General features: G+C 40.4%; 2 protein-coding genes across 3 annotated transcripts; one reads left to right on the plus strand and one right to left on the minus strand.

Annotated features, from left to right (window-relative positions):
- Positions 1-736: 736 nt before the first annotated feature.
- LOC119723081 (protein fantom-like) lies at positions 737-54,898 on the minus strand. Of its 2 annotated transcripts, XM_038193582.1 has the most exons (36): positions 54,778-54,898; positions 53,716-53,846; positions 52,792-52,933; positions 51,297-51,471; positions 50,709-50,789; positions 48,813-48,883; positions 47,165-47,254; positions 45,638-45,710; positions 44,801-44,871; positions 42,583-42,594; positions 37,452-37,557; positions 35,880-36,026; positions 32,409-32,482; positions 31,210-31,349; positions 30,060-30,217; positions 29,269-29,335; positions 28,065-28,177; positions 27,081-27,188; positions 26,442-26,510; positions 26,089-26,166; positions 24,946-25,061; positions 23,855-24,054; positions 22,248-22,336; positions 20,757-20,931; positions 18,786-18,940; positions 17,016-17,141; positions 16,230-16,319; positions 14,116-14,364; positions 13,140-13,214; positions 11,649-11,885; positions 9,656-9,719; positions 7,426-7,700; positions 6,194-6,386; positions 4,548-4,632; positions 2,731-2,864; positions 737-1,684 (listed from the first exon to the last, which is right to left on the minus strand). In XM_038193582.1, the coding sequence occupies exons 2-36, from the start codon at positions 53,792-53,794 to the stop codon at positions 1,566-1,568; spliced, it is 4,236 nt and encodes a 1,411-aa protein (XP_038049510.1). In that variant the 5' UTR covers positions 53,795-53,846; positions 54,778-54,898; the 3' UTR covers positions 737-1,565. The 2 variants fall into 2 exon arrangements, with proteins under 2 accessions (XP_038049510.1, XP_038049511.1); XM_038193583.1 differs by lacking the exon at positions 42,583-42,594.
- Positions 54,899-55,152: 254 nt separating this feature from the next.
- Positions 55,153-58,453, plus strand: LOC119723082 (alpha-ketoglutarate-dependent dioxygenase FTO-like). Its single transcript, XM_038193584.1, is given in 5 exon segments — positions 55,153-55,311; positions 55,714-55,791; positions 56,622-57,057; positions 57,060-57,266; positions 58,219-58,453. Coding segments are annotated over 5 exon segments (987 nt in total). The 5' UTR covers positions 55,153-55,257; the 3' UTR covers positions 58,431-58,453.
- The last annotated feature ends 668 nt before the right edge of the window (positions 58,454-59,121 follow it).

Genomic DNA, 59,121 nt, shown 5'->3' on the forward strand with positions numbered 1-59,121 from the left:
TTCAAACTGGTAATTCAATTTACCTCTTTTTAGAATACCCACTTTGTTGTGCTGACTTTTTTGCCAAAATGCAACAACCCCACCCAACCCCCATAAAGCGTTACCAATAGAACATAAGGCAAATTCTATGAGGTCTATTAAGTTTTTGTAAAGCACTTTTGGCAGTAACATCAATCGCTATGTTGGAATATGAAGATTTTTTTTAATTATAAATAATTGGACAAATTATTTCATTCTTTGCTAACCTATAGACCAATTTGGCGAAAAACAACCAGAGGCCATTTTTGAGGTGGAACCACATTCGCATGCATGCAGCATGCGAAATTAAAGACGAGGGGCACGCATTTTGGCAACCCTATTCGTCGAAGGAGCCCACAGTGCGTGAATAATATACCTGAGCGTGGCTCGCGCGGGCCTGGTGCCACCGCGGAAAATGGCTGCCGCCAAATTAGTGACAGGCAGTTAAGCATACATACACTTTAACACTTGCTTGGTTTTATCCCAAGAAACCAAAAGGCTGCAATTCCTTATGATTTACACAAAGTTATCGATACGGGCAATTCCACAGTTACTCATGTTACATTTTCGTAACGTGAGTAACCAATTTTGTGCATCTTCTTTATCATACATAACACATTTTTCTGGATGTCATCTTTGTTGTTTAGGTAGGTCTAGGTCTACTCTATCTTCCATGGGGTTAACAGTTATTAAACCTTTCCAGTAATGTAATTACAGCCCAAGGAATCTCAAAAGTACATCAAAAATGTAACGTGAGTAACCGTGGAATTGCCCATATCCATCATATACATAGCAGTAGTATACGAACTACTAATACAACATTCGAACTTCCTCACAATGAAATGTTTGCACCAAATCTATAAACATCTCGAAAAATACACACAACACACAAAGTCTTGTTCTGGAATTGTGGGGGCCACACTCCTGTTGAACGATACTTATTGTGGGGACCGAGGACGCAATAGGGAGAGCAGCAATTCCCCATAACTCGGTCCTGATTTCCCAAACAATAGAAAACTTCCCCATAATGCGGTGTCAGCTGAGGCACATGTGCATATGGGGCACATCCACGTACCTTGGTCAACATGTGGAATGGGTTTTCAGTCCCTTCCTGATTCCGTGGGTTTTTTCCCGACAATATTCTTCTGGGTTTTTCCTGCCACCTCTAAAATGCTAATTTCTTTGCTCGTCTCTCTACAGGTTTCTTCAGACTTGCAAGTTACGGTGACTAGGACACTTTTGAAGAATCCTTGGTTTCATTACCAGAAATAAACAAATATATAAAGTCTTTATTGATCTCGGCCTGTGACAATGATTGCAGTGCTTTGGTTTTGGGCATACCACGGCTGTGCACCGGTGGTTAGATAAGTTAATTGGCTGCATTATATTGACCACGCACAAAATTCAAACTGCCCCCTTTCTGTGTGACAATAGGAACTTCTACTGATATGCCAATTCTAACGAATTCTTTTATGCAATTACAGGCACTTTCACAAATTTCCGAGCAACAAGTCCAAATACAGTCCATCCATCGTTCCCTCATGCGCTTATTCAGCATTGGCGTTGCTGTAATCAACTTCGGCTGATGCTGCCCTCAATGCTGCCACGCATTCCACCGACACGTTCATCGTCCCGATCAAAATGGACTCCTCCTTAGCATAGTGAACTGCGATGGAAAAACAATTGTTACAAACTGTGATGCACCAAGGCATGACTCCAACTGAATCAGAACATGAATCAGAACAGCCATTTGTACTGTTCTGGTTTCCAATCACACTTTTGACAACGCAAAACTGGTTTAGGGAATGTATTCACAAATCACAAGTTGTTGGGTGATATTGACTACCTTCGGTTGTGAAGGGACAACACTATCCAAAGTAAATTTGCATTACTTCAACAGAATAAAGCATGATGCAGTATTATTTTATTGCAGGTGCTTTTCCACCTCATGCTGTATGTAAGTGGGGCCTGTCTCAAGTCATGTCGGGAAGGAGTTCCGCACATTGTATCGGGTATAAATTGCAGAATTCTGAACAACTTCCCCACAATCTTTCCACATTGAAGTAATCAGTATTAGTGAGTCTAGCAGTTGCTCATGCAAATTTTCCCGGAAAATGTCCAGGACAATTGCAGAGCTTCTTCCAGACAAAGTGAATGATTCTACCCGCAACTTGTTAAGAACTCGTCCCAGATATGACTTCATTAGCAAGTGATTAAAATAGCACACACAATTTTTGAAATCCCTCCCACAGAATACCTATAATAATTGCATGCATGTATCACACATTGCACACAGAGTTAAGTTGGGGTCAAAAAGATCCTAACTTGCAATGCTAGTGTTAAACAGTTGTGAGTTCAGGAGCTAAACTTGGGTACTAAGTCCCCTGTGCTACCTACAAGCTGGGAGTTAGTATGTGTGTCATGCATCCACCAATGAAAGAAGTGTGTTTGCTCATAAATATGTATAAAGCCCGGTTCATACTCGGCGCGAAAGCGAAAGCAAACGCGAATTTGTGACGTCATGGAGAGTATTCGCGATGCGAATTTGTAAAAGTTGAACATATTTCAACTCGGGCAAATTTCGCAGCGAATGTTTCATGACGTAAAATTTGCTTGAAGTATGAACGGGGCTTAAGATGGCAAATCTACATTTCCCTGATGCCATTACCAATGAAAGGGGTGCGTATGACCCCTGAAATGAGTTGGACTTACTGTCGATATCTTGTTCAATCATGTCCTCATCTTCTCTCAACATGTCCCTGACGTCCACATAGGCATATCCAACGTCCTCACACTCTAAATCCTGGCTCTCCTCCAGAGGCTCACTCACAACGGTGAAACGGATTCTGGGAAAGGCATTATGAGTCCATGTTAAAGCCAGAGTCCATCATTTGCAGCTATCCAAAACGTAACTGGCGTAATTATTGTTGAAAAACATACTTAGTTGAAAGATAGTAAGGGAAGTAAACTCCCTGTGAAATTATTCTTTCTGGCAAGCTGTCATTTTGAAGAAATCAACAAAAGGAGGCCTTTCCAACTTTGCGTCTTAAGAAGCACCATAGGAAATTCAAATTAGTAGTTTGTTTCGTTATTCGGCGAAGAGTGCGCAAACATTGGCATGGCACACACGCGCACGCGGTTGCTATAATTCGTCGGATCAGTGCGCGACATCGCGTAGCTGCAATCGGCTCAGTGAGAACGTGTCTCGGACGCTGAATTCAGGCCCAATTCAAAACATGATTCAGCAACTTTTGATTTGAAATTGAGATCCTAGAATGTTGTTTTTCTCGAAATGTACAGCTGAAGCTGAGCTGAAACTTCATCAGGTTAGTTGTTCAGCACCCTTCTTTAGATCTTGAGCACTTTTGTTGCTTCAAACGAACAAAATGCACAAATTACAAATGATGGACTATATCTTTAAATAGTTACATTAGCCCATCAACACCTGTACTGCATTGTGTTATATTGTATTTGTTTCCTGATGAACACATAAAACCGCACAGTGCAAGGGCAGTTGGGCTGTGACTTCTGTTGTATCAAAGTCGGGTGCCTGGCTTAACGAGTGGGCCGTAACGTTGTTCGTAACTAGGAACTTGACGAGCTTATCGTGGTGTGTTCACGGTGTGTGTGGTCAACCATTAATCAACCAACGCGCTGTCGACTCAGCGCTGTATGTGTGTATTGTGTACGTATTGTTGATGTACCCTAACGTGGCGCGGCCCCCAACGTGGCGCACTTTGATTTTTCGCCTGTAGCGCCTAGCTAGAGCAAAAGTTTTAACTGAAATTTCACAGAAAGTGAAATTTCATCAAGTTCTAAACACTCCTGTTCATAAATCGCGAGTTTATTTACCCGTAACAAAGTTAGAAGAAAAATTAATTTTGGCGTGATTTTCCGATTTTATTTTCAAGTGCGAAGTGAACCCTTTGAAAATGCCCCGAAAAATAAGAAAATAATTTTCTGACAAACATCTGGCTGGGTATGTAAGTAGAGATAATAATTATTTATCAGAATTTATCCAGTTTACAGAAATTCTTAAATGTTAATTTGGAATTTTCCAAGATTTATTCAAGTGCGCCACGTTAGGGAACACCCCGCCAATTTGTGCCCAATTTCCGGACACCACTGTTGTTGAATTTCGGATTAAATTTCATGAAACCGAAATTGTTCACAGAGGTTAAACAGCAAGCATTAATAAGGTAAAAGTACTAGTAAATACTGCATGAATTTGAGGTTTGTCAACAAAGAGGTTTGGCAACACTACACAAGGAAAGTCGGGTAAGCTTCGAAGTGCGCCACGTTAGGGAACACGACTATACATACATGTACAATCGTTTACAATGCACAGCGGTTTGTACAGTACAAATTGGGTTTGTTCGCACACGATATGTGCACGCTGCTGTACTGTCTACGAAGGGAATGAGATATGTCGCAACGTTGGCAGCATGTTTCTGTGGCCACCCCGGCCTCCCCCCCCCCCAACCAACCCGGGTGGATTATGAGAGGCATTTCATACTGTTCATACTTACTTTCCTTGCGTGGCATCATCTGGATGAAGCATGCTGACCAGATAGTCCCTCTGCAACTTGTTATTCTCAGCGTCGACATGAAACACTACAAATAAACAAACGACATCAGCAGCTACAGTCACAAAGTTACTGACGTCACAAAGTTACTGACTCACCAAGAGTTTGCCATGGAGAGTCTATTTTTCAAGTTTACGGTCGACAAAACATGGCCCATTTGAATGAGTGTCAGTAGACAACTTGAGCTAATTTGTTTTAGATTGGGCCATAGTGTAAACAACACCATATTGATAAAAAGAAAAAGAAAAGGGCAAACAGATACTCGAATCATACGCTTACGAAACTACTGACCGGAAAAACTAACAATTTCAAATGTCCCGCGCGGCAAATTAATTTGTCGACCATCTCCCACAATGCACTGGGAAAAATGAACTCTCCGTGTCAAACTCTTGGTGGCGCACTGCATTGTGACTGGCCCAAATTACCAATTTGCGATTGTTCATGACCACTGTTCAAATATGTAGCCATTTAACATAATAACATATGACCTGTAAATTAAAGATAAACGATTGTTATACAAAATACTCTTTTGGGAGAAAAACACACTGCGGTTTACCTTATAAACTACCAAAAACATTACTCCACCATCCTTAATTAAATGAAACACAAAAACTGACTATGTATACTTTTAGTCAAATTTTAGAGTATCGTCCCGAAGTGATCCCCAGTTGCCATTTCCCAGTTTTGCAGCATTTCTTATGTTGCTGGCATCAACACTCTGCGTCTGATCCTTGGCCCAAGGGAATGAAACTGGTTTATGGCTTGTAATTAATGACAAACAAAGACATTAAAAATTTGGAAGACCATCAACAATAGACTGGATAAATCAGTTGGTGGTTGGTAGAGCGCTTGTACGTGGTTCTGGAGGTCACTGGTTCAAATCCTTCTGAAGTCAATTTCTTTGTTTAAAGATGTACGCCCTTTCTAAATTGCTACTTTTTTGCACTAGCAATATGAAAAAATTCTTCTCTTTTGAATCGGACATCGACTAAAAAAAATCAGCCCATGTTTAGTTATTGAATTTTTTACTTTTGAATCATTAGCTGCCAGACAATAATTCCGTTCTCGTTGGGTAGGCTGGTTCCTGCCCCACAATCAGTATTGATAATGTACAGACCGGGAGCCAGTCTGCTCACAAAGCAGATCTGTTCGAGTCCAAGACAATTTTTTTTTTCCAGAGGGTCCAAGACATCAACAAAAAGGGGGAAAAAGGAGGTTTTTGGTAGAGCACTTGTACGTGGCTCTGAAGGTCATTGGTTCAAATCCTTCTCAAGTCAATGTCTTTGTTTAAAGATGCACACCTTTTCTAAATTGCTACTTTTTTGCACTAAAAATACAAAAGTTGTTCACTTTTGAATGAGACATTGACAGACCGAAACCAGTCTGCTCGCAAAGCAGATTTTTTTGGAGACGTCCAAAAAAAAGAGAAAAAGAGATTTTTAGTTGGAATGAAATGTACAAATTGAAAAAAAATGAAAAAAAGGCAATCAAATTTGTTACAGGGAGCACAGGGAATGCAACTTTAACTTAATATTGACAATGACTCATTTGAATCTAAAGCAAATAAAAGTAATGGTAGAGAATCTTACTTTTCTTAAAGTTGTAGACAAGGTTATGATAAGCCTTGGGTTTGGGCAGTGAGAATGGCGTCTCGGTCTCTTCCCCTGATAGGCCCAGGAAGTGATACTCGACGTATAGACGCTGCACGTTATCATCAGTGATGACTGGTGTGTCTGGTTCCAGACTCAGATGGAATATGGTCACCGATACCGTGTTGTCACCCTAGAAGGCAAATATATTGATAATAAATGTTAACAATAATTATTGGAATAAAAAAAGGTTGAAATCTCTGTGGCAGGCAACACTGGGAGATATGTACTTAAAGGTAATTATACAACATTTGCAAATATCAAAAAACAAAACTACAAAATTATTATGAAGTACCTTATTTGACTGTTAGTGAATAATATTCTCAAGCATCCTGTGAAATCATGGCACCTGGTGTGCTGTCATTTGCAAGAAAAGTGGAATTTTTGTATCAATTTTCAACGATGGTCGGCCTTGGAAGAAACCCGACTTTTTTCAAATACTGCCCCCAATTTACCAAATTTAGTTAGTCCACATTTTGTTTGCAATCGGTTACACATCCATCAACAGGTACAAACCAACTAGACTGGTTCCCTGACCTGACAATCCCCCGATGTCTATAAATAGGTCAATCCCTGGATGTCTATAAATTGCTCTGCTTTGTCTTAAGTAGGGTCAGGGAACCAGACTAAATGAACAATATTTTTGTGTTGGTTTTTCCAGCATCTAAAACTTTAAGCAGGTCATTGTAACAATATTTGCTACAAATACCAACCCCAAAATCCATTCATTTCTGAAACTCACAGCAAAAGCAAACGTTGTATATTTCCTTTAAGTATTTTTGTTTTTGATAGCATGGGCATGTCTGGTTCCATACTCAGATTAGATACAGTCACTGGTTACTGTGTTGTCATTCTCATGTTGACATTCGGTGTTGTCATTCTGGGTTGAAACCTCTCAATTATTTTAGAGTTTCACTGCTTCACAGTCTTCGTGGGACTCAGTATTTGAATGAGACGTGATGACTGGTTGACAACTGTGAGTTTCTACTCTCTTGATGGATTGGGAACCAGGGAAATGCACGTCAATACCATAAAATGCCTGGACGTCCATGCAATAATATAAAACGATATAGCATAGTAATCCGGTACTTCTCCGAAAGTATGCAATATGCTGATTTAATTGTATTACTTTGAAGCCTGATATAAATAATATTGTAATATCTTGAACTCACCGCAGCTACCGACATGGGTCTGTTCATGGCTGGAGACATGACCACTAACGCCTCGCTATCGCTGGACATCCCTTCATCATCATCGACCTCTCCTTCCATCATCTCCTGCCCAGCGTCCCCAGCCCCAACCTCCTCCTCTTCCTCATCTAGCTCCGCCTCCTCATCCTCCTCCCCCTCCCCCTCCCCCTCCCCCTCCCCATCCTCTTCATCCTCTTCCTCTATGGGTTCTGGGATGTCAACTTCTTCTGCAATGGAGTCCTCGTCATAGTCATCATCTATAGGAAAAGTTAATGAGACACTTTGGGCGATTCACAATGCAAGTGCGCCACCAAGAGTTTGCCACGGAGAGTTCATTTTCCCCAGTGCATTGTGGGAGATGGTCGACAAATTCGCAGTGCGGTACATTTGAAATTGTTAGTTTTTCCAGTCAGTAGTTTCGTAAGCGTTTGATTCGAGTATATGTTTCTTTTCTTTTTATCAATATGGTGGTTTTTTTTGGTAGGGTGGCAGTACGCCATGCCCCAATCTATAACAAATTAGCTCAAGTTGTCTACTGACACTCATTCAAATGGGCGACGTTTTGTCGACTATAAACTTTAAAAATGGACTCTCCATGGCAAACTCTTGGTGGCACACTGAATTGTGAATCGCCCAAATTTCATGGTTAATCATGTTACATCTGGAAGGGGTCTTCTGTCAACTCTGTGCTGTTATTCTATAAAGTCACAGCATTCAGGGTGGATTTTTCTCACAGAAGATCCCTTGAAATTAAGTGACAAAACTACAAAAAAAATTAACAGAATAAAGTTCGGTTGGTTTGGCAATAAGTGTTTTAATGGTAACTCATGTTACAAGAAACGGACATGGCAAAATGTTAATACCCTGCATTTGAAAGTTTCCTCATACTGTGCACTGATGGAAAAATCTGTTCAGTACCCTTACATCATTAGGGTGTAAGACAAATGCTACCATTTCAGTTATTAAAAAAATAATCAATCACAAAATCTCTAAAGGGATATATTTTGGTAACTCGCGTTACGATAACTTACGTTACAGTTTGTTTGCCCACCTTTGGTACGAGTCAAACAATAAAACTCTTGTCGCATAAAATATGACGCTATCTCTCTGTCTTAAAATTGGAGACTCACAATAACACTTGCATTTTGGCATATAAAAACAAGGTGCCATTACAATAACTACCTAAAATCCAAAATCTTATCTAAAAAAACAAACATTTTTTTGGACCAAAAAAATACACTTAAACGCATTCCATCTCAATGCCACATCATACAAATGAAAGATCTTGTTGTCTTCTTTAATATGATACCAAACCTTTCAACTGTTTTCATTGGTTGCTGAATTCCACATTTGTGACCTGTTCTGTCAAAAGCAGACGCTTCTGGGCAGAGGTTGAAATTGAGATAGGGCCAAAAAACGCTGAGGGGGTGATTTTTATCGATTTTCAAATTTTTGCATATTTGTAATCCTGAACATGTCTAAAATATATTATAAAAGTTTGAAACCCTAATTTGAACTCTACATACTATTTTTGATGATTTTGGTAAGGTATATCTGTTTTGTGACGTTCGTGGCCATTTTCTCTGTTTTCTACTTTTCGACACAATGAACTTCAAAATAGCATAACTCTGCCCAGGAATGACCGGTTGCAAAAATTAAACCACCTATTTACCCTTACTCTCTGAGGGTAGTTTACTGCATGTCAGTTGGTTATGCCAATGCCCTCCAGCTGCAGTTATTTGGCAGATAACAAGTCTTAACAGTGAAGGCTCCAATTGGCAGGAGTTGGAGGCCCTGGAGGGTGCCTGATACTGACCAGCTGGGGGCACTCACTTTGTTATCAGAGGACTCTCATTGTTCTCTGTGGCATGTATTGGAGTGCCTGTCCAGTTACCCTTGAAATGACATGGCAGATATTGGAGGGCCATGCAAAAAACATAGGAGATTTTCTTGAGGCACAATTGGCATGCATTGGAGGGTCAAGTAGGGTAAGGGTTAAAAGGAAAAAGAACATATGTTAACAATATGTAAAAATATCATTTTCGACCTTATGCCCAGAAAAATCTGATTTTGACAGAACAGGTCACATTTATTTTAGTCCTATAACACTTGGTTTGAAATTATTTCAACACATACATGTATTTAAGAAGTTGAACTTGATGCTAAGGCTTTACTCTTGGAGAAAATTGTGTTCTTAACAAAGACATCTTACCTCCAGTACCTGGAGCAGAGGTGTCTCCAAACATAGTGTCTTCAAACTGCTCCGTCTTGCCAATCTGTCAAGCAGAACAAAATGCATGTAATCGTGTACATTGTGTACTACAAACGTGATGCTTTCTGAAGCTCCCATCCTCACATGCAGAACAATAACTGTTTAGTCTCTTCATAACAGAAATCAAAAAGGTATTCTGTATGCTACTAAGTGAACTGTGGGTCTGCACCATAGAGCTATATTAAATTACTAGAGCGCTAACTCGATGTACAAAGTAATGCCTGATGGGTGCATCCATGTTTATGCACAAACCTATGGAAAACTCGAAATTTTGTACGGCTTTTGTAAGGCTATTTGCATGTCTGCGTTTGTATTCCATACCGGTGCGTCATCGAAGCCGATACGTCCAAAACCGAAACGCACGATCAGCAAATGATCGTTCCATTCTGCTCTACGTAAAAACAGCGCAACGTGTGCGCGTCCCTCCGCTGCAGATGCTTTTCGCCGTGACGTTTTTTGAACCGTCATGACGCGCTTAAGTTGTTTGCGTATCTTCTACTTGCGCGTTGCATTTAGAGTACACTTTTAAAATTCAATCCATCTATTTCGATTGTGTTCTACAAACACGCACATAAATTCGAAATGTCTGCGCTCAGTACGGCTTCAAAGCATCTCCGCACCCAAGAATGAGGAGTTAGCGCTCTAGTAATTTAATATAGCTCTATGGTCTGCACCCACGGCATATGCCAAGTTGCACTGCAAATAAAGGTAAAAGCACAGTGCACTCATAAGTACGGTTCCACTCAGAGTGTTGAAATTTGTTTTTTAAAAACTCAAACGCATTGCTCAACTCAAATGCATTGCTGCCGTACGCCTTGTGTTCATGTTGATCATCAACCGAATATTTAAATAGCTTTTTGCCAGTTTGAATATTCAAAAACAAAAAACCTTCGCACATAACACACACGACCGTGGTGTTATTTTTAGGTAATGTTGTGGCGCTTTATTGTCACGTGACCCTTGGTCGACGATATTTTTTGGGGTTGATGGCAGTTCATTGTTCACATCCTTAGCAGGTTAAAGCCCTTGCACAGTTATAAACACTTAAAAACACTCCAGCACCCCATACAATCACCGCAAGCAAATGTAAACTGGCACACTCTTCATGCAACTTCAGGGGTGTAAGTGACCACTTATAAAAATAGCTGAAAATAGCTGACAAAAGGTGTAAAGAAGCTGGACTTTGGAAATCTCCTATACTTTTGTACACAGCAAGTGAGGGAAAAAGCTGGAAAAAAAGCTAAAATCCAAAAAAAAAAAAAACCTTAAATCAGCTTTAAAGCTGAGATTTCACACCCCTGAACTTTTTATCGGCGCTGCAGGCAGTTGCAGCTGGCAGTTTTGAATAACCGCATATTCGGTCAAACGCAGTTTCGAGTATTCGAATACTAAATTATCTGGAAATGGACAGCTCTACTGCAATATGGTCTCCAGTCTAAGACTACGATCTAATTACTAAGCAATGGCTGGCAGTAAGGCCAAAAAAAAAAAAAAGTTGGTCTCTGGTCAGCGCGCGTGTCGATTTTAATCATGCGCGTCAATCTTTTTTTTTCTTCAAAATGTTCCGCGGTAGCTCCAACAGCGGCCTCTATTGCCGCACCTCCTCAAATTTTTTTACCAAAGAGCACCAAGGAATGGGAAATTGCACCAAGGCAAATGATCGAGGGCAAATTGCACCAAGGCAAATGATCGAGGGCACCAAGGCAAATTATGGAGGACACCAATGTACATGAGGACACCAAAAAAAGCACAATAGTACCCCACCTTGTCTGTACAATCCAAGCTTGAAAAAAAAAAAAAAAAGCCGCGTCGCCGCATCAATTCCGGAATTGGTCTGACCAGAGACCGAGTATTTTTTTTTTTGGCCTAATACACCTGTCTATAGAAAGAGGCTTGAGCAAACCACAGCCGCGCACTTTAGACCTAGCCTAACCTTTTCCTCATCTTGTCCAAACTCGTCTCTCATCTCCTGTGCCACCAGGTCGTTGACATCCTCAGCTGAATCCTCCACTTGCTCCTGGCCCCTGGACAGTCCTTCCAGCTCACGCTCTACGTCATCCAACACGGCATCTTCCTCACTGTCAAAGGGACTCTCCTGGACTGATGCCGGGGCCGGGGCTGGTCTGTCGCCCTCTAGAGTCTGCGTTACGCTCAAGGGGTTAGTCTGATCCTGTTCGGAGCAAACATGGAAAATCAGTGCTTAACATTACTGGGGTTTTCATAAGGTGTCAAGACATTGCCCAATCTGGTCCTGCAATTAAGAATGCATTTGAATACAACGAGGACTTAACCAACAAGGTCTATAAACTCAACCATTTTAGCCTCCACGAGTTTCAAACCTTACTACATGTTATAATAATAATAATATTAATAATTTGGGAGGCTAATCATCCTTACTCGCAGCTGGGATGCTGAATTGCAAAGGACGCGGCTACAACGTGGTCGGGCCGCTGGCACGTAAAGGCGCCTATGGCTGCCGGCCACATCGACCCATATATGACCACGGAGCACAGCCTGAGATCGAAAGTGTTTGATTTTTCCTTATTGCTGCTGAAACGAATGGAATCCTTGTATAAGAAGTGCTTCATGCAGACAATTTTCAGGTCACTAAACAGGCCATTAAATTAGGTTGTCTGGGACATTTTGGCATCATTTAATGACACGTTAACTCTTGGAGTACAGAACTGTCTAAATTAGATGGAATTAAAAGAATGCACTATGGTACTTGAGTTGATATATCCATCGGCATGCAGTCTTATCTCTGGCCAGTGCCAATGTGAGCCTGTATATCGCAAAGAGTGGAATTCCAGTGTAAATTTGACAAAACTATAGCTTCGTTTTAGTTAAATTATACAATGAAATGGTCAAGGTGTTTTTCCTTTTTAAATCTTAAAACTGATTTCTTTCGAAGATTTTTTTTTCTCCATGTATCACTTAATTGTTAACCTGTACTGATTATTCTCCCACCACTATGTACTTTTGTTTCACATATGTGACCTGTTCTGTCAAAATCAGACTTTTCTGGGCATAAGGTCAAAAATGAGATTTTTGCATATTGTTAAAATATGTTCTGTTTCCATTTAATAGGTGGTTTAATTTTTGAAACCGGTCATTCCTAGGCAGAGTTATGCTATTTTAAAGTTCATTGTGTCGAAAAGTAGAAAACAGAGAAAATGGCCACGAACGTCACAAAACAGTTATTTCTTTAACTGATATACCTTATCCAAACCATCAAAAATAGTATATGTAGAGTTCAAATTAGGGGTTCAAGCTTTTATAATATATTTTAGACATGTTTAGGATAACAACTATGCGAAAATTTGAAAATCGATAAAAATCACCCCCACAGTGTTTTTTGGCCCTATCTCAATTTCAACCTCTGCCCAGAAGCGTCTGCTTTTGACAGCATTCTACATATGCTCACCTCATGTGGAGGAGGTGTGACATCAATGACAGGATTTTTGAGGGATTCACTGGCCGTCTTCCTTGGTGTTGGCTCCTGTCACGGGAAAGACAAGACAACCATTTCAAACGGGCATTCCAGAGTCATACCAAAACCTATAAGTTTTAGGAGAGACTAAGGTCGACCCAGAGACATTTTGGTTTCAGACAGACAAACTCTATGAACTTATTTTCTTTTGACTAGACGCCGGAGTTGTTCTGAATGACTTCAACGGTCAATACTTCAATGTAGTCGCTCCTAACTGTTTCAAGTGTCAAATTATTTTTGTCCTGAAGTTAAACTCTGGGAATAGTTTAAGAGGAAAACTTAATTTTGTCGTGTCCGTGCAACAAGGTTGCATCTCCTAAAATGACGTGTGACTTCACGTTACGTGAAACACGAGTTTTCAATGTCAAAAGGTCGTATCTTGCTGAAAATAACCCGGATGTACACACGAAGTCAATGGACGTCGTGATACGCAAGATGCAACTTTGTTGCGCTGAGCGTATTCGCGCGAGATACGACTTTGTTGCAGAATCGAGTTACGGCTTTGTTGCACTGACGCGACGACTTTTAAAAAAAAATACTGCAAGTGAGACTTGCGCAATCCTGGCACGCTGGCAGGTTTAATAAGTAAGTTAATATGTATACTTATCAGTGTCCCTAACCAAAATGGAAGATTTCTACTGTTTTAGCAACAGTGACCTTGACGGAAGGAATACGCTATCGCAATATCCCCCTCTGGCTTACAGCCAGGGGGATATAAAATACTGATAATATTTTTCCAAGAATTAACAAAATAAAGAACTTGATGATGACACTTTTTTACTCTTTCATTTTGGATCGCATATGTTACTCTGTATAGTTAGATCTCATTTTCAGAACAACTTGTTTGGCATTTCACAAACAAAAGTCTAATTTCAGATTTCCATCTTTTTTTCTTGTGAGCCAAATTTACCAGAGGTTGTGATGATGTCCTTGGTCGAGGCAGGGGCCGTGTTCTCTCAACAACCTTCTCACTGGCAGCTGCATCGGCTGGCTGGGTACCAGACCGAGGCCTAGGCACTGATGGCGTGGATGCAGCCAGCGGCTTAGGCTGCTTGGATGGGGTGACGGCAGGAGCGGCTTGAGCAGAGACCGGTTTTATGGGCGGACGGTGTGCGATGATTGGTGCTTGCTTGGATGGAGTGGTTGGTGGTTTGGTAGGCTGAAAAAGTTGAGTTTTGTGAATGGATTTTCCCGCAAACTTCTTTTTAGCATGATTTTCTTGAAACACGAAACCTATGACCTGCTTTTATTTTTAACACTTAAAGTTGCATTCCCTGTGCTCTGCAACAAACTCAATGTTTTCTATGAATAAATTTTCAACAATTTTTTTTTCAACAGTTTTTCTTCATGTTTTGTGCAATGCCTCTCTGGCCATGGTTATGGCATGTGCCTCGCTTACGTAGTGCTAAAAATCTCCTTATATGGAAATTGGCATGCACGTAACGCGTGCTGCGCGTTGGGGCGCAGAACGCAGCGGTGCTTTACCGGCAGTTTGAAACCACTCACGTGACGGGCTCTCGACAAAAGGAATGAGTAAACTGTCTCAGCTATTTAAGAACATGAAATAAAGATGTTGGGGTTCCATGAATGTTCCCATGAAAAAGCCGGTAGACAGCAAATGTATTGGCTGTGCCTTTACATGAAAAGCGTGATCACTATACAGTGCTCCGTTAACGCATAATATACAAATATTGAATGCTTCGAGTGGTGTAGTTAAACTAGCCTCCCGAGGTTATCCATGGACATTCTACTTTCCCGTGGTGAAGCCGAGGGAAAATAGAATGCTCCATGGATCACCGAAGGAGGCTAGTTTTACTTCACCACGAGATAAAGCATTCAATATTTGTTTTATAACGCTTCACCCACAGATTCTGCTTGGTTTTAATATTTTAAATTACTTAAATCTGAACACAGTTGAAATAAACTTCAATTTCAATACAAAATTGGTGGAAAATGTATTTCTCTCTTCCAAACTACCCCTTCACGAAATGTTTGAACCCAACTCTATGGCGCACTCTCTTTGGAACAACATGCGCTACGCGCAAACCAGCATGCATTTGCACACAAATACCGCACCGTGGATATAGTACTTTGGTTGCTAATGGTATAGTACTTTGGTTGCTACGGGTATAGTACTTTTGGCCGTGTACAGAAAAATAGCAAAAATAGAAAGTATCATGTGACTCGCTCTCGGCCAATCAAGACACAGAATCTGTGGGTGAGGTGTTATAACTGCATGCGGTCAACTAGCAAAACTGTACTTCTTTTTGGCAACTCTATTTTTTGCATTATTTTTCACTCATGACTTAATTTAGAATTTTTGTGTGTGAATATTGACCAGTCTATTTGGCTTCAAAATGCAATTGTGTTTGCGTGGCATTACACATAAACACTGTGAATAACTGCATTTCAATATAATCATGATATCAACTGCGAAGTTGATAACGTTAAATTTGAGGGGAAATATGCTTGGTGGCACATAAACACTGTGAATAACTGAATTTCAATATAGTCAGGATTTCAACTGCAAAGTTGATAAAGTATGTCAACTGCAAAGTTGATAAAGTTAAATTTGAGGGGAAATATACTTGATTGCAGAGCGCTGTGCTGTCAATTCGGGCATTTCACAATGCAATGCGCCACCAAGAGTTTGCCACGGAGGGTCCATTATTTTTCAAGTTTATGGTCGACAAAACACAGCCCATTTGAACATGTAGTACACAACTTTAGCTATAAATTGTTATAGATTTGGGCATAATACGTTCTGCTGCCTTACAAAAAACACCATATTGATAAAAGGAAAAGAAAAGGGCAAACAGATACTCGAATCATACGCTTACAAAACTACTGACCGGACAAACTAACAATTTCAAATAGCCTGCGCTGCGAATTTGTCGACCATCTCCCACAATGCCCTGGGAAAAATTAACTCTCTGTGGCAATCTCTTGGTGGCAAACTGCATTATGAAATGCCTGAATTGCTTGTTTTTTACCTTGGATTACTGTAGGCAGGTCTTTGCTTACCTTAGGTTTGCCTGATGTTAACTTAGGTGCAAAGTACGTAGAGTGCCACTTCAGTACCATATCGACAGTCCCATTCACTTTACCATCACTCTGTGGAGGATAGGCAATGTACAATAATTTGGAGAAAGAACAAAAATGAAAAGAAGCAAATTAGTTCATACTTTGGACCACAGCTCCATTTCATGGCACAGTCAACCAAGAAATTCTGTAAACACAATTCTCTGTTTATAACATAACCAGTATTAACCACTATCTCGGTAACATTTCACCAGTCAAACAATGCAAGTGTGAACAAAGGAAATATATAGCCATTGGAATTTTAACCAGTGTCTCAGTAAAAATTCCCACACACATGCACATGTTTGTTTTACATACGCTATGTGGACATTCCTTTGTTTTCGTGTAGTTAAGAAAACTCAACTTAACTTTACTTTAACTATGAAAACTCTTTCAACGCAATTTTTTAAACCTAACCCAAAAATGCCTCTAAAACTCTTTTTCAGAGAGGGCGAAACGTTATGTGGACACGGCTTTATAGTCCACATAACGTCAACACAACCTGCATTATGTGGACATCTTTTGTTCACATGTCCACATAGTGACTGTAAGACAAACTCGCAAAAAGTAGCCCAGTGCGTACACAGCTGTACACTGGGATCTGGAAAACTTAGGGTTAAGGAAACAAGAGGAAGTAAAACATGGGATAATTGAAGGAACTCTGGGTTATGTAAAGCTAAACCTTGGAGAGAAACTTCCCAGGTTCAGCAGACAACCACACAGACTGACCTGTTTGAGCTCAAACGTTCCCCTGATGGCCTTGTCATGAGCCAGGCTGATCAATGGGATCTTAGCCACTCCAATGTAAGCCATGTCCTCAGGGTCTGTATCATCAAAGACATACACACCCAATGTCTGAAATTAAAAACACAAACACGGGATTAGAGCAAAGTGACATTTTGCTGCCTATAGCATTAGGTTCTTCAACCATTGATCTGATACACCGTGCCCTCTGGAGGCGTGCACACAATAGGGAACAAAAGATTGTATACGTCTCCACAGGGCAATTTCTATAGATGAATACGTCTCCACAAGGTTTTCACGAAATAGATATATGGATTTTACTCAAAAACTAGGAATTTCCAAGGTGGCTTGATCTGTCGCAAATGAAAGAGTTGTAGAAAAGGGATATTAAGTCCGAATTTCAGCTAAGGAAATTAATTCTGGTTAAAATAAGAGCATTTTGAAACTTCACTTTCAAACTCAAAAACTTTACTACGCAAGAACAAAGAAATGTCTCCCTAAGGATACAAATTTCATTATGCATGCACACAAGTTCCAAAAAAACTGTGTGTCATTTTCTAAATCTTGACCATATTTGTCCAAATGCAGATGACTAAGGTCAGTCAATTTTTGTAATATGCAAATGCATTCTAAGTTAAATAGTGATAAGGAAATATAACACTCTGTATGGGACATCAAAAACTGACTGCATTATTTCAATTATCCCAAGCAGATTTAGTGCCTAATGGCACCCTGACGCATACATAGAGTGAATAAAGTGTACATACCAATTCTTGCATATGTCATGTATGTATTTGAAGGCAGTGGGCCACCCAGCATTTGGCTTTGGGGGGGGGTTCACAATTTTTTGTTCAATTTTTTGTTCAGAAATTTGAATTTAAAAAAAAAAATGTTGCCCAAAATTTTTGGCCACAGCAAAAAAATTGGGGTTTTTTTTTAAATTTTTTTTGGAGATTGGACTATTTTGTCGTTGGTGGCGCCATTTACACCCCTATTATACTACTCGATATAGGCCACTTACATATCACCACGGTCGAAAAAATTGACTAAAAAAAAAAAAAAAAAAAAAAAAATTGACAACCTCTTGGGGGGCTCAAGCCCCCCCCGAGCAACCCCCCCCCCCTTTGGGTGCGCCACTGCTTGAAGGTACTTAATTGGACATGTGGGGAACACAAATGAGATTATAATAATTGAAATCAAGACTGAAACATTTTTTTTACCGTCAGATTTTGTGTTTTCAATCTGAGGAACAAGTCAACTTTTTTTTCTAAAATATTGACAGCGATTTTTGTATGTTTTCCTTTGCAAGTTCTTGTTCATTCATCAAAGTGGGAAAACATCCATGTTTATTGTACTCAATGGGTATTCATCAGTTCATAGAACGGCAAATGATCAGTGGTGGACGGCCGAGTTTTGTGATCTTTTTATTGAAATAGACAAAACTTGGGAATAGAGTATGCAAATCACGTGAAGTTTTCACTTTTACAGTTCAACAAGATGTACTTTATGCCTGTTTTTCTTTAGCAAGCCAAATATTTTTAAAATGTTTTTCAAATTTGGTCACTTTCTTTTTGACTCACTCTGTACAATAGCCGACTATTGTTTGGTCATTGTTTGGAAATTGATAAATAATGTTTGACTTGGCAGCTGAAAGTTGGTCAGTTTTAACGTTCTCAGTTTTAAAACAAACAAAAAGGAGGAGACTTCGGAAAAGAATGGGAAGAAAGGTATCCCACGAACACAGTTGAAACTTACGTCGTTTTTCAAGTACTGATCCAGCTCAGCTGTCATGACGACAGGGTAGACGTTGGCATCGTTGAACTCAGGGGAGTTACTGCTGGTTACAATAGTGGTGTCGTGATCGTTGAAATCAAAGAAACGATAGACGGCGTAGGGGTTAGGCTGTACGCCTGGTTTGGAAAATGGGAAACAATAGTGGAACAATACTTTTGTCATAAGGGTGTTTTTTGTGGGGGTTAGGGGTAGAGGGTTCACGCATAATGTGTGGATTATTTATCAAATTTATAGCACTGTCAGGCACAGGCTCTTCTGCAAGCCCGTAATTTATTGATTCAAGGCCATTTTAGACCGCAAAATTTGTAAAAAACGAGGCACTGAGCAAGGAAACCATATTTGGCAAAGAACACTTACAAAGGCTAAAGTTCACCCACAAAATGATTTTAATATTCAAATCCATTCTTAACAATTTGGGCAATTCACAATGCAGTGCGCCACCAAAAGTTTGCCACGGAGAGTTCATTTTTCCCAGTTTGCACTGCGGGACATTTGAAATTGTTAGTTTTTCCGGTCAGTAGTTTCGTAAGCGTATGATTCGAGTATATGTTTGCCCTTTTCTTTTCTTTTTACCTTATCAATATGGTGTTTTTTGTAAGGCGACAGAACGCTAAGCCCCAATCTATAACAAATCAGCTCAAGTTGTCTACTGACACTCATTCCAATGGGCTGTTTTTTGTCGACTTTTAAGTTGAAAACTTGACTCTCCATGGCAAAGTCTTGGTGGCGCACTGCATTGTGATCACCCGAAGTCAATATTGTTTCCACAGTCCATCACTTTTTTTTTTTTACTTGAACCACATTTGGCCCAAATTTCTGAAATTTAAATTTGAAATGCATTCAAAATATTTTTGATTCTAAATGAAATTGTCCTTTCTGGTCTCTATCAAAAAGTCTCGGTCTCAGACATAAATGAATGTGAATTTCAGAACAATCCTATTTTGTTTGTTTTTCAACCCGTTTTTCTGTACTGCTCTAAACCACTCAACCTGTGCTCAAATTTGTATCCATGTGGAGACATTTCCACAATAGGGAACAAAAGTTTGTATACGTCTCCACAGGGCAATTTCTATAGATGAATACGTCTCCACAAGGTTTTCACGAAATTGATTTTACTCAAAAACTTGGAATTTCCAAGGTGGGTTGATCTGTCGCAAGTGGAAGAGTCTTAGAAAAGGGATATTAAGTCCGAATTTCAGCCAAGGAAATTAATTCTGGTTAAAATAAGAGCATTTTGAAACTTCTTTTTCAAACTCGAAAACTTTACTACACGAGAACAACGAAATGTCTCTACAAGGATACAAATTTGAGTGTGTGTGTTCTGAATGGTTTATGGATTCTTCAACTCACATCAATGAGTGCTAACAGGTTGGGAAAGGCATGAATTTGTTTTTCAAAAAACAAAGGGCGAAGAGATTAAAACCTGAACGAAAGACATATTACTGCAATACTGGTGAAACAGAGAGGGTTTTCAGCATTACATGGTACTCCATACCCACTCACCAAAGCTCCAGTGGAAACACCGCATGTGCCCTCTGTTGTGAATGCATATACTGTTCGAGGCACACACAACCGATTTTGCTAAAATGTGCACAAGCCAACTTTATCTCCACATTGGTGCCAGAGCTTATTATTTTCCATTGCGAGGGTAACTCATGCACAGAGTTCGTAACAGCTTGTAATAGACCATTATTATGTTGCGGCCATCTTGATTTTTTCCCCATTCAAATCAACGTAACCAAAGCAAGGCTGGATGGAAAAATAGTCTGGTTCCTTTTTGCACAAAAACATGATCATTCAGTCTTGTTATTGGATACAGGGAACATGACTGAAATGGTGGCAGCATGATAAAGGTCTAAAAGATGAGCACTGGAATTCTAAATCTGTCATACCATAATGACCTCATGTGCCGTATCTTCCGCCGTTACCTACCTTCCCTCCGTGGCTTCAGGCCGGCGCATCGCACCACCTTGACAGTCAGCTCGTTCAAGTTGTCCCTCTGCTGCCCTCTAGTGTCTTCCCTGCCTTCGGTCTGGTCCAGGGTTGCTATGGCCTGATTGGCCGTCCTGGTGTTGGACATGATGTAGCCCATGGCTTTGACTCTTTCCTGTCATTGAAAACAACCATCCAATGAACCTCAAAGTAACTGACTGGGTTAAGAGAATAACAGTGTGAGGAGCCGGTCTTCACTGCGTGATAATGACCGGGTTTGGGGGTGACCGCTGTTAATGGACCGAGACGAAGTCGAGGCCCATTAACAGCGGTCACCCCCACACCCGGTCATTATCACGCAGTGAAGACCGGCTCCTCACACTGTTATTCCCATTAATAAATACCTTTTTAACGAAATAAACAGTTAAAATGCTCCAATTTTGTGACTTTTTTTCCGGCGATATTTCCAGACTTTTTTGTGTTCATGTTCATGGGCCATATTTTAGCTTATGCGTGGTACCCTGTCTCTTCAATAAGCGTTGTTATGTACACCACAGCCGGGCCCAGGCTGCGCTGGACAATTGCAACGTCTTCATTGCGTACGCGTACGATTTCTGGTCGTTTCAAAACTTCCTTACGCGCGCACACCCATAGCAACTGTTTTGCGTACGCGCGCGTCAGTCTCACGCGAAGGTGGTTGAGCGCATGTGCAGTGCTGTATTGTTACAAGCTGCCGTATGACTGTTGTAAATTTGGCCAATCATTGCCTTCCATGGGGCTGGATCAATGCTGGTTCAGGGGCCATTTTTTTCGCTTGTTCTTTGAAGCCGGTCATTATCACCGTTAATGCCCGGCCACGTGATCGAGTCTCGACCAATCAGAAACCATCAACTCTCCAAGGTATTTATTAATCACTTTTAATAAACACAAGTCGGTTCTTGAACTGCGCGTCTCGCCTGCTTTCAGGATTATCTGTAAAGATGACCTTTGACCTTGGTGTGTGTGTGGCGTTTGACATCATTATCATGTGAAGGTTGCCATGTTGCATCTATGACCCAAGTTTGGTTCAAATTGAACTTCAAATTTTGAAATGAGACCAATTTTACATGTTCAGCCTTTTTTACAACTTGACCTCAGATGACCTTTGACCTTGGTATGTGACCTTTGACATCATTATCATATGAAGGTTCCCATGTTGCATCTATGTTTCAAGTTTGGTTCCAATTGGAATACAACATTTGAAATGAGACAAATTCTACTAAACTTTGACCAAAATACCACATATATACTACAGTTTACGTACATAGTCTCTTTCCTGTACAAAGTCCATGCGAGACAAAAAGGCTGCCTCAGACTGTTCTAGAGCTAATGTCTAGGTCTTTGTCGATTCCAACTACATGGTCACATGCTGACAATACATGTCTTTCCGACACCACCTAAGATTTCCATGGACATGAAAAAACACGGGACAAGAACTAAAAGAAGACTCACTCTGAATAGTCTGAGTGCTTGATCCATGGGGACACGGAGACGAACCCAAAACTCAATGGTGCCAAAGTTGACCCCAGCACGCTCAAGGCCTGAAGTAAATAATATGTACAAAGTCAGTATGGAAACTAAAAAGATGGAAAATACAATTACCTATTCAATGCAACACCTATTGTAAAATGTACAAGAATGGACACGTATACAGATCATGTACAAGAACAGTAGGGACACTTAAAAAATGACTTAAGGAAGCACTGAAATTGAAGGGGGGGAAAAAGGTACAACTATTAATTGCTGTTCAATTCAGTAACATACCACACAATCATTTTACGCACTACCATACATACACTAGTGTTATGAAAAGTTTGAAAATCAGGCATGGCGCGTCATTCAATTCTTCCGTTCGGAAGAAAATTGGCCGCTTTAAGTCTGGTTCATACTTCACGCCAAAGCATGTGCGAAGCAAAATTCATGTCGTCAACAATGGTGGACGTGCTTCGAACATATTGTTGACGTCACAAATTTCCTTTCGTTTTTGCGTGAAGTATGAACCAGGCTTTAGACAACAAAATGTCAAGAAAGGAGAGGGCTATTTTTAGAATCTACTTTCTGTATGAATGTTTAGAAAATGTGTGAAGTGAACATTTACACATTGATTACCATAGGCGGTACGTTTTGACTGTGTGCCACTTTTAAATAGACTTTTATGCTATCATGCGGGCCTCTATGAATGCTTAACCCTAACCGCCCTGAATCCTTCAAAATCCTCTTTGCCAAAGTGGAGGAATTTGAAGGATTGAGGTTACATGGAAAAAGTGTGTTACTGATTTCGTAGGATGCACTTTGTCAAGGTCTTAGGCCGGACCTTGTGTTGTTTTTGCTCAGCCATGCATAAATATAGGCCTGGATTATGCTTGAAATCATTCATACTGCTCAAGGATGTCACTGGCCAAGCCTCAACATATTGACAGTCACTGCTACAGGATTTTGCAGGATTCAGGCAGTGGTCACCCCTCCACAGACCATATTCAAGAAATAATGGAGGAATTTGCAGGATTGAGGTTATATGCTATTTTTCCATTAGGCCTATTGGAGGATATTGCAGGATTGAGGCTACATCCTAGCAAAAAGGCCTAGGGAGTTAGGGTTAAGTGAGTTTACAATATGTTGTAGAATTTAAATACAGGAATTCATATGGCCACACAATTTACAAAAGAACAATTGCCCAGACCTGTATTAATAACATAATATTTTTTTTATAACAACTCATCCACAGATTCTGTAAAGCTGCATGTACCGAGCTCACTGTACACAAATCTTGTATCTCACCGATGTGGTAGTATTATCATGTAGAACTTTATGAACAATCTGTATAGCAAGATTTAAATTTTCGGGTTGGGTTTCTTTAATGTTTTTTTTTTTTAATCGGGTACCCAATTCTCACATAACCCGTAAATGCACATCCGTAAGTAAAGTTACTGAATTTCCCAAAAAGAGTATTTCTATTGTTTGCACAAAAACAGGTCAATTCCAGTCGCAAGTAGTGTAAAGTAAGCAGTGCCAACCCAGACACAAAAACTCAGCAACACACGACATACGCCACCGCCTACCTAGCAGCTGTTCCGTGCCGTGCAGCCGCCCCTGGGGCTTATCCAGCAGGTCACGGAATCGCAGCTGACACGCTGCGATGGTGCGGTACTCCGTGCCGATGGCCTGGTGCACCTCCAAGGTCGTTGAGCCCTTCATGAGATGCTGCAGGAAGAAGTCGTCCACCGTCACCTTGTACTGGGAGGTGAAGTCAAACTGAGGCCTGCAATGATATCAAAAGGAATTTTGTTTTCCAGGATGATTGTCTTTGATGGAAAAGTGTGTGTTGATCTGTAAAACCAGACATCTGCCTCCACATGAGTTTTGGTAGCTGCAGGCAAGTTTGCATTCAAACTGACGAACTGATTTTTCCAAAAGGTTTCAGGTTGACCCTATAAGTACCTCAGCCAAGGAGGTTATGTTTTCATCGGAATTGGTTCGTTTGCTGGTTGGTTTGTCTGTTAACAAGATAATTCAAAAAAGGTATGCACGGATTTTCATGAAAATAGTTTTAAGAGGTGGTCCTTGGTACAAGTACAAATCTATTAGATTTTGGAAGTGATCCAGATCTGGGTCTGGATGTAGGATATTTTTCTAAGGATTCTTCACCATTGGGAGATAGGGCCAGATTCCACAATTTTGCTTGTAGCTCAACATTAACCCCCTAGCGGAAAGCGGCCAACATCGCTATTTTTCGATAAATTCAGAATATGAGCAATCCTGTTGACATTTTAAATGTGCAATAAAATATGGAAGTCCAGTGGATATGCGAGTATTTCTTGTGGGTGTACTGACAATATGGTAGGGAATTGTTCAGCCTTGGCGGAGGTTTGCACTCTCTGAGAGCTTTGTAGTTGCCTATGCGTTTTACCCAAGCTGCCCAAGCTCCCTTTTCTGAAGATGAGTTAACCATTTTTGCAAAATCAAAAAGAGGCTGCATTAGTACGTTTTCCTTGTGGCTTATTAAAAACATTGCATGACATGCCATACAAACTAATTGCGACAAAGTTGCGTTTGTGTAAACAGGCTTGAAGGTTCTGATACGGTGGTTGACTTTTGAGGGTAAAGAAAAGATCAAAACATATGCCTGAAGGCTGAGGGTTGAAAATCTTACCTATCTCCCTTGAGTATGGGCGTTGATTGGAGCTCAAACTCAAAGAATGCATAGGTCACAAACGTGGACGGGTTTTCATCTCCGAGAGCTTTTAGACCTTCTCTGCTATATACAAGCTGTGAAATAACAAAAAACAATGTCAATTTCATCGACTGTGTAAATGGTCAATGAAGTATATGATCTTCCAGTTGTAAATGAAAAATAGCAATTTGTGAATTCTTTGTGTTGACTCATTGGCGGTACTCAGTCAGCACTGCAAAAGTGTTTAGGCTTGATTCCTGCTGAACAATCCTATTTTTCAGCACACATTATACACTTGTTGCCGTCTGTGACAAGGTCCGTGGTGTTTAGCCGAGGGTGCCTTTTGCCCCCAACTTATAGATTACAACTGTCCAATTCTGTCACTGGTAACGTCTTAAACTGTGGGTCTCTTCCTGTTGCGGTGCAGAATTGGCAAACTGTCGCACAGAATTTTCCATATTTTTCTTCGGGTTGATGCTATTCTGTTCAAAAATCGAATTTCTGATCTCGTCTTTGGAACAAGAGAGAAAGCTCTTGTTTGGAGGCGACCTGTTGTCATCTGCCGACATTATTACGGGGAAATTTCTGGGAAATAGGCACAGTTAACAAAGCAGACAAACAGTGACGAATGATGTTAACAACAATTGTGGTCGTAGCAGAAATAGTGCTTCACTGTCCACCATGGCACATCTTACAGGAACATACATCAATTTAGGTAGTACCAGCGTAGCTACAACCTCGTACCCAAGGTCACACTAATATAATACAACGCGGTGGAAACGACACTTTCAACAGCGGGAAAGATCAAGGTAATGTAGCCTGTGGGGTACATCACTCATGCACCACGGCGTACATCGCTCATGCGTTTTGTGGCATGTCACGTGATCCACTCTCGACCAATACAAAATCACAATCTATCACCGTGGTATAACAATTGTATTTGGCGTCTCGGTAACACTGTTCCACAGCCTTGGGTACAGACCGACTCAAACAAAAATATATGTGCAAGGTAATTATAAACAATGCATACAATATAGAAATACATATTTTCAAATAACAGTTGGGGTAATTCTTTATTTTCTGCCTGTCATTCTTTTATGGTCAGAGAAAAGCTTGACTCACCCTTGTAACATGAAGCTCTAGTAGATTCTGGCCACGTTCTAGCTTGATTGTTTCATCAATCTCCTCATAATCATCGTCCTTTTCAAAAATTATTAAAAAAAAAAATACAACCAAAAAAATGATACATATAATCTCTGGTTTCATAACCTGTATATATTTTTCATACTGGACGATAAATTATAATGAAACTTAAACCATTGCTTCTTGTACCATCCCAAACTGCCCTGCCTGTTACTTGCTATACCACCCAACAGCTGCAGCACTGTCTGTTTTTTTTATTCAAGGAAGAAATACAATGTAATACAATGTAATACAATGTAATACAAGTGCTAATGGTTTAAAGGGTGACTCACATCTGCTATGTCTGTGACCTTGTACTGTTTGGTTCCATAGGCAACATCTCTCAACTGACGCTCCAATTTCTGCAATAACAAAAAGAGAAGGAATATTTCAAAGTCAATGTCACAAGTGAGATTTTAAAACATACAAACACATTAGGCCTGGGCAAGTAGTTGATTTTTCTACTCGAGTACTTGCAAAAAAATTACTTGGTAATTTGGACGAATGGAATCCTAGGGGAGAGAGAGGTGGAGGGAGTGATTCCCTGTTTGCAGGGGACGTATTTAGCAGTGAACCTTAAACCCCAAATTCTAAATTGCTACTCCCGAGTACCTGCTTCTACTCGCGTCAGGACGAGTACTCGCTTCTACTCGCGTCAGGACGAGTACTCGAGTAGATTAAAAACCACGAGCAGAACGAGTAGCATAAACTACCCGCGAGTACTTGAGGAATCAAGTTACTCGCCCAGCGATTAATACAGATGATGACTTTAAACGAACGCTTTTTACACACTGGAACGGATGAGTGCAGAGCTGTGACTGTTTCTGTTTCTGTAAACCTTTAACTTCACCTCACCTTACAATTTCTGGAGGCAAAATTACATGATTAGTTCAATAAAAAAATAAAATCTACTCGTAGTCTGGATGCCTTACTTTGATTCTTGCAGCTCTGATATCCAGCAACTGGGCGTATTCCTCCAGCTTGGTCTCATACTCTTGCTTGTAATCCTCAAGCCTAGTGGTAGCCCCCTCTACCTCAATCTAAAAGAGAAAGAAATTTGGCATGATATAAAATTAAGAATTAACGTATGAAGGTAGTAGACTGGCGTGCAACTGGGAATTTAGATAAAACGAGGAAATTCCAAACCACACAAGACTTTGAACAGCGTTTTTCAATTTGTAATGGCATTCATGAGAAGTAAAAAATAAGGAAATCAGCGGATCCGAGGAAAAGTTGCATGCCCGAATATATATATTTTCAGATACATTTTTTTGATCAATTCAAATCATTTTCTGAATGATTGATTTATAAATATTCATAATACGGAAGCAAACTCAAGTAAACACTAAATCTTGATTTGAGTGTTTCCTTGAGTTTACTCAACGTGTTTCTACCAAACACAAATTTTTATCAGCTTTTATGACAGTTTATTACAACCATCACTCAATTCAATTTCATTTTGGAAGTGGTTATAAGCAGACCCCTTCAAGGAAGTATCACATCTCAAAAGACTTTTTCAATCATTGCTTAGCTAAGATCTTTTTGGCATTTGGTTTTTGTGCGGCAGGGCAACAAATGGTTGATAAAAAGATAACAAATCTATCTTCCACTTTTTGCCTTGCATTAAAATTTGAAAGTTTTGTCTAAATGTATCAAAATTAAACTTATTTAAAATTAAAATTATGACTTATTTCAGTGGGGTCCCTTGGTAGAAAATGTGGGAGGAATTACAGTTTTAGTGGTGGGACGCATCCCCAGAAAGATATTCTGGAAAAACACAGAATCAGGCAGGGACTGAAAACCAAATCCACATATTGGCTCAGGCGGGATTCAAACCCGGGTCACAGCGGTGGAAGGCGAGGAAAGTACCGCTACGCCAACCAGATCCCTCAGTCTAGTCATTGTTGCATCTTTACCTGATAGTCCCTGTTGATCTTATGCTGCAGGATGAGCATATTCCTGGTCTTCTCTAGCTCACTGACTGTCTCCGCATGCTCCGCTTGCAAGGATACCACCTGAGCCTTCAAGTCTGAAATAGAGACAATGACAGAAAAGAATTATGGTCTCAGTGTATGAGTAATAGATGGTGCTTCATCGCAACTAACATGAGCCTATTACTCCCTGTAGTGCCTAAAACTGCCCCAGCAATCTATGGTTTTAATGGATTCATCAATGAATAACCAAAATGTCACACTATGATGTAGAGGCACTAAATGCATTTGCATCTGAGGCAACGTACCTGGAAAAGAAGAAATTCCAGTTCTGTGAAATTACTCGCTGACATCTTCAGTTTTAGATCATTTCATAAACGTTTGCGTGACATAATTCGCGTTGTTGTGCTAAGTAGACTAGCTGGCTCACGGTCCTTATACCTGGTCCTTATACTGTTCCGGTTATCATCTTTATGTTGCGGAGCTAGTCTACACAACTGCTTTACAACAACTTGGATACCAAAAACTTGCAGTCACATCGAGGACATTTTTTTTCCAAAAAGAACTTTGTTCATGCGCTCTCAGTCACCATTGATGTTACAGAAGAAAACAATTTTTTTTTTGGGGTGACGCAGACTCTCCGGGACGCAGATGTAGGCAGGGTTATGCGAGTCAGTGAGAGAGCCCTAGGGCCCCGTGCACAAGTACCCCATTAACGGCCAGAAAAGGAGAGTTGGGGGTGACCTAGACTGGTTCCCGATCCATCCACTGCGTATTTGGAATGTATCCAAAGTTATCGGGGGTAGGGATTAGTCTCGGAGACCATCGCAAGTTGAATTCTAACGTATTCGGATGCCTGGCGCTCAAACGAAGACGCGGTGGCTATAACTTTTGCACATTCAGGAAGTCTGGAGTACTTCGCGCACGAACAGTACAGTGTGCGCACACCGTGTGTCCTGTCCACGGAGCTCTCAAAAGAGGTAAAAATGCGTCCTCTTTTGTTGGCGCACGGAGCCCATAGATCATGTTGCCAACCACTGTTCAGTAAACAAAAGAAGAGTCTGTCTAGTTACAAATAAAATATGACCTGTTGTATGTACACTGACTAATGAGGGGGTATTACTGCATGAAGACCACAGGGTCATATATGAACACATCATTACAACATCTTTGGCTTCAGGATTCTGACCTTTGTTCATCTCTTCGTCCACCTTCTCCAGAAACTCCAGATCCTGACTGCCTTTTTCTTTCCTTTTCTAAAAAAGATGAAGTTTTTCAATAAATAAAACAAAGAAATTGAACATTTGTTGGGAAGAAAACTTTTTTTTTATTGAAGACCAAAAGGAGAGCATGGTTAATATCCGTTAGGCACAGAGCAAAAGGAACAGAAGAAATTGAACATGACACATGATTGAAAGGGAAAATACAACATTTGCAAACATCAAAAAACGAGATGATCAAATTATCACGAAATACCTTACTGGATTGTTAGGGAATGACAGTCTGAAACATCCTGTAAAATCCTGGCACCTGGTGTGCTGACATTTTCAAGAAAAACTTTATTTTTCCAACGCTGGTCAGCCGACCAGCGTTGGAGAAAACTGGCTTTTTTTCAAAAACTAACTTTTCTTTGCAATTGATCACACACCTGTGAAGGGGTACAAGCTTGCTAGACTGATTCTCTGACCTTACAATTCCCCAAAGTGTATTAATTGCTTTGTTTCATCTTAAGTGGGGTCAGGGAACTAGACTACAAGTACATGATAGGTTTTCTTGGTTTTTCCAGCATCTACAAGCCCAAAACATGAAACAAGTCCGTTTTAACAATATTTCATATAACATACTAATCCTCCAAATCCATTTATTTCTGAAAATTGCAGCAAAAGCAAATGTTGTACATTCCCTTTAATAGAAACTTGATGAGCATCACTTCACAGGTTTTACATCTTTAGCCAGTCACTCTGGACTCTTTCCCCCTACCTTGACAATGATGAGAGCCTCTTCTAGTTCTTGGAAGTCCACAGCGCTCTCCCTGGTGAAGAATTTCATCTTCTCCTGAAGCTCATCCAGCTGCTGCCTCACCTGGTAGTAGCTGATCTGCAGCTGTTGGTTCTCCTTGGACAACTTCTCATATTGCTCTGACATCAGAAGAAACAAATGATGATTGCCAAATGAAGAATATAAAAGTAAAGTCTGTCACGAGCCAACATGGCCCATCAGGCCAGCGTTTATCTCCGGTTTCAGGGGCATAAAACGACTGAGAATATTTCTATTCCCCATGGATCGGATGCCCTTGGTAACCTGGGGAGTAACCCCCTGTACCCATTTATACTCCTGGGTGGAGAGAGGTTGGGGTAAAGTGGCATGCCCAAGGACACAATTTATGGCCAGCAGCTGGATTCGAACCCTTGACCCTCTGGTCATGTGTCTCGAATGAATCCTTAACCACTAGACCACTATCCTCATCCAAATAAAGTATATGTGACTGGATCCCACGAAATATGGTCTTAAGAACAATTTTTCAATTATTACTTTTCACATGAAGTAGGAAGGATATAATTTGCTCTTCATTTTGATAAATCTCTAAGATATCATGTTGGTGAAAAGGTTGATCGCTCCAATTGATTTCTTTGTAATTTCTATAAAAAGGCCCATTACAAAAAAGAAGCTCTGGTGGCTTAGGCCACAAAAAAAAAGTCTCCGGTTTCTGGTATGCGCGCGCGTCGCCGTAGCCATGCGCGTCGGCAAAATGAAAAAGTTTTTTTTTCAATGAAAGATGATGTCTCAAAACCGCCAACCTCACTGGTTTGACTGGAATCCTGCTGCTGCACAATTTTAACGTGTTTTTAGATTGGGTTATGGTCGAGAATAAGCTTTATGTGGCCTCTCTGGACTCCCATATATTTGCACTAAGTTTAGTCGGGCACCATTTGCAGTCATCAGCCGACATTTGAAGCAAAAAGAAATCAGGTAAAAGCCGCATCGCCGCACCACTTTTTGGGCAAGCTCCATACTAAGTTTGGCCTTATGACTCATTTTGTTCGGTTAGGTCACATGTGGGCTTGGAGCAGCCGTCTGGTTAGGGGTCTGGTCGCCGATAATGGCCCGAGCCGACTATCAGCGACCTTACCTCGCTCCTCATTGAGTTTATCCAGCAGGGTGTTCTTGTCGTTCAGGTCCCCCTTGAGGGTTGCCTCCAGCTGGGCTATCTGCAGCTTCAGTTGCTTCTCATTGGCTCGGTACTGCCTCTCCCTCTCAGCATCAAATGCACTGGGGAGGCAATATACAATGCAACACTCAATATGTATGGTCAACGTACAATCTCCTAGCAGGGAAATGCACAATTAATGCACAACAGGAAACACTTCAATTGCCTTGATAATTAGACACACATCTGTTCATGATACCTAAAATAGGCATGCTTTAAAAAAATAAGTCTTTGTTAAAGTTCAAAAAAGAACCATTGAAAATTGGATTTGGTGATGTGGACTTCTTGATGCATTCGACTTAGCTAGTATTGAGTTTTATACATTTTGATGAAAATGTTTATGGTCATTCAACTGTTCCTTCTTCACATCCAAATTATAGATGATTTTCCTTTTGGGATAAACACGACACAAACATGATATATTATGGAAGGTACCAATGAAACAGAAGAAAAACTCTTGCCAGAAAGTTACCCCGACCTTCGGATTGCATGAGGTAGTACGGTATTTGTCATGCTTCACTTTCTTCTAAACTTTTGATTGCATGAAAAGTTATGGCAAGTACAAAATCCCCAAAACTTTGGACTGCACCACATTTCAGTGCAATTTCCTATGGTCCAAATTTCTGGCAAACTATGGACTCTGTGAATATGTATCCCCATAATGGTTACAAAGAGAGTTGGAAGGGGGAGGGGGCGGAGCCGGGGGGGGGGGGGGGGGGAGAGGAGTGAGGAGAAGGGGATGTATCCCCTCAACAGTTACAAAGAGACTTGGAGGAGACCACCAAGGGAGGGGACCCAAGGGGCAAATGAAAGATGGTCGGACACTGGATCATATGCATGGCGTTCACATTGGTGTTAGCTTTGTGAACCATGTGCACCTGTGGTGTCCCCCCCCCCCTCAAACTTGGGCTCTCGAAGTTGTTCAAAAGTGCTGTCTACTATTCATGCACGCAGTTCATCGATTCTATGAAAAGTGAAAGATTTTACAGATTCGGTTACCATTGCCCAATAGACTTGCGTGCATTAATCAGCTGCATTTATCACAAGGTATTAAAAAGCTTCAATCTTGATGTGAACATGTGCAATTAGAATACCACACTGGCTTACAAAAGAGGATTTACCTGTTCAATAGTTTCTCATTGGCTTCTTGTAAAATAATCTTTTCGTTCTCAACATTGCCGATTCGCTCCTGGAGCTGAAATGAAGCAGAATAATACTTATGTGAGAACCTATTCTTGCTAACAACCCCAACAAATCACAGATATACTTCCAATTTTACAAAGTTTGTTGACCGAATATAAAGCTCGATTCTTAGAACGCCACAGTGTTCCAGAAGCTGCAGGTTCGAACCCTGCTCAAGTCAATTCATCTTTTTGTCCAACTGAATCTAGTGGATAATTTGACAGCTTGTTAAAGGTACGTAAGATAATTTTTTTTGTGAATTTTTTTTTTTAAGTGAAGCAACACGATTGCGCAAAATTTAAAGTAGGGTGTTTAACAACTAACCCATTCATGTATAAGCTCAGTTGATACTATACATTTTTAGAGAAGATAGAAAAGGTATTAACCAATTTTGAGTCTTGTAACTGGATTCTGCGCCAACGTACGTCAAAAGTGTTTGAAACCACCTTCAATGTTAGTTTCTTACAAACGATACCATTTCAGGCAGAATAATTCCACAGGGTGTTTAACAGCAGTCTTATCTTCATTTTGAGCAAGCTTTCTGTTCTTAAAGGGAATATACATCATTTGCTTTTGCTGTAATTTTCAGAAATGGATGGAATTGGGGGGTTGGAAATATACAGCAAATATAGTTACACTGACTTTTTTGAGGGTTTTGGGTTCGAAAATGCTATAAAAACCAAGAAAAACCAATCATTTTCCTGTAGTCTGGTTCCCTGACTCCATTTAAGAAGAAACACACCAGTTTACATATATTGGGGAATTGTAAGGTCAGGGAACCAGTCTAGCTGGCTTGTACCCGTTCATAGTTGTGTAATCGATTGCAAACAAGTGCGATGGTCAACTGGGGCCAGTATTTGAAAAAAAGCCAGTTTTTTTCCAACGCTGATCGGCCGATCAGCATTGGAAATTGATACAAAAATACCACTTTTCTTGAAAATGACAGTATACCAGGTGCCATGATTTTACAGGATGCTTTACACTGTCATTCACTAACAGTCCAGCAAGGTATTTCAAAATGATTCGGTAGTTTTATTTTTTGATGTTTGCAAATGTTGTATTTTCCCTTTAAATCAATAGGTACTTTTCTGAGTAATTGCAAATGATCCTAATAAATGGATAATACCTCCATGATGGTTCTGTGTGAGGTGCTAGACTCTTTGAGCTCACTCTGAAGCCCAAGTACTTTACTTCGCTCCTTCTGGTATTGCAAATGTTCCTAGCTACGTGGCTATAATTACCTCCATAATGGTTCTGTGTGAGGTGCTAGACTCTTTGAGCTCACTCTGAAGCCCAAGTACTTTACTCTGCTCCTTCTGGTATTGCAAATGATCCAAGCTACGTGGCTATAATTACCTCCATGATGGTTCTGTGTGAGGTGCTAGACTCTTTGAGCTCACTCTGAAGCCCAAGTACTTTACTTCGCTCCTTCTGGTATTGCAAATGTTCCTAGCTACGTGGCTATAATTACCTCCATAATGGTTCTGTGTGAGGTGCTAGACTCTTTGAGCTCACTCTGAAGCCCAAGTACTTTACTCTGCTCCTTCTGGTATTGTAAATGATCCAAGCTACGTGGCTATAATTACCTCCATGATGGTTCTGTGTGAGGTGCTAGACTCTTTGAGCTCACTCTGAAGCCCAAGTACTTTACTTCGCTCCTTCTGGTATTGCAAATGTTCCAAGCTACGTGGCTATAATTACCTCCATGATGGTTCCGTGTGAGGTGCTAGACTCTTTGAGCTCACTCTGAAGCCCAAGTACTTTACTCTGCTCCTTCTGGTATTGTAAATGATCCAAGCTACGTGGCTATAATTACCTCCATGATGGTTCTGTGTGAGGTGCTAGACTCTTTGAGCTCACTCTGAAGCCCAAGTACTTTACTTCGCTCCTTCTGGTATTGCCAATGATCCTAGGTGGCTATAATTACCTCCATGATGGTTCTGTGTGAGGTGCTAGACTCTTTGAGCTCACTCTGAAGCCCAAGTACTTTACTTCGCTCCTTCTGGTATTGCCAATGATCCTAGGTGGCTATAATTACCTCGATGATGGTTCTGTGTGAGGTACTAGACTCTTTGAGCTCACCCTGAAGCCCAAGTACTTTACTTCGCTCCTTCTGGTATTGCCAATGATCCTAGATGGCTATAATTACCTCGATGATGGTTCTGTGTGAGGTGCTAGACTCTTTGAGCTCACTCTGAAGCCCAAGTACTTTACTCTGCTCCTTCTGGTATTGCCAATGATCCTAGTTACGTGGCTATAATTACCTCCATGATGGTTCTGTGTGAGGTGCTAGACTCTTTGAGCTCACTCTGAAGCCCAAGTACTTTACTTCGCTCCTTCTGGTATTGCCAATGATCCTAGCTACGTGGCTATAATTACCTCCATGATGGTTCTGTGTGAGGTGCTAGACTCTTTGAGCTCACTCTGAAGCCCAAGTACTTTACTCTGCTCCTTCTGGTATTGTAAATGATCCTAGCTACGTGGCTAAAATTACCTCCATGATGGTTCTGTGTGAGGTGCTAGACTCTTTGAGCTCACTCTGAAGCCCAAGTACTTTACTCTGCTCCTTCTGGTATTGCCAATGATCCTAGGTGGCTATAATTACCTCCATGATGGTTCTGTGTGAGGTGCTAGACTCTTTGAGCTCACTCTGTAGCCCGAGTACTTTACTCTGCTCCTTCTGGTATTGCAAATGATCCTAGCTACGTGGCTATAATTACCTCCATGATGGTTCTGTGTGAGGTGCTAGACTCTTTGAGCTCACTCTGAAGCCCAAGCACTTTACTCTGCTCCTTCTGGTATTGCAAATGATCCAAGCTATGTGGCTATAATTACCTCCATGATGGTTCTGTGTGAGGTGCTAGACTCTTTGAGCTCACTCTGAAGCCCAAGTACTTTACTCTGCTCCTTCTGGTATTGCAAATGATCCTAGCTATGTGGCTATAATTACCTCCATGATGGTTCTGTGTGAGGTGCTAGACTCTTTGAGCTCACTCTGAAGCCCAAGTACTTTACTTCGCTCTTTCTGGTATTGCAAATGATCCTAGCTACGTGGCTATAATTACCTCCATGATGGTTCTGTGTGAGGTGCTAGACTCTTTCAGCTCACTCTGAAGCCCAAGCACTTTACTCTGCTCCTTCTGGTATTGCAAATGATCCAAGCTACGAGTTTATATTTACCTCCATGATGGTTCTGTGTGAGGTGCTAGACTCTTTGAGCTCACTCTGAAGCCCAAGCACTTTACTCTGCTCCTTCTGGTATTGCAAATGATCCTAGCTACGTGGCTATAATTACCTCCATGATGGTTCTGTGTGAGGTGCTAGACTCTTTCAGCTCACTCTGAAGCCCAAGCACTTTACTCTGCTCCTTCTGGTATTGCAAATGATCCAAGCTACGAGTTTATATTTACCTCCATGATGGTTCTGTGTGAGGTGCTAGACTCTTTCAGCTCACTCTGAAGCCCAAGCACTTTACTCTGCTCCTTCTGGTACCGCTTGTTGAGTTGCTCCATCTCCGCTAAGACAGTATCGTGGCTCTTCTTTACTGTCCTTAGATTCTGTCAGAAAATACAAACGGTTTCAAAACGAGAACGAGATCAGGAGAAAATGAGATGTGTTTATGAAACAATCTCATTTTTCTTTCTGGGCTATCTGATCTGTGCTCACAATGGAAACTGTGCACACGTGCAAGAGAGCAGTCTGGAAGTTCATTTGGGCACCATCTTGCCTGCAATACACAAGCCAGGGGTGTGGCTAGGTTCAATAAATCTGAACTTGTGCACAACAGACTTCTTGTTGCAAAACAAAAGCACACTTTAATATTAATTTCCACCAGGGGGACAAATGGGAGGAGAGGAAGGGGGCTTAAGGGTGGTCAATTTGGCCAGTATTAGCTACTAAAGGTATTAGCTCCTTCAAGGGGGTATGGGCCTTATTCACGAGTCGGCCATATTGAATTAAAAGTTAGGTAAAATCTTAATTTTTTGAACTTGCAAACAGAAATAAAAGCAATTTAGTTAATAATCAATTCCAGTCTGCCTTAATAAATAATTTAAAATTTGTAATTAAACATTCCCTAATGTTTAAAGCCATATTTAAAAAAAAAAAGGGACAGTAAAATAAGGCTGCATTGTGCCTACATAAATAGTCTGGCGCCATCCAATTAAACAGTTAACAATTAATGAAATACATTCAGGGAACTCGACAAAAATGGCCAACTCGTTAAAAAGGCCCATGGGCAATTCCAGCATCATGGACATTACAAATGAGAAATGTATTTGTACTTTACAGAGCTCAGTGAATAACCCTGAAAATGTATTTTTCAAATCTTATACATCCATCATCAAGTAACGGTCAAGGAGATAACACACTAGGAGTTTTGGATCATTTCTCTGAATCATTAATTACTTATCATGGTTAATTGGCTCCGTCACAGACATTACACTGTCTTCCATAATGCTGGAATTGCCCTTTCCAATACGCAAAGAGATGACAGGGGGCCTTCAAAACCTTGGCATCATCTTCTGCTTCAGCTTTACATTTAGCTTCAGAATCGTTCAGGCTAAACACGTGGGACTGCTCTGAGCACTGGCCTCATATTGAGGCTTTAACGTTTCTGAGGCAGAACATGGACTCATGGTCTCATGTTGAGTCCGATTCCCCAAGTTAGGGCCCTAAAATCTTCCGACGCCATAACTGGAGTGAACCCAAGGTTTTAAAATCCCATGGACTCTTAACTTCTCTTCAGAACTATATATAGCCCAGTTGAGAAAAGTAGACAGACTGCACTTTATGTCAGGGCTGAAATAAAACACTTGGGAATTTCTGGAAACTTTACATTTCAAATGGTTAAAAATGTGCCAAATGTAAGACTACACATACAAGAAATGTTTAAACATTCATCTATTACAAACAGCTAGTTTTACCAAAACTAGTGAAAATTTAGACAACTTAGTTTTGATGATATTTTCTTGAATACTGACCTCTTCCAGATTGGCAAACTGAGATTTCAAAGCCTCCAGCTTTGTGGATTTCTCCTTGACTTCTCTTTGCAGACGAATCATCTCAACATTCTCATGAATGTTTGTCCTGGTTAACAATTAACAACATTGGAAAACAGTTAAATAACACAAAACTGGTGAGGTGGCTGGCAAATACAGTGAGGTGAAAATGTGGTATGTAAACCCCACCCCCCTCGCCCCCAACCAAATAAAACTTTTCTAATAGAATTATTAGCTTTTGTTGCAATTGACCTATCGTCGTTTGCATGTTAGCCACGCCCCTTAGACAACCCTATGAAATTTGTGTACGATAAGTTTTGTTTGTCTCAGATTTTGCGTGTTACGCGTCCATTTGTATATCACGTAATTGGACAATATTTCACAAGCTGCGTTGACACGATTCTACTGCGATAGGTTAATTGACTGATTACAATTGATGTGCTATCCCCCAGTACAGCAGGTTCATTAAGTTCATTGACACAATTGTTACCACAAACAATTGGGCTGTTTTTTAGGTGTTTTGGTTTTTCATAAAAAAAAAACGATGCCAGAAGAGTTTGTCAACAGGTTATTATGTTGTCTCATTCATGTGGTTCAGGGTTCGAACCAAAACAACCAACTCAAGTTGCTCAGTGTGTTTAACTTCTCATAATATTCAGAAGCTTATTCTGCTTAAATCGTTTTAAATTTGGTTGGTTAGTATTCACAGAGTTAGTGTTTGTGCAGGGAAGTCAAAGTTAGCAAACTTGTGGTTGACAGCCCTATATTAAATATAGACTATCCACATTAACCATACATATTAACCATATATTAAATCTCAATTGTGAGAATAATAACAAAGACAACCTGAATTAAAGCAACTATATCTCCCAGCACCTTTTGTTAAAATCTGTGCACAATTACCCCCTCAATGGTTACAGAGAGAGAGCTTGGAGGGACAACTGACATCACAATGGGAGAAACGCTTGTAAGCACTGGCGCCGTACACTTACTGCTCACTCAGAGACACTTCAGGTTTGTGAACATTTAATTAAGAGATTAATTCCTGCATACTCCACACTATATGCGCCACTGATCTCTATATAAAGACTGGATAGCGGATATGCATACAACATTCACACAGTAGACTTTGCATATTGACCAATTCGCCCCCGGTCTCACGAAGATGGCCGCGTATAATACGAACGTTCTACGCGTAAATACGCGCGCGTTGTATCAACAGTTGACGCGCATTTTGGTCACGTACACATATTATGATGTTCTAAAAGGAACACATTTCCGTAGTGATTATTATTTCAAAAACGCCGAAAAAGTGATTTGCGGCATTATAAAAGTAACCACTACGTTAGAAAAATTGTAGTAAACCTTGGTCAGTTGGTCAGTGGTGGTGGCCAAAATATAAGTCAAGTGAGCCGCGACGTTACAAAAGAAATCAAGCTGTCTATAAAGACGGCAACTTGTCCTTTGTAGATCACCAGCCGGTCTCACCAATATGGCGTCAAATTCGTACAGTGTGCGGCTCTTTATTAGCTATCCAGTCTTTATATAGAGATCAGTGATATGCGCACACGCAAACCAGCACCCGATTTCACGAAGCGCTGCGACAATTCGCAACCCGAGTTAGGACGTGTAACACGTCGCAATTCACGACGCATTGAGTGATCCATTGCACGAAACTTGTATGTGTTGGACGCGTCGTAAGTTCCTTGGCAACGGCTTAAAACACGTCACAAGTCATGACATGGCTTGTGCAAAATAAGCGTCCTTTTCTTAGCCAGTTTTATGCCATAAAAATGCCATAAACGAGACAATAATTCAGAGACAATGTGTGTAAAGTTGTAAATGGAAAATGCATTGAACTAATTATGAATAAGCCTGGAATATTGCAGTTGAATTTCAAAGCAGCTACACAGTCCACCGCGAGCTTATTTTCCTTTAAAACTGCATTACACGTCTGCCATTTTGTTTTACGTTTTAAAAACTTTTCAAGAGGATATCCAACGACTCTTTGTCGAATATCAGACGACTATTTACTGTACGCTGAATAAATACATATAACAGTCACTGTGTTTGTGCTACAAACACACCTACGACGCGTCACACATACGACGCGTTTTGTGAAGTGAATCACAAGACGCATCACAGCTCCGACGCATCATGGAGAACAACTCGTCGCAGCGTTGCAATGCATCGTAAGTGACGATGAATTTAATGAAATCGGGTGCAGTACACAGTGTCCCTCTCACTAGAGCTCTTGAGAGTGGATGCAAAGCGCCCTCTACAGTCCATGCATAGAGTCCATTTCCCAAATAAATGTACAACCCTCAATTGGGAATATACGGTAACTCTATGAGGGCTGTGATAACATACATAAGTTGGCCACACAGATTTTCAAACTTTACCGTGAAGTTGAATGCACTGTGTACAACATGATGGGGATTGGAATGAATACAAGCAAAGGGTGATGAAGGGAAAATCATTCAATTAAAAAAATGAAATGTCATGCTATGAAATAGACCTAAGACATAATGACGTCACGCTTTGTTTACATTTCAGACTGGGGTGCTGTGGTCCAGTGGTTACCGTGTTCGACTCGCGTGCCATGGGCTCGAATCTTGATGGGGAACATGGTGCTTGTGCGCTTGGGCAAGGCACTTTACTACAACTGTCTCTCTCCACCCAGGTGTAGTAAATGGGTACCTGGTAGGAAGAGATTCCTTCAAATGCTTGAACACCGTAATGGCAGCCGTGCTAAAGCCAGGGTAATAACAGAGCGCCAGGAGCGTCACTTCGTGACAGACATGAGCGCTATACAAGAAGCAATTGGAGTTTTTCGTCCCCACCTAGCTCCCATAGGAAAGCGCACATGTAAGCAAAGCGTGGACACCGTTATGTCTTAGGTGTATCAATCACATGCTGTCTGTTGTATGATTCATATTTTCAGGCTTTTGACACTATTGCTGTTACGCCCAAACTATATGGCGTCGTCCCCAACTATAATTGACCTATCGCAGCAGAATCACATTAGAATTGTGTCAATGCAGCTTGTGAAATATTGTCCAATTACATGATATACAAATGGACGCGGAACGTGCAAAATCTGCGACAAGCAAAACTTAGTGTACACAAATTCCACAGGCTTGTCTGAGGGGCATGACTAGCTCGCAAACGGCGATAGGTCAATTGAGACGATCCCAACTACAGCTAGGATCATCCCAATTATAGTTAGGAATTCTGCAACTATTGTCGAGACTGCCTAAACATAGTTGGGACCGTTGCCATATAGTTGGGCGTAACATTGCCATTACAAGAATTTAATCATGAATGACGGACATTACTTGAGGAATGAGGTGGAAGGGTTTGGGTGGACAGGGGGGGAGGTGGATGGAGGGGAGTGGAGAAAAAGGGTTATGGAGAAACATGCTTGATGAAAATGAAAGGTGATGACGACCCATCTTTACAGTCAACTATGATGGAAAGAATTAAATCAATTACAGGAATTATATTGATTAATGCAAGGAAATGAAAGACAGCAGGACCACATTTATTATCCTTTGAAAAGTTTGGGGTTAATTTCACAGGTGCTTATTTAGGCAATCCCTCAGTTATAACTTTTGCAAATCCCTGGAATTCCATAGAATGCATTTGGCTTGTTAGAAAACTTGCTTCAACCAGAGTGTTATTTTTCCACCGTTTATCCTCACATATTATATTGGCTTGTAAGTGGACATTTGGCTTCAAATTTTCCTGGTTTTAAGTACAAATCAAATGGAGTTTTTGCACAATAACGTTGTGCAAACCCAACCCGAAACCGACCCGACCCGACAATGACTTCGGTTTGGTTTTTCCTTTCGGTTTGGTTTTTATTTCATTTCAGTTGGGTCGGGTCGGTTTTGGTGATGCGATTTTCGGGTCGGGTCTGGTCGATTAAGCCGTCTTGTGACCAATATAATGTCCACCCACTGCATGATTGTGCATGTGGCTTGCGGTCTATCATGCACAGTCTATAAAGTGTAGGCCAACCTGTCGGTTGAGTTAGGAGCGTTCACCGCTCTATGTACGGTACGATTCTTTACTGAGAGACGATGATTTTCCAAAAAAAAAATCACGTGACGTGGGTAACTTAAGGGCACAAAAGCAGACAGTGTGCGTGAAATATAGGACGATTTGCCCAAGCCAGATATTTAGAGGTTTTTTGGGTTGGTTCGTTTTTTTGTCAGGTCGGGTCGGATTTGGGGAGTTCAGATCGGTTTCGGTTGATATCCATAATGTTTCAGGTCAGTCTGGCCTGGTCAGCACGACCCGATGCACAACATTAGTGCACAATTACTCCTTCAATAATGACAAAGGAAATATACAGCCTGTCTCAAAAAAATGGTACAATCGAAAATGATTTTTTTTTTTCAATATTAAATCTCAACATAAGTAAGTCGTTTTGAGCATCACATTAAAGAAAAAAGACCAGGCTTTCCAATACTTTTTGTTTCATCTCATTTGCTTTTGTCAATCCAGAGATAACTCCAGTTTACTGCGGAACACAAAAATCGAGTTTGTTTATTTTGCCAAGTTGCAATCTTTTGTGAGCTTCAAGACAGCATGGCACAGTACTCGAAACAACTCCAAAATTGATTTTGGTGTATCGCACTAAATTGATTATATCTCTGAATTGACAAAAGCAAATAAGATCAAACAAACACTATTGGAAAGCCCAGTCTTTGTTCTTTAATATTATGCCAAGTAAGAATGACTTATTTTGAAATTTCATATTTAACTAATTTTTTTTCCGATTGTACCATTTTTTTTTAAACAGGCTGTATAAGACTTGAAGCTTTGCATGGCAGATGAGATAAGGTAAGACTGTGGGTAACACCATGTGGAAACTAATCTCTTCTTAAGAAAATATGAAAGACACTTGCATACCATTGCCATTCTCCCCCTTGCAAATCTCTATTAAAGTCATTTTCCCCAAGATGTAAGGTTAACAATCACACAACCATTCGTGCATATTCATACATGTACGTGCATTGTTAGGTTCAGGAAAGCACAGGTATATGGTCAAATGGTGCAACAATTCACACACATGTCACTGCATCAGCTGATGCTGAACACTTACTTTGCTGTATGCCTGTTGTCATGGAAACAGAGGGAAGATAAAGAATGAAAACCAGGTGACAGAAAAGATTATATTTTTTACACAAACACTGTAAGAAAAACAGACAGTTTGAATGCGGGAGGCTCTTTCTAAACAACATTTTTGCTGCAATAGAAACTAGAGAACTTTTGTGTGCAACTAATTTACATTTACAGGCTAGACTAGGTGGATAAATTTGCACGAATACAGGGCGAGTTAAAAAAAAAAGGAAACCACATGGAGCCCCTATTTTTTTTAAGAAGTTCTGCATGTAGCGCTTTCTGGATCTACAATATGAAAGCCCAATTAATAAGCTTTCTTTTAGTGAAAGAATTATTCAAATCGCTCATGTACTTTTTCAGTTATAGAATTTTGAACACAAACACCATTTTTTAGCTTGCTCACGGATCGCATTTAAGGTACATGATATTTCAGTAAAAAAGAAACCAGTCGTATCCCGAAAATGATATCAGAATAATCCCATAAGTTTCCAGGGTAGCCAAGTAGAAGGCAGGGCAAGACTATAAACTCTTGACATTATACAGCATGTTACTTTAACATTGAAAGCAGCAGGTTTTTAAATAAATGTTATGATAAGTGCCAGTTATCATGGTTCTGAGAGTCTGATGTGTTTTCTGATATGTGAATAGTTTTCGTTTTGCTGAAATATCACTTACCTTTATTGTGATACGTGGACAAGGTTGAAAAACGGTGTTTGTGTTCAAAATGATACAGAACTTCTTTAAAAGATAGGGGGCACCATTGCGATTTCCTTTTTTTGTTACACACCCAGTAGAGAGGTTTCACATGAGAGTTTCACATGAGAAAGGGATGCCAGTGGGTTTTTGCCATAGGGCCAGAAAAACTTGACACAATCCCAATGCACCATACACATGTCGCAATATAGCATGTGTTGAATGGTAGGTTAAAATTGCATGTACAATACATACTTTCACGTATTGCACTAGCATGGTGATCACCATTGAGCAGCGCACACACATTGAACAAAGACTCACCAACCAGTACACTTAGTTTAAAACTATCGTTCGCCATACAATTGAAATGTGCTAACACGATGCTCACAATAGCTAACGTAGGCTCCCATTTTGGATCACTACCAACAGTTTTAGCAGTTCCCCACAGAAGCATATGTGTATGCGTACAAGATGTGAAGAACGGATTGACTGATAGCTCAACGAAGACACATGTGTATCAGTTTGCATGCGAAACCTCTCAAATAATTACAATGAAGAGAAAAGAACAGGCAGCTAAATTTACTTGCCTTTAAAGTAGCATTTAATATCAGTGTGCTTCTACAGCTCATTTCTTAGCTTTGGTCAAGGCGCTCGTCATTATTCGTCCGTACGGTATTTCGGCCTCGAGCGCTGCGCGCTGACTGATCGCTTTGCGATGCATGTGAAAATACAGCGCGAACAGCGACCTCATACGGCCACTATTTATATGCAAATCATTTGGATCTAGACTAATGCCTTGGTCCAATCGTCCATGTGAAGTTTTGGGGTGCTGATTATGCTAATAGCCTAAGCTGACCTTAAAAGTCGTTTTCTTATTGGTCGATCGTTGCGTGGAAACTTGCATAATAGTTAGCGAGCGGTGTGGCGAGACATGTACTGTATGTCTCAGACACATTACACACTACACCAATGCACCAAAAATGTGGTTTCTGACACGTCCGCAAAAGGCGAATAGCTGCAAATAATTTGAGATTTACCAAGGCGTGATTGGACACTCCACATTTTAGCCCCGCCTCCACTTATTCGTATTCACATATGAGGTCGTGCGCTAGAAATCTAGCGCAATATAAAGAAAAACATTAGCTTTTGCCGACGATTGGACCAAAGCGTTTGATCAGATCCAAATGATTTGCAAAAATAGTGGCCGCATGAGGTCGCTGTTCATGCTGCATTTCTAATGCACGGCATAGCAAAGAAATGCCGCCGACCAAACGGACGGATATAACGACGACCGCCTTGACCAAGGCTACTCATTTCTGCAACTAGTTTAGTACTTTTTGCTTTGTCTTAAGCGAGCTAAATGCATTTTCTAACACAACATGTATATATAGAAGAGTGCATACTATAATTTGCAACTTCCAATGGCAAGACAAGATTCTAATTCTTAGATTATTGCTGAATACCAGGAATATTGCATTGACATAGGAAAAACTATCCACACTGACCTTTGACCTGCTGACATCTGTTCCTTCAGTCTGAGTAGTGTTTCATCATGCTCCAGTTCCTTGATTCTCACCTGGGTGCATTAAAAAAGGAGTAAGGTTTGAAGACATTTTAACATTCCTGAAGCATTTTTGGTAACAAATGTAATTTTTCCAAACATTCTTAAGTCATTGTAGCTCAATCCTGAAACAAATAACCATGAAAATGTCATGAAACAAACAAAAAGGAAACACTTTTCACTATTAACTACAAAAATGTAACCCCGCACATCCATATCTGGTTGAGAGTAATTTCACACTATGCTTGTACTTTGAATAGTGTCTGCGGTCATACAGTATGAAAACAGTAAGGGAGTCATTTGTCCTATGCGCATGAACAAGCTCATCAATGGTCAAGAACTGTTGTAGTGTCACAAATCACAATAAGGCCCCCCAAAAAATAAGCCTCTGATCAGCGCGCGCGTCGATTTTAATCATGCGCGTCAATCTTTTTTTTTTCCAAAATGTTCCGCGGTAGCTCCAACAGCGCCCTCTATTGCCGCACCTCCTATTTTTTTTACCAAAGAGCACCAAGGAATGGGAAATTGCACCAAGGCAAATGATCGAGAGCACCAAGGCAAATTATGGAGGACACCAATGTACATGAGGACACCAAAAAAGCAAAACAGTACCCCACCTTGTCTGTACAATCCAAGCTTGAAGAAAAAAAAAAAAAGCAACAAAAAAAAAACCAAAAAAAAGCCAAGTCCCCGCGTCAATTCCGGAACTTTGGTCTGACTAGAGACCGAATATTTTTTTTTTTTGGCCTAAAAGCTAAAGTTTGCACCAATTTACAAATACCTGTTCCTGAAGAATCTCCCGATCTTGCTCTAGTGAGGCGATGTGATCCTGCAAATCCTGAATCATTTCCTCACTAAATTTCAAAGACAAAATTATTACCAAGTATTCATGCAATCTGCCTTTTAGAAAAAAAAATTAAAACATGTTTTTTTTTCAACAAAGCATGTAGCACCTTAGAACTTAATCAAAGAAGTTGACTGTATTTATTTTTCAATGATCAGCAACTATCTCTTGAGTCAAGCGGATACATCGTACACAATTATTTGCTGATTTTGATGGTTTTAAAACATGCACCAGGCACAGCCTTTCGTGAATTTCTACACGCTCGAGGACAATGCTTGGTGTTTCCCTTTGTCCCTGTAATATAACACTCTCCCATGGACTAAGCACATACCCGTACAATCGAGGACCATTTTCAACAAAAGACCCAACGCTCGAGAACTGCGAGGATCTGTTGTTCCCTCTAAGTGTGTCTGTCCTCTATCGTAAAGTCATACATGTACAGTCTTTCCTACATGCATCTGCAATGCACACATACTGTAACAGGCGTCCGTCTTTGAAAAAGCGTTAGCAAAATGTCAAAATACAAGTTTCACTAAATGCTTACTGAATTAAATGTTGATTAGCATCCTTATTTTGAGGTCACAGCCTGTCCAATTCATAAGGTTAGGTCACGTATCCAGTCCCACGGTGATGGCAGTAACACATATTCTTCTGCTTTTTGTGCAAACGAATAGTATCCATAAAATACAGAAAGATAAACTGATCTTCTGTGAGTTGAAATCTGAGCCAACATTTCATTACATGCATTTGGTGTTCAGAATAAATACTACTGCTGCATCTTAAAGGTACACATATGTGACCTGTTCTGTCAAAATCAGACTTTTCTGGGCATAAGGTCAAAAATGATATTTTTGCATATTGTTAAAATATGTTCTGTTTCCTTTTAATAAGTGGTTTAATTTTTGAAACCGGTAATTCCTGCGCAAAGTTATGCTATTTTGAAGTTCATTGTGTCGAAAAGTAGAAAACAGAGAAAATGGACACAAACGTCACAAAACAGACATTTCTTTAAATGATATACCTTAACAAATCATCAAAAATACTATAATTAGAGATCAAATTAGGGCTTCAAACTTTTATAGTATGTTTTAGACATGTTCAGGATTACAAATATGCAAAAATTAGAAAATGGAAAAAAATCACACCCACAGCGTTTTTTTTGCCCCATCTCAATTTCAACCTCTGCCCAGAAGCGTCTGCTTTTGACAGAACAGGTCACATATGATCATTTGCTTTAAGCACACCTTTAGTGCTTGTTTCCTTTCGAAAGACATTACTTAAGGTAGAATAATTTCACAGGGTATTTGATACCAGTCCTATCGTCACTTTGAGCGAGGTTTCTGTCAGTAAATCGTTGGGTACTTTTGGGGTATGTGCAAATGATTCTATGTGAAAATGAATCCTATCCTCTTCCTTCAACACATGTCTAGGCCGGGCTGAGACAGCCCCATAGTGACTACTCACAGTCTGTGGTTCTCCTCTCTTGCCTCCTCAAGCAGACTGTGACCGTATCTTGGTAGGACATCCGTCCTGAAGGCTCTGGGTGTGGCTGATCTGAGGGGGAAAAAATGGAATAACAAAATTCGGATGGCTTCAAAACTGTTGGAATACATAAACCAGTAACGTGCATGTTTGACTATGTGATTGATTACAAACTGCAAGTGCCCTTATTGTAAGTGTTTACATGTATTTGACACTTCACACAAGTTGGGCAAATGGACCTGTCACTACGAAATGAGCTTAAAGTTGGAAATTGCCATTTTGCGCAGCTAAAATTTGAAGGGATGGTCATTTTTTTTCTTTTTCTTTTTCAGGTGAACCTTAATCTGTGAGTCCTGCACTACCTTCATTCACTTTTTCGGTTCGCTCAAACATTTTTAGAACCTATTTCCTCCCTTCCATTATAAGTTGACTGTTCATTCACTACACAACTGCAAGATGTTTTAAAAGCCATTTTCTCAAGAATCAGTTCTACCACTTCAAGTATAAGCCTCTGTACTGATGACGTCACACTTTGTTTACGTGTTCGCTTTCTTATGGTGCTCAGTGGACCGTGGGCCCCCACTGGCTCCATAGGAAAGTGCACATGTAAACAAAGTGTGACGTCATTAGAACAAAGGCTTATTAAAGTTGGTGGTCTATATTTCTGTTACTGAACTCAGTACCCCTTAATGTTATATACCATTGGAAAGCTCTTGTTCTGCAGAATCCAGATATATAAATATCTCAAAAGTCAGACATAAAAGGGAATGTACATCATTGGCTTTTACTGTAATTTTCTGAAATGAACTATTTGAGGGGTAAGTATATAATAGATCAAATATTGTTACACTGACATGTTTGAAATTTTGTGTTCGAAAATGCTGGAAAAAGCAAGAAAACCAAAAATGTTCAAGTAGTCTGGTTCCCTGACTCCACTTAAGATAAAATGAATCAATTTATAGATGCCAGAAAATTGTAAAGGTAAGGGAACCAGTCTAGCTGGCCTGCACCCGTTCATGAACATGTAACCAATAGCAAACAAAATTTGGACTGAAAAAAGGATAAATCTGGAGCAGTAATTGAAATATAGTTGGAACCGACCACCGTTGGAAATGTATACAAAAATACCATTTTCTTGAAAATGACTTCACACCAGGTGCCATAATTTTACAGGATGCTTTAGACTGTCATTTACCAACATCCTAGTAAGGTATTTCTTAAAAACTTGGTAGTTTTATTTTTCGATGTTTGCAAATGCTGTATATTCCCTTTAAGCTCATTTTCATGACAGGTCACAATTGAGTTGGTATTTTGCCCAATGTTTGTCAACACAACATACCCAATGCCTACACTCTTGGGTAAATGACTTGGGGGTGTTGGCTATGGGCAGGCCGTCACCGCATTATGGGGAAGTTTTTCATTGTAAGGCACATTAGAACCGAGCTATGGGGACTTTCTGCTGTCCCCACAGCGTCTTCAGTCCCAAAAGTACCATGGGACAACTCATGTGTAGTCCCCACATGTACGGAACAAGAATATGTGTACATGCAAAGTGTAATTTAAAAACATTTATATATGGGATCATGTACATTCGTTCTACTGCGTGACTCAAATGATCTCATTGTCTTACTTGGTCCGATCATGTCCCTGTACTCTCAAGCCTTTTCGGACGTTGTCTGGTGGTGGCGGTTTGGGCAGACCCTAAATACAAACAAAATAAAAAGAGTTAGTTATTACAAACAAATGTACACTCTTTTGATGAAAATGGACTGCAACACAAATATTAAAACGTCCCATCATTTTTTTTCACGGGGTATAGTTTTGCCATCTTTATAGTTTCCTAGCTTTGAACTGTGACATTGTGCATAAATGTATGTACATGTATTCGGGCCTGTAGAGTAGGCCATACAGTTAAAAGTATTGTTCCAACAGAAATCTGAAAAAAATTCCGTGTCTTTTCCACACTTTTTCCAGGACAAAATTAGGGCTTTCCATGACCAATTCCTATGCTGTTTTGGAATCTTTTAAAGGGAAAATACAACATTTGCAAACATCAAAAAATAAAACTACCAAATCATTTTGAAATACCTTGCTGGACTGTTAGTGAATGACAGTGTAAAGCATCCTGTAAAATCATGGCACCTGGTATACTGTCATTTTCAAGAAAAGTGGTATTTTTGTATCAATTTCCAACGCTGATCGGCCGATCAGTGTTGGAAAAAAATGGCTTTTTTTTTCAAATACTGGCCCCAGTTGACCATCGCACTTGTTTGCAATCGATTACACACCTATGAACGGGTACAAGCCAGCTAGACTGGTTCCCTGACCTTACAATTCCCCAATATATGTAAACTGCTCTGGTTCTTCTTAAATGGAGTCAGGGAACCAGACTACAGGAAAATGATTGTTTTTCTTGGTTTTTATAGCATTTTCGAACCCAAAACCTCAAAAAAAGTCAGTGTAACTATATTTGCTATTTATTTCCAACCCCCCAATTCCGTCCATTTCTGAAAATTACAGCAAAAGCAAATGATGTATATTCCCTTTAAGCCTAAATATAATGCACTGGTCAACAGTCTTGACCCTACACTCCAGTGTAAGTTTCTGTAAGTTAAGGTCATATTAATGTAAGTTTCCATCCAAATTATGTGGCTATGACTTGCAAGTACTCATGTGTCTACGGGAAGTGGCTGCAGCCATTTCCCATGGAGGCATGTGTCACTGCTAGCCGAAGTCAAGTTATTCAGACTCAATTCTCACTGACTTCAGACTGGATAAAGCCGGAGTCCATCATTTGCAGCTATCCAAAAAGTAACTGGCGTAATTATTGATGAAAAACATACTTGGTTGAAAGATAGTGAGGGGACTAAACTCCCTGTGAAATTATTCTTTCTGGCAAGCTGTCATTCTGAAGAAATCAACGAAAGAAGGCCTTTCCAACAGTGCGTCTTAAGAAGCACCGTTGGAAATTTCCGTTAGTAGTTTGTTTTTCTATTCGGCGAAGCGTGCGCAAGCGTTGACACGACGCACACGCGCGCGCAGTTGCTATAATTCGTCGGATCGTTGCGCGACATCGCGTAACTGCAATCGGTTCAGTCAGAACGTGTCTCGGACGCTGAATTCAGGCCCAATTCACAACATGATTCAGCAACTTTTGATTTGAAATTGAGATCCTAAAATGCTGTTTTTCTCGGAATATACAGCTGAAGCTGAGCTGAAACTTCATCAGGTTAGTTGTTCAATGCCCTTCTTTAGATTTTGAGTACTTTTGTTGCTTCAAACGAACAAAATGCACAAATTACAAATGATGGACTATATTTTTAAGTCTCAGTGAGATTCCAAGACCCTTGCTTGTGATACGCACAATTTACTTTGGCAACCACACTTAAGTCTATACTGGGCTATTCTGGAATTGTCCTCTGTTGAAGGTTTGGACTCATGTACAGTACTTGTTTTACTTAGAACTGAATGAGGGTGAAAAAAAATGGAGCGTCAACCCTGAATGAGATAAACCAATAAAACTTACAGTATTTATCCTGGATTGGACATGAGGATAGGGTGTCGATCTGGTACCCTGAGTGGCAAGCTGTTGTTTAGTAACCATCAACTAGAAACACACACAAAAAAGAGATAATAAAATGATGACAAAGACATTGTGCTGAACACTGTCAATAGCACTCCTGATAATGTTGATCAGGATAAGAATCACACAAATATACCAAGTGGCATTTTTGATCGAAATCTCCATGCAATTCCCATTCTTTCAAAATTCTCAAAAATTTCACGGTAACTTTTGAAGCATCTTGATTTATTGCAATTTGAAAAAAAAGTCATCCATCCTAACCATATGCATAAACCATATCATGCGAGAAAACTCAAGAAACTGACATTTAGACCATTTTCTGCTTAAAATTGGGAAATCTGTCCTCAAAACGTCCCCACCCCCAACTCCCAAAATAATTCCCCTTCCTAGTTAAATATAATCTAACCAAATACCTGTGGCAATTTTCACAAATCCACTGCTCAAAAATGTAACCATCCTTAAAACAAATAAATTACTTATTGTAAACAAAGATGATCGACATTCTGGTCTAGTACCAAGCCTTCTGCATACCTTGTTCTTAAGCAAGTCGTTCTGTTTGTGGAGTTCCCTCACTTTACCCTGAAGGTCCTCAAGCATCTCTTCTGTCTCCACGTCTCGCCCCTTACGAGCTGGCCTCTTAGCTCCTCCCTCTTCCTGGTCCTGCTTCTTCCGATCGCTGACTAGTCTTAGCAACTTGGTGGCCATTCTACATAATGAAATGATAATAAGGGAATAAATGTGTGCTCGAGAGGTTTTAATCACTCTGTTTAAGACAGCTTAGAGTCTGGGTGCTGATAATTACCCGAGCCGGAGGCGAGGATAATTATCAGCACCCAGACTCTAAGCAGTCTTAAACTGAGTGATTAATACCGACCGAGCACATATTTATTCCCATTCATAAATACCTTTTCGGTCAAAAAATATAATATTTCGGTCAAAAAATCCCGATTTTGTGCAACAAGTTCACTTCATGCTTTTTTAAACATCCCTCTAGCTTTTGCGTTGCGTTTTGAATTTAGAACTATAAAATTCTGACTCACTGGTAGTGTTGCACATGCCTACGTGAGGACTGTGAACGTTCAACCAATAAAACGGTAAGAGGCACTGGATTTTTAGTAGTCCACATTTTATGCAATACTGGGAAAGTGTTTAAGACCAGCTAGCCATGTCTTTATCATCCGTTTAAGACCGGCCACGTGACGGGCTCTCGACCAATAGGAATGGCTAAACTGTCTGAGGTATTTATGAATGCAAATTATAAAGTGAAGGTTTTTTTTAAGCCTTTCAAAGGTGCTGGTTTAGATGTTAATTGGAAGAAAGAAAAACCTCATCAACTGACGGGTAAAGCCTTTTGTGCGAAGAGTGTAAGGCTTTTCCCTGTCTCTCTGAGGTCTACTGGCAAGTAGTTCCAGAGAAAGGGTTCATTGTTTGAATGGCCCTGTCACTGTTTAAGGCAAGGCGAGTTCAGTCTTGACACAGAATTATACGTTTCATAGGGAGCGTGGAGCGTGACTACATGTATGAAATCAAGGCAAATTTCAATCTTTTAGTCAGATAATAACTTGTGGTTGAATTACCAAGTCGGTTGTACAATACATAATATTACAGATATTATTTTGGATCATAAAACGCAAAGATCGCACTTCAATGTGAGTGTATGAAACATCGGGTATGGTGTATGAAGTACAGCAGAACTGGAACTTCGGCAGGGCTAGCCAGTAAATTCCAAGCAAACCTCACGCACGCTGTACTGACGCTAATGCAAGCAAAGGATGTAAGCTCACAAATTTTCCATGTAGCGCAGCCAAAGTTCCCAAGCCTGGAACTTGTTGATAGTGATAGTTGATAGTGACCTCTACCACCATGGCGGCTTTACTGTGCTTGTTGGACACTGGCTGTATTAGTGCATTAAAATCCAACTCCAGTCACGAATGGTCCTGCACAATATTACTCAAACCTCACTTTTATAACCTAATTAGTTAGAAATTAGCAACAGTCACCAAAACTATTTAGATTCCAGACTCACTTTTTAATTTTCTCCTCCTGTTTGCGGGCATGTCTCTTCAAGACCAAGTTCTCATCGTGGAGACGGAGGTATTTATCTTCCAACTCCTCTCGGCTGATCTTGGCAACGGCTCGTCTCTGCTGAGCGCGACGCTGTTCGCTATCTGTCAGGGGACAGAAAGAGTTTGGAAAAAAAGAAGCTGTTTGTTTACATCTGGCCTAGCAGCGATTTTCATGCCATGTCTATACACATTTCCAACAGTTAATAGCCATCAAATTTTGAGTAAAGTTATTCAACATATCACTGGGCGCATTCTCTGATCACAAAACAGATTGTGTATCATTCTTGTACAATCTCTCAACAGATAGTAGCGCGCAACCATACAGTCTGGGTGGATCCATTGTCAAAGAAACAGCCATCGCATTGCAACTCGCGCGCCTGAGCGACAAGATCGATTTGCATAAACACGACATCCCAGCTTTGGGGTCATCTCGGAAAGATTTCTATATACGAAGTTCACTAATTTTCCTCTGTATTGACTAACAAGCCCCCAGATAGCAATTTCATGTCATCAAAGTCAATTTGAGCAGTGAGAAAATACAAGCATTTTCTTAGAAAATACTTACAATTTTTCAGTCCAATCTCATAGGGTTTGTACACAGGGTGTTGAGTGAACTTCGTATATGGAAATCTTTCTGTCATCTCTTCTAACATTCAAAATGGCTGCCATCAACAGAGGTTTTACGTGTGCAAATGGACTCCAGAAAGATGCCTAAATCTCTCAAAAATTGAATATGAGATAACCTAATCAACCTGGTGGTTTGCACGCTGTGTGGCAAAGGATACAGCGCAGCAATACCGTTGGCATACTAGCGGTGCTATGTATCTTGATGCCATATCCCAACTTAAACACTCCAAAAAACTCCTGCCACTTTTTCTTTTTACCCTGTGGTAACTCATGACCCCTGGCACCCCCACCAGGGTCTCGGACTGGTGTCTCGTCATACACGCTGTCTGCATCCATTTTGTCGGATACAATGTCTGGTTACACAGATTCTGACATAATTGGACGACACCTGCATAGTTGAGAACAAGGAAGAAAATCACCAACTGAATTATTAGACATTTAGAATTTATGTTTAGAAACTGGGCCCAGGCATGCCAGGAACGCACCATTAGCGTAAGCGCAATGTTTACAACAAATGTATTCACTACCAACTACTGGACATTTTTAGGCCCACGTTTCTTTAAAAGGTAATCCTTACTTTTAGAACACCTGTTCAAAACTGACTTTTGCAGATGACTGTCCAGTACCAAAGTGACTTTTTTCTTCAGAAAACTCATGTTAATTATAATTTTGAAAGCACTTTCAAAGAAAATGTGACTTCCTACCTTTTTTTGCAGTTCGCCATCTTGCTTTTTAAATTTATTTTCTGTCATGTCTGTTTGTCATCGTCGTCTTTAACCCCTCATAAATCAAAACCCTGCCCTCTTTCTACAAAATCAAACCTGCTGATATTCAAGAGGTGTCACTGCCAAATGTTCAAATGTGTCAATGAATATCAGAATGTCACTTTTGAGTGTCATTTAGTCAGCTGTCATGGCTGTTTTGGTGAGTCTTTTAACCTTATATAGGAAAGGGGTCCTAAAAGTAAGGATTACCCTTTAAAATTCGTTCAGAAAAGAAAATCAAAATTTTGAAAAAGCATGTCTACAACCAATTTTACTTTGCGCGGAGCCCCATAGTAACTTCTAGGGGCCGGCGCGGCGGGTGCATTATCCCATGGAGGAATAATCCACAGCACGCAGCAGGTCAACCGCAGCAGTCAACGCCGCGACGTCAGCTGGTTTCAGGCAGTGGCCGCCTGGCGACGACGACGCCAACGTCGCCGTGTCCACTTTGGACCACAGGTTTCTAAGTGTTTCTGGCTGAACAAAATTCTTAAAACTCGAGTAATATACTTCACAAGCTTTGGAACGATGGTTCCAACTTGACATGATGCTTACCACATCACACTGACTTTAAAAATTGCCAAAACCTCGGATGCTCGGATGCTGCTTTCGCCCATTGTTGACATGCATTTTCAGTCGTTTGAAAAATATTCGGCGATAACCCAAAGATATAGATGCGCATGCGTCATGACCTACTTTATAGCAAAGCATGGTGTTACAAAATATATTTATTACAAATTAGTAAATATTTCGCTCCGTAAATGTTCAGATATTTACATATCGAGATGGTTTGATACAGTAAATGTAATAATTGTAAATAATTTTATGTAATATTTTTTGCAACAGTTATCTGAAACTGAAATATGTTGCAAAAGTTATCTGAAACTGAAATTTACACTATCCAGACAGGTGGACAGAACAATATGTTAAGTAACACCATTACTACCGGAAATAAACAACTCCACGTGCACAGGCGCACGAAAGAACAACGAGCGGAAAATGTTCAGTGTTGAGGATCCGTGATTAAACCATCTAATGTCAAAAATGTCGAAGAAAAGACAGAATGAAGATCAGGGGAAAGAATTAAAGGTAGGTAATCACAAATGTCAAGACAGAGTAATCACGTTTAGCGCGAAGTTGTCACCGGCTTGAGTCAGTTGTCAGTGTGATTTTTCCTCCACACTGTCACCTGGTCACACTTACCGCATGTACCGTGCGGAATATGGTGCAGGGAATTTAAGTCATTGTCTTGTTGTAACATTGTCAATCAACGTCTTACGACGTAAACTGACGTACCAAACTGACTGTGGTGATAGGAGATAAAATCATTTTCTGTCATCATGCTTGTGTGTTGCCCTAATACTATAGCTCAATATGAAAGCATGGTAGTTTTTTTTAGACTGGAAGTTATCCGTTTGAAAACTTTTGTACCTGTTTTATATGAACACTGTGAATGGAAGAATGTGTGCAGAATTTGTTTTTACTACACAGAGAAAGAAACTGTTATCTGAGGTTGCCAGAGGAAAGTTACAGTTTTTGATGCCTGATCATCCAGACTTCAAATCACTGGTAATATGAATTCTTGACGGAGTTTTGACAAAATACTATCCCGGAATCGGACTTGAAATACATTTTCCAATTCTTGGTTTCAGCATTGGCTTTGGGCGATCTTTTTCGGTGTACTAAGCTCTTGGATTCGAATGCCGGCTAAATTTACGCCCTCCTTTAAAAAATTTAATAGATAGATGCCCACTTTTAAATAATCAGAAACAGTTTTGATGTTGTCAGCAATCGGCGAAAAACAATTTCTAGACCCAAAGTCAAACCAGATAGCATATAAGACTGAAGTTTCACTTCTTGTTAACTGTTCGTGATACTACTGATAGGCCTACAAATATCTTCATTCATTATACAGTTTCAAATATTTGTGACTCGAATTGACTTGATCTAAATATTTGACTCGACTTGACTTGACTCGACTGCACACTGCGACTCTATTCGACCTTCTTGACCTAATGACTCTACTGGACTCGAGTCAATGCTTTAAAATAACTCAAATTGACTTGAGTCACTGAACTTGTGTCACAAAAATCAGTGACTCGTTACAACTCTGTTAAAACCTTTGTGAAGAATGGGTCTGAACTTATTTGTGAATGTGAATAAGGAAAAGTTGAGTCACACAGAAAAAATGTTGTTTTTGGTCCATGTTGTTGAAGTATATTTTAGCAATTACATATATGTATCAACTGGGTTTTTTTTTCCAAATGGTGGAAATAGACAATCATTGTGAGTAATGAAACATTTTTATACAAATGTATCAAAATAACTTACCCCTTGTTTACATAGACATATGCATTTTTCATAAAATAACAATTGTTTATTTTGCCACTGCAAAGCAGATGCGAGAGAAGTATTTCAACTTTGCACATGAACCCAGCAGCTGTATTCCAACATCCCTGCAGGAGGAACTGCCATGGGCATTGAACACACTCCATCACCATGGTTACTTCTATCGGGACTGGGTGAAGGTCAAGGGTCAAACAGTCCAGACGCCAGTGTCGCGTACTCTGATTGGTGAACCTGAGACAACGTATAAGTACCTGGGCTTGCGTCTGTTTGCAATCCCATGGTGCTTCGGGGATCATCAAGTGGAGAGCGAGGTCGAAGTGGCATGTGGGATTATTGGAAAACTCAACGATCACTTCAAAGCCGTCTCTAGGAAGTTACTTCTTGAAAGAGCAGGAGAAAAGACTAAGCCAGAGTCTTGTAACTCCCAAGGAGCTGCACAAAGTCCTCTACATCACAGTCCAAGCGAGGAGACCAAGAGTTGTTCACAACAAAAACGACAACTTATAGCCCATCCATCCAGGAGGGAACCGATTTCAATGTTGTGCTCATCAACTACATGGACCCAAAGGATCCAGACCTGAGATTGAAGGCGGAGCCTTATTATGGGATGGGCCCTCTGGCTGTCAGCTGGCACATGGATAGTAATCTGGTCCGGGGCTCCACTGTGGCTGTATACAATCACACCTGCTCATCAGGTTGTAATATTTGCCCATATTTCTGATCCTCAATGAACTTTTTCTGGGGGAAAGGGTGCAAAGGCCTGTTCATGCATGTACTTCGTGCGAATGCAAATTATGCGATACATATTTGAGTCATATCAGAAAGCATTTGCTGCCAAATGTGTTCAACTTTTGAGAATTTGCAGTGCAAAACATTTTGAGTAGCATTCTGCCCGTGGCTTTGCACCATATTATTACATTACTTATAGTCAACTGTGTTGCAACTCTAATTAAGGCCAAGTTCGCGCAAGGACTATAGTTAACCATTGGTCGACTAACGCTTGCCCGAACTCTGTCTAGTCGACGATGGTTAACTACGCTAGTCGACTATTTGGAACCAACATACTGGGGTTGGTTGCTTCGCTGGTAACCATAGCCGCGTGCGTTCATAACGTACAGCAGGGAGCCAGGATCCAGACGTTTTGCAATGACATTTTGACCAGCATTCGACTAGAGACGTTCGCACTTTGCTATTGCTATTCGCACTTTGCTATTAGTGCGCAAGCGCAAGGTACGTCACAAATCAACCACCAGTCGACTAATGGTCCTTGCCCGAACTTGGCCTAACCTGACAATTAAAAGGCAATGATTATGACATCATGAAAGTTCCGTCTAAACACAATTTAGGACAATTATGCAGGGATTAAACAATTACAAGTCACAAGTCAAAAAGGATGGACAATGAACAAATTATTTGCAGAAGTTCATTTGAATAGTTTGTTTTTTGAATTTAGACTTGAGACTGAATGACTTGTGATTAACTTGTGATTGTTTTGTGATTGACTTGTGATGGACTTGTAATTTATTGGGATTGACTTTGTACTTTGTGATTCAAGGAACAATGAAAAGGTGTGGCACACAATCTTCTCGCACATAATTTTTTGAAATATTTCCAGGTGTTAATTTCTGTGTTTTAAACCTGCAACAGATGGAGACAGTTCAAGCGACTCCTCTGATTGGATGGTTGGCCTCAAGGTATCATGGGATATCGAGACACCAGGCGTGGCCGTACCGCTACAAACTGGCGAGTCATACTTCATGTTGGGGGATCTGAATGATACACATCAGCATTGTGTAGTGGCTGGTGGCCAGGCTAGGTTCAGCACAACTCACCGAGTTGCTGATGTAAGTTTTGGTTAACTTTAACCCATCAGCATTGTGTAGTGGCTGGTGGCCAGACTAGGTTCAGCACCACTCACAGAGTTGCTGATGTAAGTTTCAGTTTGTTTTAACCCTTTACTCACTGTAGCGCCCGAAACCCCCTAGCACGCTAAAGTTTAATTGATTCTTCAGTGAATAAACACAATGTAATACATGTGCTAATGGTTAAAGAGCAACTGCCAACAAGTAAAGAAAATTAATTTCCCAACCCAAATCGTAGTCAGTACTCTCAACTCAAGTCATATACATGTATGTTATTTAAATTAACTGGCAATTCAGGAGATTCACAATGTAGTGCGCCACCAAGAGTTTGCAATGGAGAGTCAATTTTTTAGGTAAACAGCCGACAAAACACGGCGCATTTGAATGATCAATGAGTGTCATTAGAAAACTTGAGCTAATTTGTTATAGAGTGGGGCATGGCGTTCTGCCGCTTTGCAAAAAAAAACCCCACCATTTTGATAAAAGAAAAGGGCAAACAGATACTCAAATCGTACTGACTACGAAACTATTGACCGGAAAAACAAAAAATGTCAAATGTCCTGCGCTGCGAATTTGTTGACCATCTCCTACAATGCACTGGGAAATATGAACTCTCCATGGCAAACTCTTGGTGGAGCACAGCATTGTGATCGCCCGACTTGTGATTGTCCCTTTTACCTCAGACACC

Source organism: Patiria miniata, unplaced genomic scaffold (assembly GCF_015706575.1).
Source record: "Patiria miniata isolate m_02_andy unplaced genomic scaffold, ASM1570657v1 HiC_scaffold_16, whole genome shotgun sequence".
Taxonomy (NCBI): domain Eukaryota; kingdom Metazoa; phylum Echinodermata; class Asteroidea; order Valvatida; family Asterinidae; genus Patiria; species Patiria miniata.

Bases quoted from the DNA above. Each gene is read 5' to 3' on its own strand.
- LOC119723081 (XM_038193582.1), bottom strand. From the start codon at position 53,794: ATGGATGCAGACAGCGTGTATGACGAGACACCAGTCCGAGACCCTGGT. The intron at 22,337-23,854 runs GTAGGCGGTGGC...TATTTACTTCAG, and splicing joins CGGCACGGAACAGCTGCTAG to GCCTTGAGCGTGCTGGGGTC. The intron at 17,142-18,785 runs GTAAGTTTCAAC...TTTTAATTTCAG, and splicing joins ATCAGTACTTGAAAAACGAC to ACATTGGGTGTGTATGTCTT.